At 47.6% G+C, this 61,566-nt stretch overlaps 1 long non-coding RNA gene across 1 annotated transcript; it reads left to right on the top strand.

Annotated features, from left to right (window-relative positions):
- The first annotated feature begins 8,013 nt into the window (after positions 1 to 8,013).
- Positions 8,014 to 31,477, top strand: LOC127593646 (uncharacterized). The gene is made up of 3 exons (XR_007960463.1): positions 8,014 to 8,149; positions 10,380 to 10,470; positions 31,354 to 31,477. It is a non-coding gene; the product is annotated as an uncharacterized LOC127593646 (long non-coding RNA).
- The last annotated feature ends 30,089 nt before the right edge of the window (positions 31,478 to 61,566 follow it).

The raw sequence follows: 61,566 nt of genomic DNA, 5'->3' as shown, positions 1-61,566 counted from the left end.
GGGGCAAAGCCATCATCGAGCCGCAGCGCTAATTACTCCCACGCTCCTCCCTCGTCTCTTTGATGGATTCTCAAGACCCAAAAGTGCCGGCTCAGCACTTTCCATCCCTCCTACATTCTCTTACGTTCCCTCCCCCTCCCCTTTCTCCGGCTCCTTTGTCAGGACAGGGGGGCTTGTGTTATTAACCTTCCGTCTGCTCATGCAAATACAGCGCCGTAGTCCTTGCCCTCACTCGCCGCCAGCCCGTCGCCGACAGTTGAGCTCTTATTTCTGCTCCGAGTTATCCCGCGGCGTTTGTCAAAGGTCGAAAGCGAGGGAAAGGGAAAAAAAAAATGAAAAATTCAAACCGGGGGCCGCCACGGCTGAAAACGGAACGATTGACTGGCCGCTGTGCTTCATTTATTGTCGGATTTCACTGGAGGATAAGGGAGAAAATGGATAAGGCCGAAAGAGAAAAAGAAGTGTTTGGAAAGAACAAAATGGAGACAGAGTGGACTTGATGATGGAGTGTCGATGGCGTATGTCCGCGCGGTGCGCCGGCGAACGAAAAAGGGGTCACGGGTGCACTTAGTTTTGATGGATAGGGGCCTTCACCCCAAAGTCTTGCTCCACATCTTTGTCGTCAGGGCCACTGAGCACCTCTAAACGGGCACCAGCAACCGGGGCGGGGGGGGGGGGGGGGGCAAGCGTAATAATCACCCGAGCGTGAACCGACATCTTTCCATGCCACCGTCCCGGCCGGTGGCGAGAGGATTCGCTCATTAGCCTCCCCCCCTCCTCCCCCGCTTTTGCATGACTGATGATGAGGGCTCACGGCGACGCGCGTAAAAATCCATATTCATACCCGGCGTGTAAAAAAAAAAAAAAAAAAAAAAAAGGACAGCTTCAAGTATTAGCGTGTCGCTTGTAATGGCGGACACGATGAGATACGATTTTGATCCCCTCCGGCCCCCATAACCCCCCCCCCCCCAAAAAAAAAAATCAGAGTGCACTTCTCAGAAGGACTGCACAGCTTTTCCCAGCATGCTTCTTTGCCATAACACCCGCGACCGTGTTGTGCTTGCAGCTCTAATATAAGTCGTAACATTAACAATTTTCACTCAGATTTTTGGTTTAAAAAAAAAAAAAAAAAGAGAAAAAAAAAGCGCTTTGAAGGACGCATAAAAGCTGCGTTTTACAACAGGGGTGAATATCTGTGTCAGACGCGTTAAAGCGGGCTTTACAAACTACTCTTCTCCCGTGGCTCAAACATTGTTGCTATGGTGACTTATTATTATTATTTTTTTAAAATACATGTCAGTAATTCGCAGCAGAGTGCTTCAGCTCCCCGATTAGCCCACATCCTGTTTGCAGTGAGGAGCCATCACTAACCGAGTGGATGTCCTTTTTCCACTTGTATTTATATACCCCCCCCCCCCCCCTTTCAATATAAAAGCCTTGTGTCAGAAGTACCGGTCAGATGGACAAAACGCAGGACTTTCCAAATAGAGACAGCACATGCGGAGGGAGGCAAGCCGCCGGTGCGCACACACACACAGCGTGTAGTCACACTGTGGATTACCACTGGCCCCAAGGGGGTGTGGGGGTGGGGGGGGGGGGGGAGCAGTAAAAAGATGAATACATCCAACCGAGCTTTCCTTCTTGTGCCGTCACAGTGAAAGGTGGAGCACATCCACTCGGCGATATCATCTCGTCGCCATCGCTGGCTTTTCATCGAAACACCCCCCCCAAAGTGCTGTCAGGCCTTCTCCCATTGGGCAATTTGACGAGTTGTCATAGGAACGTCGCCGAGAGAGAGGAGGCGATAAAAGAGAATGTTTTAACAGTCTAGAGAGTAAATGAGCCACTTCACCTTTGGACACTTATCAAGGCAGTTACTCGCATTCTTGACATATTCTATTTTTAGATTAAAGTCAATCAAAATATATATTACGCATTTATTTTTGTTCCGGAAGTCCACTGCTAGGCACCTTCCCATCCTCAACTTCCTGCCGTCGTCCATTCACTTCACATTCTATTTGGATCAGGTGGCGCATTTATTTCCATGAGGAATGCCCGATTCTTATCAAACACATGCTCTGCTACAATTCGTCATTAACAGAAAGAGAAGGGGGGGGGGGGGGGCAAAAAAAAAAAGGTTTCTTGGCACCGGCCTATTATTTCCAATTTCTCCAGGAGAAAGTTAATCTAATGAGCATTATCGGCAGCTAATGGGAATTATAATTAGTCAGATGCATCAGATTATCTGCATGTAATTAGCTGTGTCTGTCAGCTCCAATTAGCATGACAGAAATTAAGAGACTTTGGAGTTTGTTGCAGCGCTGATGATGATGATGATGAGAGAGAGGCAAGAAGGGCGAGGAGACGGAGAGATTGAGGTGCCGTGGGGGTAGGAGGCGGAAAAATGCCGTACCGTTTTGAATTAGCCAAAAAGTGAGCATGTCGCGAACGTCTATTTTGTTGTATTACTGCCATAAGCGCGACTGCATCTAGGGATGAATGCGAGAAGCTTTAACTCGGATTACAGCGACCCTAAAATGTGCAGTGATTGATTTTATGCTGTAAAAAACAAACAAAAAATTGCTAGCTAGCTAACATATTGGCTGTTAGCTGATTTGCATTCGCTAGCTAACACCCAATAGATGAAATGAGAATAGTACACGAAAGCAAACGTCAAATAAAACGGCGTCTAGTATTGTGAGGTTGTTGAGTAAAGTTTTGTCGACGGTATGGCTTCATTTTATTTCGTGAAAATCAAAAAACCTGTTTTCCCCGTCGTCCTTGCCGGAATGCATTCGGTACACAGATCGCACGCCGCTAAAAAAAAACGCTTTCTAATGCTAGCTAGCTAACATATTGGCTGTTAGCTGATTTGCATTCGCTAGCTAACAGCCAATACATGAAATGAGAATAGTACACGAAAGCAAGCGTCAAATAAAACGGCGTCTAGTATTATGAGGTTGTTGAGTAAAGTTCTGTCGACGGTATGGCTTCATTTTATTTCGTGAAAATCAAAATCGTGAAAATTCTCCGTCGTCCTTGCCGGAACGCATTTGGTACACAGATCGCACGCCGCTAAACAAACCGCTTTCTAACGTTTCTAATCGGCCGCGTATCGCCATGCCAACCCCTGCCGGGGAGCGGTGTCATTGATCGCCGCCCGATACGCGGGCGGCTAAGTAGCCTCTGAGGCGGGGTCGCCCATAATACATTTGCATGTTTTATCGCTTTCTCTATTTGACCAGGCCGCGTGTGTCAGTGAAGCACGCACGGTAAACAGTTGCAGTCAATAGGCCCCGGGAAGCGGGCGCACGCCTCCGCCCCATCGCAAACTTCCTAAAACGCGCACGCGGTCATGCTAATACGCCCCAAGTACACAAACGCGCCAAGCCGGCCAGCACGCACCTCAACCCGCGGGATGTGCCAGAGACGATATATTTTCCGACGGTGACAGTCAATTCGGGACGAGTTTGAGCTTCTCTTTGCTCGAGATTATCGATCGGGCTTAGCTCTTATTTACCAGACCGACCGTTGCATACCCAAGTGCACTCCGGAGGACCGTTAGCTTGGCAGATTTAAGACCAGAAATGCAAATTCGTCCCGTCTCAGCCATCAATTTATGTTGTCCGTTTTAATGTCGGATAATGTCGCCAACAATGTCGCACGCTTATTTTGTCGCAGGGTACAAAAGGCTTTGACCACAAAAACCCGCTTGACGTCGTGCACGCTCGTGGTTCGGATACCGAAGTGATCCGATTTTGAAGTGTAGGCTCATGCGTGCGCACACGATAAACACAACGAAATAAAACGCGTTGCCGGTTGTTTAGCGTTATGACCCCCCCGGGCCATTGCGGTTGTGCAATTCTAGACATAAATTGACATTTGTCTGGTGTTTGGATAGCAGAGCGGGTCGATGTGGTGGCGGGCGGCCATATATAGTTTTCACCGATTCACTTCGCGTCGGGGGTCTGGTAATAGAACTTCGTTTGAATCGATTGTTTTATTCATTGTTTTCACAGTGCCCGTTGCTCGCCGCACGAAGCGTGACGCAAATCATCTTTTCTTTCCACCGCAACAGTTGCGACCTTGCCACTGAGGCGAGAAGAGAGCATCTTCCCCTTGGGTCGTTCTTTTTTTTTTCTTTTTTTTTTTTTTGCGAATGTGATTTGCCTCTTTCTTTTTGTTTCTAACTGTCTGGCAGGTTTTTTTTTCCTTTTTGTGGTAGGGCGAAATTGTGTTATATTGAGTTCACGTCCAAAAGATATAGTTGTAAATCCGACGATAGAAAAAAAAAAAAAAAGGCTGACGCGGTCCCCTTTTTTGCTCTAGTGTAAATTGGTCCGCAAAGCTTGAGCAGTTTCTTAATTATGACACTGTGAGAACCACAAAAAAAAAAAAAAGCCAAACAGGCATATAGTATGTTGACTTGACGAGAGAAAAGTGAAGATAAACCGACTTCCTGGTCCTATGTATGCGCCGCTGTTAAAAAGATCGTGCGTCTTGTGGGCAGAACGTGTGGATTAACGGAGAGGCCTGAACTTGAAGCGGGAAAGGACGGAACAGTCAATAACACGCTGATTAATGATAATGGCATGCAAGCCGGGGGGCTAATCTGTCTAAGCGCTCTTTTTTTTTTTCTTTGTCTTTTTTTTTTTTTTTAATCAAAGATTGGCGAAAACCATCGGACAGCGAGGGAGAGGCGACCCAATTTATTGTTTAAATAAAACAATCCCGTAAAGCCATTAACTCATTCACTCCCAAAGACGTTTTTGAACGTCTTTTCAGACTTGGTCTAGAATTGGCTGACTGAATGAGTTAAAAAAAAAAAAATAGGACATTGCGATATAAGTCAGTAATCAAGGGCTCAAGGTCTTTTCTTGAGTATCTTTCTGTTGTCCCATCAGCCTTCCCCAGGACCAAGAATGAGCTCTCTTGGCCCCCGCACTTCCTGCTTGATTGGCCCCAATAGTTTATTCACTTCAGTCACGCACAAAAGACATCAAGCTGACCGATCTGCGCATAGGAGCCATACCTGGGCTGATCGATGAGGCCGTGGGCTGGGTGGTGGTTGGGGGGGGGGGGAGGGAGTGCAGGCCGGACAGGTAGACTGACAGACGTACAATCAGCGGGCCAATCGATTGGGAACTTTTGCTCAGATAAGAGCCTGCTCGGGATGCTCAACGGCCCTTTGCCGACGGTAGCTTTCGGTCGCCGTTCTGATGTTTTTTGTTTTATTTGCCGTGCCGATCTTCTCTTCACATCCCATCGTCCGCGAAACGGAGAATGTCCCGCTGATAAACGCTTTCCTTATATGTGTATTAGCGTGCATCAGACCAACCATCGATTGGACTTCATGCCTTTTTTTTGTCTGACCGTCACGCGCACTATGAGTGCAGACTATCGATTCGGTGAACTGAAAACAACTCGCCATTTCCGAACGCGCGTCGGCTCGTGCAGAGAAGATTTCCAGTTCAGCCGAGGAATAAATCTGACTTAAAACCGCCGCGGCGCCCTCATTAGGGCAGGCTATTGAACCTCAATAGATACCCAAGAATGTGTCACGGGAGTCGTTGCCTCCAGGCTCACTATAAAGCTTAAAGTAAAGCCATAAAGTTCAAGTCCGGCTTGCTCGAGGTAAAAGTTAAGTACTTTACGATCCGCTTATATCTCATCTTTGGGAGTCGTATAACACGGGTTGGAATTATTTGATACACTTTGGCACAGGTTTGACCTGTTTTTAATCTTTGTGTGCCGGCTTTGCAGTGTTATCGATTGATCGTATCACTTCGGCTATTCGTTCATTCTGATTTCATACGTAAAAAAAAAAAAAAAAAAAAAAAAAAAATTTTTTTTTTTTTAGCTTTCTTGGCCCCATCCAGAAGCAAAACAAACATCAAATCGGCTAATTAGAGAGCTCCCGCGCCGCTTCGGAAGCGGGCGTGGTGAAATCTTGACAGTACGTGCACAGAAAGCGTCTTTGAGCCTCATCGGCGAAGAGGCACGCCGCATCCGGGCCGGAGAACCGATCGATGGCAAGTTAATTGGAAAATCGGGGGGGGGGGGGGGCAGGAAATGTGACGACGTACGCGGGCACTCGGTGCGTTCCTCTGAGGTGTGGGTTCTCGAATAACCTGCGAAACCACTCGCGGTTTTAAAGCGTCAGAGCTCCAAAAGGTATTGCGAGGAAATGCATCAGAAAATTGCCCGACCACATTATTTCCGTTCAACTTTCTAAAGACGGCGAGCGAATCTGTCGAGAGTCCCGCCGAAGGCGCCCGGGGTGCTTTTGATTGACCGAGCGGAACCCACAGACGCGGCTTGCCGATGCGCTAATAGCAGACCGACGGGAAAGCTATCGGGCCGACGGGAAATAACAAAAGTAATTACAGCGATGAGGTGCCTGAAGCCAAGGCGCAGCGGCGAACCTTCAAAATAAGAGCGCGGTTTCACGTCGGAAAGATAGTTTCGGGATTTTATGAAACGCGCGTTAAGTAACCTCAACAGCTGCAGGACACTACAAAGAGTACTCTCAACCATCAATAATGTCGAGAGAATTTGCTAAAATGACTCTTTGAAGAAAATGGAAGCGCACATCACAGGAAGCGATTTTGAGCTCGTCCATTAGACGGCGCGGAAACCCTTCGTCATAAGTTAAACCCATACTGGCCCTTCTCCTTTTGAGTTTTGATATTTTGCTGCGCGGAGTTGTCATGAGAGGGAAAGAAACCCTTGGGAATACACGAGTCGCCTTTAAAAAAAAAAAAAGTCTCTCATCCCGTTTCATACTCTGGGGATCACGACATGTCACCAGAATACGATGAGCCGCCAGACATGAGTGACAGTGATAGCCGCTGTGCGTCGAGGATCCACTTTTTTTTTTTTTTCTTTCTCGTCCCAATTCCCAAGGCCTGGCCTCTCCATCCCCGTGACAAGCCGAGATGTTGTGCAAGCCCCACCGAGACCGTCATTGCCTCTGTGACTGAACTTTTGCTGCCTTGCCTCTTTTATTGGGATTGCTGGAGTGCCTTTTTCTTATGTAGAAATAATAACGGGAATCGCGTTGTGCTGTTATGCAAAATTGTGCGCATGAAAATGAATATGTTGAGCGTTAAAAATCTGCAGGGCGGGGCTTGGAACCCGAGTTTCACACCTGGTCAAGAGCTACGTAAAGGTCTGTCGTAAATCACTGGATTCGGTCCCCCAATTCTGCCATCGCAACGGGGGTTCAAACACTCGAGGGGGATTAAGAAAACTAAAATGAACTCGCTGCTAGATCATAAATCCAGTCTGCGGTGAGCTGACGATGCAAAAGGGAAGCGGCGGGTTTCCTCCCCTGATGGTCTATGTTCATCGTGTTGTCATACCAGCGGAGAATTAACGCGACGGTTTCCTGAAGAAATTTTCTCGGTCTCGCTTGAGACCATTGTTCCTTTCGCGTAAACTCGACTAAAGTCTTTTGAGATGTTTTTCTTGAGAAACTTTGCGATATTTCCCATCAGTTAAGCAAAGTGCATTAAGCTCTCTTTGAGCTTGGTGTAATCACGCCACGGGGGCCTTATCAAAACGGGCACCCGCATAAAAGCAGCCTCCCGCTTTCCTTTGGTTGACTATCTCAGCCTTTAGCGCCGCCATTTATTTCGCCGGGCCGACAAGCCAATCTCGTTTGGTGCAGCTGTTGCCTTCCTCGAAATGCCCGCCTGGCTTACGTGTGTGTATCTTCGACTTCATCAAGCTCCTGATGAAACCCATACTGGCCCCTTCCCCAGATAAGCTAAGGCGGGCAACGAGATATATCCATCATTCCCCCTACTTAACACACACACACACAGCGGCTTACCCGCGTACGCGTCTTGATATACCGCAGGGCTAATGCTACAACACTGTCCTGAGGAGAATTTAGTTTGTGTTACGATTGAAAAGCAATGTCTTACTTTTCATTGAATTTCGGTCTCGATTATCATGAGCTAATGCCCAACAATTGTTTTTTTTTTCATTTTTTTTATGTCCAGAATTACCCGATAAACAGGAAGTCTGGAGCACCGCATGAGCCGATGTCGCCTGTTCAAATGAGAGGCCAAACCGCAGCAGTCCAGACGCCATCGATTCACTGCCCTGCGAATGGAATGAGGAAATTCAGTGGCAAGACGAGGTTTGTTTGAAAAATTCGAAAAAAAACCCAACTATCGACTGCTTTAAGAAGTCACTCGGATTTGATTCGAAAATTAGCTTGTCGGACCCACTGTATAAATACTGTTGTTCTCAAATGCAAATGCAATTTTTTTAATTCAACAGCAATCTAAATTCTCGCGCCAGCACGTCGAAATGACCCGCCGCCCTGCTCATCATCCTGTGGGCTTTGCAGAACGAAATGTCATTATGCCAATGAACCTGTCACACACACACACAAACCCGTCAAACACCCAAAGCGAAGACCTGGCCATCAGCCGGGAACTTCATCGTCTCCCGTATCGTGTCATGCCATGTATGTTTGTCAGCCAAGAGAGTGAGGGTGGGCGAGGGCTGGTGGGGGTCTTAACCCGCCACCCCCCGCCCAAACCCCACTTAGCCGTAACACATGGCTCTACCAGGAAATAGTTGCTCATGTGGCGAAGGGCCCAAAGCTTGGGAGGTATCCATAATTGACTTGCTTTGCCAAGTGCAAGTGCCCGGAACATAAAGTACGATCGGTTGTCATGACAGTGCTCATGCAGCGGCCAAAGTGTTGCATCAATATGGGGGCAAAAAGATAAATAGCACTCAGGGTAATGCGTGGGCAGGTGATGTATGCTGTTCCGCCGGACCGACCGCGCACACGCGGCGTCATCCAGACATTAAAAAACGACCAAAAGCGTTGCGACGATGTCTTCTCCTCCGCGTCTTTTGGTCAGAGTGTACGCAAGGTCATTTAGTTACCGATCAATAGCTTGCATCGAGCTCCCCGCGCCGCCCGCCCCTGTTTCTGAAAGGCCCGTTAAATCGATGCCAACAAATGAAATTAAGCTCCCGGGTGGCTCCGAGAAGCAAATGATCTCCCCGTGATGAATAACACACTGTAAACGCGTCGGCGCTTGGCGCATCGCGCGCGCGCGTGAGGATTTCCGTTCCCTCGAGGTAACACCCCAGGGAATGAAGCTCTGCTAATGGTGTTTATCCGCGGGCGCGCCATTTGCCGTAACAGCGAGAAGAACAAATGGTTTTGTTTACAGAGCTGGAAGTCAATCGCTTTTTGGCTTCCTGTCATTTTCGACGGGCAAAAAGCGCTTAGCCATCCCTCTCATTCCGAATCTGAATCAGTGTTTCGTGGCTCGTGTTAGCTTGCGCGGACTACTTCGTTTAGCGGTACACAAATGAGACGGTCACGTTTTCATGTGTTTCTCATTGAATTTATAATTTTTTTTTTTCAAAATTCAGGACCCACTTTTAAATCACTGCATCGAACTGCCTTAGCCCGTAGCGATATTGTCTTGAACGCATGTCAGAAAAAAAAAAACATTGACATGATGACCTACCTAAGATCCTGTGAAAGGCCTTTTTATTGCTTTGAATTTAAGTCTAATTTGTTCTTTTGTATCCCCGTCTTTTTTTTTCTTTTCTTTCTTCTGCTCTAAAGTACACGAGAAGGATGTTGGAATTCAATCTAACGACGCTAATAATTGCCCCAATCATTTTCATTATATTCTGTGCTTTTTTGCCGCACCGGGCTCGAAATAGAGAAATGGTTTTCCGCTTCGCTCTCAGCTCAAGACCATTTATTAAGGTGTGTTTATCATTCACGGTGACCTCGGTTAAGTGTCCTGAGAATTATATTTAAGGCCGTGGGTCCCAGCCGGCAATTAAGTACAATTCATTACAGCAGTCACACAAGGCCTACGGTGGGGGGTGGGTGTGGGGGGGGGGGGGTGTTGGAGCAAACAGATGGAGGAACGAGAGCTCTAGAGGCAGTGTGAAAGGAATGTAAAAGGAGCAACCGAACGTGGAGGAGAGGCGTAACATGAGAAAAAGGGGCGGGGACTGCGTGTTTCGGAACGATGGAGGAAGGAGGTGGATTTAGCTGGGAAAGCTCGCCTTGCCTCTCGTGTCAGCTTATTAGGCCTGAGGTTATTGTCCATGTCCTTTTACTTTTTTTTTTGGGGGGGGGGGGGCGAAAACTAATTGTAAAACTAAAAAGAAGCATTTTGCGAAATTAAAGCGAGTCAAACCTCTAAAACCTAACAAAAAAAAAGCCAATATATGATATAAAATATGATATCTATCCTAACCCTAAAGAGGATAAATATTTCTCTAAATATCCCAAATCTCCTTTCTGTCGACGGTGCTGCAATTTAGCTTTTTTTAAAAAAAAAAAAATTTAATCCATGCTTCTGTATTTTTCCCTCTAGACTCCGCCTGCCAGCTCCTCACATCACTCCACCAATCTGATGAACTGTACCAACCTCAGATTAACCTTCGACCTCCCCCTTGTCACTGGAGGTGAGCCACACACACACACACACACACACACACACACACACACTGCTAGTCTGTGTCTTTAATAGAGTGAGGCAGGCCAGAATGCTTGGATGGTGTTCTTAACATACTTCAGCACAAGCATGGCTGATGTGTGAACTTTCGGGCTTTTTTATGGGGTATTCGAATGACGTTAAAAGTGCAGCAACGGAGAGACGCGAACGTTGCCGACACCAACCCCCTTTGACGGGAATTTTGTGACATCACGGAAAGGGTTCTCGCGAGAGCATTCCGCCCTACTTGTTTTTTTTTTTTTTTGAATAATTTTAGGTATGCCTAATAGTGCGGCAAATACGCTAGCCTGTGTATTTTAGCCTTAGCTTGACCCGTAAAAAACAAAACACGGAATGTAAAATCTGACATTGTGGTTAGTCATACGGCGGTAGCAACAGTCACAGTTTGCGGCGGACTTAATGACTTTGGTGACCATTTGCCTTTTCCTCCAGCGCCACCGCGACGAGGTCATCATTTCTCCGGTAAACTGTTGTGACAGCTCGTGAATGGACTCGCCATTGCACGAGACAGTCACGTTCGCCCCGCAGCGCGGCTCGTAATAAGTTCGCCCATCTCGCCGCCGCTGACATTTCATCAAACGCCTCGACGCCATCAGGTCAACGCCTCCTTTTGTCCGCTGCTTTAGTTTAGCGTCAAATACAGTAACTTGGTGTTGACATTTGCGTTTTGGTGGCAATTAAAAAAAAAAAAAAGAATTGTTGTTAAAAATCAGGCGGCCCGGTAGTCCAGTGGTTAGCACGTCGGCTTCACAGTGCAGAGGTACCGGGTTCGATTCCAGCTCCGGCCTCCCCTGTGTGGAGTTTGCATGTTCTCCCCGGGCCTGCGTGGGTTTTCTCCGGGTGCTCCGGTTTCCTTCCACATTCCAAAAACATGCGTGGCAGGCCGATTGAACACTCTAAATTGTCCCTAGGTGTGAGTGTGAGTGCGAATGGTTGTTCGTTTTTGAGCTTCTCACGTCAGGCGTTGCATCCCAGCGGGATTTGAGGTGCCCTGATGATTCCCGCTCGCCCGCGCCCCTTTCCGCACTCCGTGCGGAGAATGTTGGTCTAATCCAATTTGGAACTGCGAAATAGATTCACGCCATGTCGTGACTTTGAAAAACAAACCCTCTCAGGGTGTTAACTGGGGGGGTGGGGGGGGGGGGGATGTAGACCTAATTGGAAAGCTTGAACTCTTTTTTTTTTTCATAATCCATCCTGACGATTTGCGTACTCAATGTTCCGCTCAGGAAAAGATTGGAGGTCGAAGGATGCCGGTCATCTTTGATTACGCTCTCTGGCAAAGTGGGGGTCGGAGCTTACGTGGAGCCGTTAAGAGATTTACTGAAATCACCCGGCTTGTCTGGTTGTTGCTGCCTCGGACCTTTTAAACGCGCTGAACAGATGAATCGATGACAATCCATCCTGTTCGCCACTCGTCCAGAACCTTAGAGACCAGCGGATCGATATAGCGAGCAAGTCGACTGGCGTCAAGGTGGCCTTTCGTGTCCATTTTCGGCTGTTCAATGAAAGGGGGCATGTTGCTAATTAACCGCAGGGCAAAGAAAAAAAAAAAAAAAAAGGAGCCGCTCAAACAAAAATGGCAATTTTATCGTGATATTAATTCCAAACATCAGATTGGTTGTGGATTTAGCCACTCCTCGTTAACGAATGACAAAAGCCACAATTAATCGCTAATTAAAACATATCAATCACGCCGGTCAGGTCGAACTAATCGTGATTCATGAGTGAAATCTTCAAAATTGAAGCAAAGCACATTTCCATCGAGCGATATCGGACGCCGCGCAAATGACCGAATTGAAATTCCGTCGGCGATTGGGCGGGATGCATCGGCTCGGACAGTCGCGCGCTAATTCTATATTGGCGGCAATATAAGCCAATCATTTCTGATCTGGCGCTGTCCGCACGTATATATCCTACTTGCTCGACTCTGATGGGTTGCTTATCAACGCTAAATGAAAGAAGAGCGTTCCCGTAATAGCGTGGCAGCTGCGATCTGCGCATTTTCCAGCTCTGATAAGTCGGATCGGGAGAATCTGCCCCTTCCACGCCGGCAAATAATCACTGTAGCTCATTAGAAATGGCGCACTATCGGAATATATGAAGAGACCAATCATTATTCATTCAAATAGAGGTCACCCGCACTCGGTGTCGTCGTCGTCTTTTTTTTTTTTTTTTTTTCTTTCTGGATTATAAATTGCTTCTCTCCGTCCGTCCAGCTCTCGGCCCCTCTTCTTCCGCCCGCCCGCCCTGCAGCGTTTTGAGAAAGTCTACTGAATTTAAATGGGATAAATCATAAATCTGATTAGGTGAATATTCCCTGTGATCTGGAGGGCAATATGGGGTGGGGGGGGAAGGTGATGAATTGGAAATGATGAAGAAGACTTCTCTCATTTTTATTTTCTCTCCCCCCTCGTCGGCGTCGGCCGGCCCTCCCGTCAGGAGTTTCGTTGAATAATTTACCAGCGGCGACAATAATGGGAAGTACTTCATTAGAGCAAAAAGCTCTCGCGGTGTCGGCGATGTCTCTTAATTGAGAGCCCTTAGATGAATCTCGATAGGGACCATTACGATTTCAACAGTCTGGAGATTTATCGGGGCAACCTTTCATTTTTTAAAAACCAACCGCGGAGGTTGGGACGCTGCCGGGCAAAGCGGCCGCTAATTTGCCGTTCATGGCGACTCAAGGTGGGCTGAAGTGCGTTTGCTCGGCTGCGCTAGGTTGCGTTACGGTGGAACTCGGAGATCCGAATATTTTTTTTTCCGGTGGCACTTGATGTAAAAACGTTTGAGAAGCACTCCGCTCAAAAAAAAAAAAAAAAAAAAATATATATATATATTCATTCATTCATCTTCCGAGCCGCTTGATCCTCACTATATGTTTTTGGAATGTGGGAGGAAACCGGAGCACCCGGAGAAAACCCACGCAGGCCCGGGGAGAACATGCAAACTCCGCACAGGGAGGCCGGAGCTGGAATCGAACCCGGTACCTCTGCACTGTGAAGCCCACGTGCTAACCACTGGACTACCGCCCCCCCCCCTCTCTCTCTCTCTCTCTCTCTCTCTCTATATATATATATCCCCTAGCCGAAGGGAGTTGCCCCCTCCGTCCTGCGATACGGGCCAACGCTGACGACCGAATAAATACATTCCCTTGAGGGGGGGGGGGGTCTCCAATAATTTCATCCATCTCTTCCCTCATGCCACCCAAACACATCTTAAAGCATGCGTCGCATCAGCTGCACGCATTCCATTTCTCCCCACCCCCCCCCACCCCTACCCATGCCCAATCTCGCCATTACCGACAGCAGACATGCACCCGCGGCTTCGGTATCTCCCGAATATCGCAGTGACCGGCACGTTTGAGCCACAAACGCCCTCTATTTCTCCATTGCTCACTTTCACGATCGCTCCATTGGCGGCCGAGCGCGTGTCCGGGATGCTATCGCGCCCCAGGCAATCAGAGATACAGTCATATGTCACAAATAGGTGTCAACTCCTATTAGGGGGCGGGGGGGGGGGCTCGAAGCCGAGAGAAAACTCTCTTATCGGGAAGGACATAAGCCTGGACACATCTCTTCTCGGCCTCTGCGCCTTTGCTGGATATTAACTTGTTCCCCTTACAAAGGCCAGCCATATTTTGCGCTAACCTTAGTCGACTTTAAAAAAACCTTTAAATTTTTTTTAATTAAATACATTCACATTTTTCACACTCTGACACTGCGGAAAGTCACTATTGCACACGGCAGCTGAGCAAAAGCCAAGCTCTCGCATCATTCGCCGTCCACGTTTTCTACGGGCCCGCTTAATCCATAACGCTACACTTAACAGCTTCGAGGTCGCCTCTGAGGCGCCATCGCAATCGCTTGCTTTTTGAAAGCCCCGCAAAGACATTCAGCGGTGTCCTTACAAGCGTTCCGTACCGAGCGTCGATGTAACGAGTGGCCCTTTAACAGCCTCGCCGAGCGTAAATGCCTCTCGGTGCGGAAAACGTTTAAAATTCACGTCAGTCCAGAAATGCTGGAGTGTTCGTATGTTCGTGATGCACGTTGGCCTTGTGTGTTGCAAAATTGCATCACTGTAACTGTGACATACTAACCGGGTTTCAAAAAAAAAAAAGAAAAAAAAAGAATTAAAAAAAAAAGAAGAAAAAAAAGAAAAAAAAAAGAGAAAAAAAATACTTTTCCTAAAGTGACTCAAAAAATTAAAATGGGACTAGACTGTACTGTTTGCGCATGGGAAATGAACCGCAGCTTCGGTTTGAGTCGAGGGAAACTTTGCGTTTTGTTTATTTCCATCCCTCGGTAATAATTTTTTTGTTTGCCCAACGTCGGACCGGGGAAATTTCTGTTTGCTCAACATTTCCCGCACAATTTACTCTCGCCATCATTACCATTATCGCCAGCCATCTTCCTTGTTTCTATTTCTTCCCTCTGTGATTTTTATCTCGCGCTTCATCTTTGGCCACCTTCTCCCCCCCCCTCCCTGACACGGCGAGCTTTGACTGGCGAAATGGGCAAAAATCAGCCATCCAGGAGGAGTCAGCCATCAATCTTCCTTCGCTGTCATTGGCTTATTTGCCCTCTCCTGCTCCCCTTCACTATCATTTCCTCTGTCTGCGCTCTATCTCGTCGCCGTCTGTCCTCGCCCACCACCCTTTCTAATCCCGACTTCAGTCAAGGGCTGGACATGTGACGGCTGTCCGGCCAAGACCAATATAACCCACGTCTCGGCCCGGCGCTTTATTACTCCTCTGTCTAGATAGCATCTCCAGGAATCTTCATTGTGTTGTCGTCGTTCCCCCCCCCCACCCCCCTCGCACTCTCTGTCCTCCTTCAGTGGATGTCTGGATGAGACGTACCTAAGCCAAAAGTGGAAACCCTCAGCAGACGGTTTTGTAAACAGGTGCGACACGAGCTTCGATTTCAGACTTGGCGCACGGGGACTTTTCCAACACAAACATGCCGTTGGTTCAACTCCGGGTAATTAAGGTTCTTTTTAAGGAAGAAAAAAAATATATATGCCAAGATACGTAAAGATAAGGGCGGCCCGGCAGCCCAGTGGTTAGCACGTCGGCTTCACAGTGCAGAGGTACGGGGTTCGATTCCAGCTCCGGCCTCCCTGTGTGGAGTTTGCATGTTCTCCCCGGGCCTGCGTGGGTTTTCTCCGGGTGCTCCGGTTTCCTCCCACATTCCAAAAACATGCCTAGCAGGCTGATTGGACGCTCTAAATTGTCCCTAGGTGTGAGTGTGAGCGTGGATGGTTGTTCGTCTCTGTGTGCCCTGTGATTGGCTGGCAACCAATTCAGGGTGTCCCCCGCCTACTGCCCGAAGACAGCTGGGATAGGCTCCAGCACCCCAAGCGACCCTAGTGAGGATCAAGCGGCTCGGAAGATGAATGAATGAATGAATGAATGAAAAACGTAAAGATAAAGCTGCGGATTAGATGTGAACCTTGTTAAACGCCAAACGGTCTCTAAAACGGGAAGCGGGTTACGGCCTGCCGTACAGTGGCTTAATACCGGAGCGCGGGGATTCACCCCCCCCCCCCTAAATTAATGAGATAATTAAGGGCTCGGGTGGAATTACACGTAGACCACCTTAAGTGGCGCAGGATGTAACGTGACAAGGGACGGACAACCGGGACGGCCGTTGTTCAAGGGTGTGGGGGGGGGGGGATTCAATTTGGTGTAGCCGCCATGACTTTGCCTGTCGACAAGGAATCGCCCGGAAAAATCATAGCGGTTTGTTTCCCCATTTACGGGTCTGCGCTGATAAGCGATCGGGCGAACATAAGGAGAATTGAAGAGGCTCTTTTGGGCAGTTTGATGTGATTACATTACATCGCCTGCCGCAGTCGTAAAATCAGCCGATTTAAAGCAAACATAAAACGCTCCCCGGGGGATCATTTTCGCATGATGGATTTTTTAGTGCCTTCTCCTGGGGGCTTCTAAGTCGTCGTCGTCGTTGTTGTTGTTCTATTTTTTAGTGTTTTCAATTTCCCAACTTTCTTTACTTGGGGAAATACAATCACAAATATTGATTGATTGTCCGTTGAGGGGATAAAGGCGGCAGCTGTAGTCGTAAAAGTGCTACGGAGAAGATTTAAAAACAACGTGAGATTAGCACGGATGCCGCCGTGGTCGAAGGGTTTAGCAGAAATTCAGACTAGAGTTTGGAAAAAAAAAAAAAAGAAAAAAAAAAAGCTCGCCCGCCCTCGTGTCATAACCCGTCGTCTCATTTCAAATGTCCATCGTATAACCTTTGTCGTAAAGATAATGAATGCGATCCAACGGAAGGGCTTCAAATAAAATCGTATTTGCGATGGCGGTTTTCCGAACCTGCCGTCAGCCCGCCCGTAGTCATTTTGCCTGGCAAACAAACTTCGGACCCTTATTACATTCGCCGTGATCGTTTTCTGTCCGTTGGGCAGAGAGTAATTAGCTCATCTCTCCCCCGCGCCGCCGCCTTATAGGTGAACGCGCTTATTTATAGAGCCGCGGCGAAATGACTGATTATCGTCGCGGCAGACGCAGCCCGCGGGGTCTTCCTATCTGTGACACCCACCGCGCGCCCGCGTTAGTTTATGAATGCGGCCTCCGAGATTCATCTCAGTCGATAGATATGCCGCGGCGTTACATTATTGGAACGCGAGCCTTGAGATTCAAGATGCAGTCGGGGGGGTGGGGGGGGGTGCGTATTGTATGTACGTAAGCCCGAGGTAAACACGAAATGATATCCAGAAAGTTTCATCGAAGTGAGACTTCTTTTTTTTTTTTTTTTTTTATTTATAAATTTTTTTTTTTTTTTTTTTTAAAGTTGTATCGAACTCGAAGCGCTTCGTATGAATGAATAGCAACGTAGCGGCGTCAGGGGTGTGACCCCCGCCTACTGCCCAAAAAGACAGCTGGGATGGGCTCCGGCGCGCCCCGCGACCCCCTTGCGAGGATAAAACGGGTCAAAAAATGAATAGAGATGTAAAAAAATAGAAATTAAAAAAACTCAGAGGCTAGCAGTGGTTGGTGTCGTTGTGATGACTTTCTCCTCCCCGGTGCGTCCTCTGATGTCACTCAGTCGTCGGGTCTCCCGCAGGTTTGACTCCCGAGCGCGACAACGAGGCCCGCCGCACGCTCTCCGTCGGACTGGCCCATTTCTCTCTCTTCCCGGGGGGGTGATCCGCATATGCCAGAGTGTAATCTGACATTTCCCCCCCGCCCGTCCGCGGGCGCGATCTCTTGCCCGCCGTCCCACCTTCCCACTTTCACCTCGAGTGTTTCCACTCCTCTATGAACTTAGTTTGCCCCCCGAACACGACGTCAAAATGTCACACAGAGTTGCTAAAATAGACCGCCGACTATCCAGTCTGCCCACGCCAACTTGTCCTTTTGAGCAGTATGGATGTGGCCACAGTCCTCCTTTGCCCCCCCCCCCCCTTTTTTTTTTCAGGCTCAGTGAACTGAAGGAAAATGACATTTAATTACAGGAGAGCAGTCACGCAGTTTGGCTAATTACGATCCCGGGAGTTCAGTCATCATATCTAATTAACTTTCACTTTCATGAAAGCTTAATGCAGCGCCATAGGACGGCGGCGCCGCGTGTGCCGCACTTCGCGACTATCGACGAATGCCTGCGAAATCATTTCTGTTTTGAACTGGCCTCTTCTTCTCACTTGCAAAGCAGTTACGGGGTGGACGGCTGTTTTTGGGAGCGGCGTTTATGTCACATTGGCTGTTTTAAAAATTTTTTTTGTTGTTTTAGCCGTATCGATTGCTCAAAACGCGATTGACCACGTTGTTAGTGCGCTTACCGGGGGCATAATCCTCTCAAGCGCATGCTAGCACCGCTCGCCGGCGTCATTTCTCATACGTACGCCGCACTTGACAATATTTCGCATCTCTCGAGCATCTCGCGTCACGTCATTTTGGTGTGTTTTTATTTGCGCCTGTTCTGAAAGTTACCAAGTCTGCTTTTTTTTAAGTGCATTTTGAGTCTCCGCAGAAGGGCGCATCCGCCGTAATTTGCGCCGTTGGGATGCGTCACTCCCCGAAGCGTAAAAAAAACTCATAAAATGAATTAATAGTAATTAATCATTAATTAATTAATATTATGATAATAATAATAATGAATATATAATATATATATATATATATAAAATTTATATATTATAACTTTTTATATTATATAATTAATATAATATTAATTAATAATTAATCAACATTAATTTATAATTAATTAATATTCATAAATTCGAGTGCATTGAGACGAAAAAAAATACAAAAGCACAGGTTAGTTTGCAATGCGATGTGATAATGATCCAAAAATGGTTGGCTTGGCCTTGGTGGAGGTTCAGATTGCAGATTTTCCCATTCGCGGAACTTCAAATGGAGTTCATTGTTCGCTAAAAATTCCAAGCGCAGACGGAGCTAAATGGTGCCGCTGTCCAGCAACCACAACCACTGGCAACCCCCACAACTCCATGAAGAGTTTGATCAACATGATTCTGTAGTGAAGATAGATCTCAAGAGTTGATATTGGGCTTATTTTGCCAATTTGAATGAATGAGCTTTCGTGGGATGTGCCGCCATTCCACACGGTCACGATTTAGACGTGAATATTGGCCCTCTTGATTCCAATTCTCTCTCACGCAGCAGGAACGTGAAAAGCATTTGCGCGCTTTGTTGCTTTGTTATGCGGTAAGCGCGGCTAAAAGGTGGCGTAAGTTTAATAGCTAAGCCTGTTGAATCACTCGTCCCCTCGCGGGATTTCCAGGGTCGCGTCGAGCTTGTCCTTTCGATCTATCGACACGGCACCGGCGCTGTCGACGGTGTTGCGCCGGTGCAGGCGACAGTTGGCGTCGCTCCAACGGAGGAATACTAATGGTGATGCAGATAGCTTCGGCTTTGGCCGTCTCGGCAGACACGGATCCCCCCTGCGGACTTCCGAGGTGCTGACAGATGGACTGTCACCTCTGAATGAGAGGAGATTGGGACACGTCCCTTCGCATTTTCCTCCGTCACTGCGGCTCGACTGTGTTTGGCTCCGAGTGGGTCTCCCTTTATGTTCCCGCGCTGTTGTTGCCCCCCCCCCCCCCCCCCCACGCTCTCACAGCCTCTAGTTGGAGGGTCTCCCGCATACTCAAAAGGTTACAGCTCCAATCCCTGCACCTGCCATCTGTCATTTTTGGTGTCGGTGCCGACAGGAACTTTTACTCGATTTATTCGATTTATTCGAATTATTCGATTTTTACTCGAATAATTAACGGAGTCCCATCCGCCCCCTCCCGTTCTCTGTATCTATCTGACAGTATGAGATCTTGATGCAATCAGCGGAGATGAACGTTGCAATACCAGCAGAAGCCAAAATTTCTTTTAAATATCATGGAAACAGCTGCAATTCTTTTTTTTTTTTTTTTTTTCCCGACCTTAACTGCCATTGTCGGATTTCGGGCCCCGAGAAGCATGACATTCAGACGGTCCGGTAGGGATGTCGCTACGTTCCACTAAAAAGGATCTTAAATCACCTCTCGGAGCGATTCTTATCCCCAGCACCGCGTCTGCATGGCACGTGCGGCTTTTAGTATTGGAAGGAAGAGAATATCTTCTTCTCTCATCTGAAAACGTCCAATGAATTTCCCTCAGAGGGATTTTTTTTTTTTGGATTATTGGATTAACCGCCACTCTAAATTTGGACAGCAGTGCGAAAGCCATTGAACGTACAAAGTGTTTGCTGATTAAAAAAGGAATGAACTTAGGCATGTCCAGTCGAGCCATAAAAGCAATCGTGCCTGAGCCACCCCCCCACCCCAAATCACCTGTTGAGCGGTTTTAACTGTCCCTTCCTCACATCTCGCAAATCCCACCCACAATGCAAATGACCAGGGGGAGGCGAGAGAGAGGCCAGATCTAATCTTTAGATTTATTCTAATTAAAAGTGATTTACTTTCCGCACCATCCCCGCGAGGGAGAGGTGCTTAAATGTCCTGCTCTCCGAGGAGATGCCCCCCCGACTCCCCCCCCCCCCCCCCTCGACTCAATTAGTTAGCAGAAGATGCACTTGGATAAAGTTTACTCTGCGCGGAACTGCTTAACATGCGATGCAAAGCCAATGCGGCGACGCAACTTGCATCGCGGAATACTCAAATGTCAAGGTGACGCTGTTTTTTTTTTTTTTTTGCTTACTCTCAAAACCTAAACTAACGTGACCGCGCAGATTTTATGTGGATGCGAAACTCGATACATCGCACCGGAAGAGGCATCGAAGGGGAGTTTTTCCGTTTGTCCGTTTATGGAAAGTCATTGTCTTATATGTTGGCCCCATTAGTAAAATGCGCATCCCCCGCGCAGGCCCTCATTGATAAAGGCACCATTTACCGCTGTCACCCCCCCCCCCCCCCCTCATCAGCATCGCCACTTAGTGAATAAAGGTCAGGCAATCAGGCATGTGGAAGGACAGCTAATTTGTCATCCACCGACAAACGTGTCAAGAGTCCGATCTTGTCCGCCGGGCTTGATACCGCAACAAGACGTAAAGGTTAAGAGATTCAAAGAACAACCCCCCCATGCCCTCCACCCCCTCCCAAATCTCCTTTACGCCCCTCCCCCCCCACCACCACCCATCTCCACTTGCCCCATCTCGGCAAGCATCGGGTGGCAGAGCAGAAAATCCAATTTTGGATTTCAGACGGGTGAGCGTTGCGGGGTTTCTCGGATCTCGACTCGGTGGGGGGGGGAGGGGGGGGTTGTTTAAGCATGTCGTCCGCCGCCTCGCTCCGTTGAACCCGCTAAAATCGAGGTGTGTCGCCGTCTCGGACGTGTCGTCGTCAAGCAGCCCATTGACCCGATGCTCCCCCCCCCCCCCCCCCCATCGCCCACCGTCCCGTCCCATCTTTTACACTGACCTATAGAATGTTAAATGAGCGTTGAAATGTCAATCAGGGTGTTGTCATTCCTGATTAATTGTGCGTTTGACGGATTATACGCGCACACGCAAACATTTATATGTGGCTCGAGGTTATACGTCGGCACGCACCTTTTGATCGTTGCCTTGAATGTAGCCGAGTGCCCCCACCTCAGCAGCCCTTCGGCCTCCCTGTCCACCCCAACCGTCCTTTCCGCCCCCCATCATTGCCAAAAACACGTTTTTCTGGCTCTGAAGAAGCCATCTTGAGATTCCCACCCACCGCCGCCATTCTTTGAGACACTCTCGCCTCATCTTTCGGGTTCGAATGAAGCGGAACGGTTTGGTTCCATTCAGCCGGATTAAAATTCGATTCGGTGCGGTTCAGCTCAATTGGAGTGGGTGTAATGAGATTCTTGTCATTTTACAAACAGGAACGTGTCCGTACTGTAAATGTGGCGTTTCTTTCAACCGATGATACGATTCCATGCCTATCTCGATATGGAACGCTTTCATGTACTCGCATCTTTTAAATCGAAATCCATTTTCTTTTTTTCCACTGCCGCAAAATCGCGGCTTTGTTTAGTTGAACTCGCCGCTAATTATTCTGTCATCCGAAAGGCAACGTACATGCTCGCAATTTGTCGTACCTTCTGACATCCGGTGGAAGAGCGCGTCATTGTTCCGCCTGTCACTTTATGTCGTGAATAAATTGGAAAAAAAAAAGTTCCACTTCATTTTCAAGCAACTTCGTTCCCAAAGCATTCCAAACGAGAAAATCAACCCGAATTGCCGAATGATTATGCGGCGAGGATGCCCGCAGAGGAGCACCAGCCTGCTGGCGCTTGCCGAAACGCTAATGAGATTCCAGGTGGGCATTTTGAAGGCAGGTGGCGTATTAAAAAAAGCGCAATAAAAGGCCGGGCGGCGGGAAGGGCGTTTGGGACGGGCGAAGACGGCGGCGATAACAAGGAAACAGCACGAGACAAGAGGGGTGTTAGTCGCAGGTCAAGTTGCTGGGGCTGGGGGAGCGGCGGCCGGGGGGGGGGGGGGGGTTAGCTGGGGATTTAATGGACTTGTGTACAAAGAAAGGGAAGACGCAACGAGCAAACAGATGTCGCCTTTGCGGCGGAGGTTGCTCAATTCTCGTGCCAGCCCGAGATTACCCTCACGTGTTTACGTAAAAAAAAAAAAAAAAAAAAATTATATATCACGAGTCCTAAACCGTTAAAGTGTGCGTTCTTCTTGTATTTACTCGAGGATTAATTTTGCAGTCATTTTTTTTTTCGAGACACACACACACAACCGAGTCTGATCAGGACTTGATTAAAACTCAAGTCATTAATGTGTGTACTTATCCGGGTGCCAATTATAGCAAACGCAGGCCTGTATGTGAATTTAATGACACGACGGCAGCTTTAACAGTTTAATTCTATCACTCAAGGGATTAAACTTTTTTTTTTTTTTTTTTTTTGTCCCTGTGTGACCGTTGCTAAATGGATAGATAAAAAAAAAATCACCAGTTATAATTTGTGGGTCTGTGCGAATTAGTTGCTTGTGGCGAAAATGGATGAGGCTGGAGGACATCGGCCCCCCCCCTCCCCCCCCTCGGGCTACCCTACTATGGAGTGTTTTCTTCTGGCATCTGTTGGCATTGCTTCGCGTTAACCTTTCAAATCATTTCTGCTTAAAATAAAAAAAGGAGATTGCTCAATCAACGTACATCAAAACGATTATTTCGTTACATCTCCGCTCGAGATAATCGGCATGTCTGTTTTAGCTATCGACAGCGAGCATTTTTATGTTTGTCTCATGCATTTTTTAACGGCGCTGACACTTCCCACTGCTTTTCTGTAATGTGAGGGAGAAGGGAAAGGCACGGGCTGTCAGTAGGCGGATGATCACGGCGATGATATTAAGAGCTCATGCCAGCTCTCTGCGAGCTCGCTTCGTCTGGGAGTTGAAAGTTAAAAGGAAAAAAAAAAAAAAAAAGAAAAATCCCCACGCAAAGTATGCGCGGCTCTTGAAGCCGGCGGGTCAGTTAGGATGGCGAAACTTGGGTAATAAATCTGTCAAACCGCGTTTTTTTTTCTTCCAAATGACATTATTACGGTACATGTATGTCAGGCATGTCCAAAGTCCGGCCCGCGGGCCAAATCCGGCCCGCGGTCGAATTTTATCCGGCCCTCGGCCCCTGTCATAAAATCAGTGCCGTCTGGCCCGCAGGTTGGGCGCAATGGAACACGTGTTGCATTGACTGAGGTCTCGTAGACTGGTGAGTGATGTTTCATAGAGTCCTGCTTCCCTCTAGTGGCTAAATGAGTAATAGCATTCACTAAATGAGTAATAGCATTTAGAGACTAGAGGGCATCACTCACGAGTTAACAAGACATCACTCCGTGTTTATATTGACTGATATGTCATATTTCAAATGATCCTTGCAGTTGTGGATATGTGTATTGCTTGTTCATTTCCCTGTTGTTCGAGTCAAAGGTTTTGTGACTATTGAAAAGTCATGGTGATACATTTTATGTTTCAAATCAATCAATTTGCACTCAGGAGACTTCTGTTTAAGAAAAAGTCAAGTGAATAAGCAGTTGCATGTGATATACCTGTTTCAAATGAACCAAAAGAAATTCTTAAGATTGTTGAAATTAAAATAAAAATGGAAATCTGAAACAGACTGGCTTACTAAAATTTGTTGAACAATATTGTTGTTCAATGTAAAGAATGTCAGCCAAGGTCGGCCCCCCGACATTTTACCACATAAAATCTGGCCCCTTTGGCAAAAAGTTTGGACACCCCTGATGTATGTGTATGCGGGATCCCATAATAAAAAGCGACCAACTATTTTTCCACCAATCGCAGAGCACCTCAGCCTCCGGCTACGGACGCCCTGGCGAGCGATACGCCTCTAGCGTTGCCTCGGACTCATTTGAATATCAGTGCGGATCGAAAGAAAACTAGTGGGGCTCCAGCACAACATCCTGAGGCATTCCCAGACAGCCTCGAACACAACAAACGCCATTTGTGTTTTGATATCGCGTAGAAAAATTCAAACTGGTCAAACTGCTTCCTCTACCATCCAACACTTGAGCTTGACAAAACCGTTGGGCCACAATCGCATCCGGTCGAACCAATTCTATTGGCCGTTTGCTTGACGATCTCAACTAAGCGACACTTGTGCATGCAAATTTTTTTGGAAGCGCATGCAGAGTGAAAAAGTTGCAGCGCGAGGTTCAGCGGCAAAGGTGCTCGGAGGCCGCGCTCGTAATGGCAGCCATTTTTCACGAGGCCCAATCCCTCATCGGCACTGGCGGGCAAGCGGCGGCGTGAAGGAAATGCCATTTCAATGTTTGTAACCTCTCACCCCAGCTCGCTCTCCCTTCTTGACGAGGGGTGGCAGCTCCTTCTCATCTCTCTCAGGGCAGCGGCCTCGTACATCACTCTCGCCCCTCGTCCACTTCTTTCATCCCTACAGGCCTGAAAGAGCGCTCCTCAATCCACTCCACAATGAACACGTCGATCTCCCCCACCCCCCTCCCGCCCAAAAGCCTTTCTGAACCAGTTGGCTGGACCTAAAACAAAACCAAAAAAAACCCCAAAAACAAACCACATCTCTTCTCTTTAATGCTGAATCAGTATTGCCGGATGGAGGCTTGAGAAATGTGGCGCTGCTATCCGGGAATCGACCACTTGGTGGCACTAGCGGCCAAAATCACCCAAGGCCCCAAGTCGGTGTACGGAAGCTGTGTGCAGAACACTACACAACCGTGCAATGGAATCAAGATGAATCATTTGCTGCATTAATTTAATTAGAGGATGAAAATTCCAGCTTTGGAGCGGCTTTAGACGAGGGCCGCCCGAAAACGCTCACCGGCCGCGCTCTTAGGTGCACTTGTACCACAATCACGAGTGCAGGATCAAAATGATATGATGTGACTAAATAAATGACACAAATATTAGAAACGGCTCTTGGTGCAATATTATGTATTGAGGCATGAGCGACTTAATTTGTTTGTTTGTTTGTTTTTGTACAAGCCAGCTAATGCTCAGTCTGTATTATATGAGTGGACTAAAATGCATAGTGCATTTGCGGCGAACATATCTGCCTCACAGTTCTGAGGTTCACGGTTCAAGTCTCAGCCTTCCTGTGTGAAGTTTGCATGTTCCCCCGCTGGATTAGGTTTATTCGAGAGGTTTATTCGAAACTCTGGACTTGGCCCAAACGTGTTGATCTGAGGGTGATAAACAGATGACAGTAGACTAGAGCAGGCTAAAATATCGTATAGAATGGAAAGCTCTAAAAGAGCATGTCATGTCGTATTGACGGAATCATATCTTTGCCGTTGTTTTGATCGGAGCCAGTAGGTAGCCGTCTCTCTACCATGCTATTTTTGGTACAGTTGTTTTTTTGATTTTGATTTTTTTTTGTAAAGCCCTCCTTATCTATGGCATCTAATCAGAACCCAGGTGGAGAAACAAAATCACGGCTCATGAACGCAACTGTTATCTTTCCCCCCAAGCAACAACAAGGTACCTTTGGATAAGCGTTTGAAACTTTCCAGTTTCCTTTTTTTGGGGGGGCGCGGTGTACGAAAAATACTCAAAATCAATTTTGTATGGTGTGCGGCGTGGTTGGATTTTTTTTCGTTTCTCATTGGATTGTACAGGTGCAGCCATTATGTACTGGACGCCGTTCACATCTAATAATAGGCTCTTTTTTAGTGCCTGAGCTCTTTTTATTCCTCCCCCCATCGGGTTTCTTTTTGTCGGCGGATCAATTAGGAGCGAAAGCCCATTCGGAGCTCAGAGGGGAAGCCACTTTGCGATTCAGGTCATGTTCCCTGCCTAAATGTCATCGGCCTCGAGTGTAGCAGGTTAATTAAAGGCAGCGTTCGCCACGGTGGCCTGTTTCACCCCAGATAGTCGCAACGGAAAAGGGATTGACCTGTCTTGAAATCTGATCGCGCATTCATTCACATTAATTCCCAAACAGACCGCCCGCACGTTTTTTGCTACTCCCTCACTCGCTGGAGCTGCGTTTGCAAATCATTTGGGATTCTCGCCGATTCTCAAAGTGTGCTACGCGAACCACGAGCGGTCTGCAAACTTAGTGATAAAGACTCACGTTTGCTCCGGAGACGTGTGCTCATTTGAATCCGGTTGAAAGTTTTAGCCACGGCAAATATGGTGACGGCACAAAAAAACCCCCCAAAAACAAACAAACCAGGTTACCGTAACGACGTGTCCCGGCGCACTCTCGGTAATAATCGGCGCTCATTCTTCCCAACGGCGTGTAAATACTCCGTTGTGGCTGGGTCGTCCTGTCAGCGGGACTCTAGCGGCGGCAGTGGCCCCCGTTAATCTTTCACTAATTTTTATGAAGTGGAAAAAGGAAAAGGGCAAGTTGTGGCAGCAAAGCACGCGCGACATAAATCAACCACCGGGGGGGGCTGCGCTTTATTATTCACCCGACGCTACATAGCGCCGCTTTGCTCGTTAAGGCAAACGGATGAGGCGCCATATTAAATGTGTCATCATTAGCAAACGGTGAAAGTAATACCATCGTTCCTGGGAGATTTCCTTTTAGCCCGGTTTGAATTTTTTTGAAGTGCACAAAGCGGAAGCCCCGAGGCAAAGTTTCTCTCGTTGTCCTCGCCGTCTCACCGAAGAAACTCCCAGATAAGACAAATGGTCGAAACGACCTTTGAAAACATCGCCATCTCTCAGCCGGCCCGAGAGAGGCAAGAGACGGAGCGAATTCGACGGAAAAGTGGGCTCCCAAACTGTGCCGGATTTGTCTTGCTTTCTGCTCCATTTACACGAGCGAAGTGCATTTGTCTCCGTCTTGGAGTGAGGAACGAGGAATCGGGGAGTTGGGGGCTTTGAAAAGCTTCTCCGAGTAACTCGCGGTAAATTTTCGAGTGCGGCACGAGGGGACGGCCAAATAAAATAAATATCATGAACGGATTAGTTCATGTGAGTGATCTCGCAACCTGCCGTTTGCATTTCCCATGTTTTTTATTTTCGACAGGCGGCTTCCCAAATATTTATATACAGGGTGTCCCCCTTTTAAAGATTCAAACTCACGTCGACTTGCAAATTAAATATGTCGGCGCGCTCGTGTGAGCGAGTTCACCGAGGGGATGAAGTCCAGTCTGCGGCGTCACTCGTGTCCCAATTAGCCATGCAGGGCTTTGAAAGTCTTTAACCTTAGCAGAGCTTAATCATGTCATTAACAAGACGGGGGGCGAGGGTGGGGGGGGCTGCCTGTCTGTTGCCACCTTCCCGCCGAAAAGTCTAGACTTTATTTGTGCGGCCAAAGCGTCATTTGTGACCTCTAATTCAAGGAGAGTTTTGGCTACCTAAGGCGGCATGTGTGTTTTATTTAGCCGCTCGCAATTAAAGTCTGATTATTCGCCGCATGCGTCACGGGCCGCCCGCGCGTGTTCTCCGGTGATGACTTTTTGACAACGCATGCGGCAACTTGCTGTAATTGCTCATCAAATTAGCCCCTTTTTTTGTTTTTTTTGTTGTTTTTTTTAAATTTCAAGGCGCACGAGACTGACGGAATCGGACGGCGATGGCGAAAATATAACCCGCCGCGATGTTGGCGCGCGTCTATTAGCTAAACACGCTTGAAATCCTATTTTTGTGGTAATCAACAGAAGCACCGCGGAAGATGAAGATAAGCCCGCCGGCATTATTTTCCCTTCAGACGTGAAGAGTGACGGGCCCATTATTGCGCCGCATGCGATTTACGCCATGATCATTTTTGATGGCCCGGACGTCCGTCCGTCGCCTGTAATGTTTTCTATATGGTAATGATGCTTCCACCGCGCCTATGGACCGCAAAGCCGCTTCGTGACTCCCATTTTTTTTTTCTGCAGTGAAGTGATTGTTGACGGCTCCATTAAGAAGCGCAACAATATTTCCTCCTCGGTTACATTCGCTCGTCAGCCAAGCGTATTTATATCTTTGGCTTTGGGGCTAAAAAAGAGGACGGATTGAACGTACTGGCTCAGATGCGTTTGGTGGGCGAAATGAAATGACCTTGAAACGGCAGTCCTGCACGTGAAACGGCAACTCGATAGACGTGGCACCGAGGGATCAACCGGCGAAATGAAAAGCCGCCCTCCGCATTCATTTGCGCCGTCTAATGGCAAACTGCCTTGTTGTGCCTTGTAAGTAACGGCATCTTGATGGATCAGCTTGCATTAATGATGACCTTTCCAAAGGGTGCCTTGCTACTAACTAAAAAGCTCGTGTGCCTCCTCTGTGTGGTTTTTTTTTTCTGTTGTTGTTGTATGAACCAGGGATGGGCAACTTAAATGTTGGGGGAGGGGAGACAATTTTTCATCTTTTGTGGGCCACATACGACCACGCACTTCCTAACTAGATCCATCCATCCATCCATCCATTTTTTGAACCGCTTAATCCTTACTAGGGTCGCGTGGGGTGCTGGAGCCTATCCCAGCTGTCTTCGGGCAGTAGGCGGGGGACACCCTGAATCGGTTGCCAGCCAATCGCAGGGCACACAGAAACGAACAACCATCCACGCTCACATTCACAACTCGGGACAATTTAGAGCGTCCAATCAGCCTACCATGCATGTTTTTGGAATGTGGGAGGAAACCGGAGCACCCGGAGAAAACCCACGCAGGCCCAGGGAGAACATGCAAACTCCACACAGGGAGGCTGGAATCGAACCCGGTACCTCTGCACTGTGAAGCCGACGTGCTAACCACCGGACTACCGGGCCATGAAGATACATTCAAAGTCAAAAAACGTGCTCAACTCGGCCTGTAGATGTGCGAGAAAAAAAATATATAATGTGGAGGAAAAAAAAACCCTTCATAGGTGCAAAATTCAAGGACGGCACAAAACTGCTCAACAGTAAACCAACATTAAGTGCCAGTACTCCCCCCCCCCCCTCCCCACCCCCCCATCAAGTCACTCAAAATGTTACTACTGTTGAGGTACAATTTGTCCTCCATATCATAATAAATCCACTCAAAAAAATTTGATTAGCTACTCACGCGACTTAGCCATAGCAGCATATAAATGATGGGACACCAAAAAAACAAAAAAGCCCCACAAAAAACATGGCCGCTGCCATTCATATTCCTGCATGGTTTATTTCCCGCTTATCTGCAGCGTGTAAATTGCTTGCTCCAACTCTGCAAAACTCTCCAGACATCCCATCATAGCTTTCCACGTCTCTGAAGTCGATCAACAAAATCATTTCAACTCTTCTACATTATTCAACCAATCGGGGAAGTCTTCCTTGCGCTTTGTGTGCTTTTCCCGTCATGAACAAGACCCCCCCCCCCCCCCCGCCAGTCGTAAACGTTTCTCTCTTTCATACTTGGCTGACAGCTGCCTTTAACAATAGATGGGGATGGATGTGACCCCCCCCCCCGGGGGTTTGTATCTTTTGACACGTGTTTTTCACCGTGGGACTTGTGGCGGTAATTGCTTGCGAGGGGGTCCCTAATCCGTTTTTTCCACACTGCGCACTGCGCATCCAAAACGGGAAACACGATTTATATTTGACGCATGTCCTCTTGTGTCATCTTCCGTCTTTGTGATGATGCTGTTTATTTGGGCTAGGGTGGACTCTTGGGGAGGGAAAATGAGAATATGTCGATATTATTTTTTTTTGCTTCCCATGTTCAGTCAACACACGTATATTTTTTTTGTTTTGAAGATTCAAGTCGCTCAATTCAAATGACCATGAATAATTCCGATCCGTTTCTCATGTGCCACGTTGTAATTCCACTCATGAATTCACGTGCCGTCTTATTGCGGCTATAAACACTTCATAAACACTTGAATTTCAATACCCGTTATTTTTCCTCAGCCTTGACTCGTCGCAGGAAGCTGAATGCAGAGTGAAAACAATTTCTTGCCTGAGAATGTTTTTTTAGTTCGTTTTTTTTTTTTTCTTTTTTTCGGAGGCAACAACCACTGAAACAGACTACGAACGCCACTTAAAGAAACATCAGTTACACTCTTGAATGTAAAAAACGCGTTCTTGCCATCTCCCGGAATCTGTTCTTCAATCGGTCGCCGGTGCTAAAATTAGAATCGAGGGGGTTTTTTTCCACTGTTATCAGAGCTGTGAAGAATTTGCTCCCAAACTTGTGCAGAATATGTGCAGATCTTCAGAAGTCGGCGTCGTGTTGTTGCACATCACAAGACCGTCCTGACTGCCTGCGAATACTAATCCGTGTTCCGTTGTTTGATGCCTTCGTGGAGGACGCAGAAAACACATTTTGGGAGCAAAGCAGCTACGCGCACGAATGCTCCTTAGGCCTTTCTCATCAGCTGATTAATTAAATAATCTCGTAATTATTAGCTGAGGCGCCACCATGTGAAATACCGCCGATAGCCTGCAGGTGGTACGTAAGGTTAAAGGTGCATTGATTGTTCGAGGCGGGAAAATAAATGCGGACTTGAATGAGCAAATCTGCGTCCTGCCTATTCAACGGAACTTTCTGAATTTCTGATACGACACCCCCCCCCCCTCCCCCCGCCCCCAACATCTGATTCATTGCGACTTTAGCCGCCTGACAATTGAATTTCGATCTTGGTTTATCGGCTCCTTCTGCAAAGTTAGATTAATAAATGAGAATTCGTCGGAAGGCATATCTGCGATTAAAGTGGGGATGCGGGGTAAAGGGGGCTGGGCTGGGGGGGGGGGGTAAAGGGGGAATCGAAAAACAAAAGCATCTCCCTGACAATGCATGTTTTACAGCTCACCGACAGCCGCTCAAATTAAGTGATGCAAACGCGGCAAATTGAATCAATTTGCCGCCTCTAAATGGATGTGATGCGCGGCGCCTGAATGCTCGAATGAATCCAAAAGAATTTCTGCGTTTAATAATGTTGTTTTTGTTTGTGCCTTCCTTGTCCTCGCTCACTTGATGAAGCTTCCAGAAGATGGGGCGTGAAGAGGATATCAGATAACAAGGCGGCGCCGGCGCCAGCGGGCTCATGCTCCGGGAACCGAAGCCACTGGGCCGTGGTGGAGCACGACCAGGGCCGGGGCGGAGGTGAGTGGAGCATATCAAACGGATAAGAAGCCATGTGGAAAATGTGTGATGCAAAACCGTATAGAAAAGCAAACGGCCCTTATTGATAGACACGCCAAAATGCTTGCAAGTGATTCATAGCGACACGTCTGCAGAGGTGGCAAAACGAGTAAAAATGGAAATTGCAAATTAAAATCGTATCGATATAATTGTCAACTAAAATAGCTAAGAATTTTAAAACAAACCTCCGTTGACTTTACCGCCATTTTTTCGACGCTAGCGTCATCCGCGGAGGTCGAAAAAACTAACAAACCCATTTTACAAAAGTGTGGAATGTTCTGTTTGTATGTCAAATCATCTTTCTCCATTGACATGAATGGAAATGCCTTTAATCCGTTCTAATGTGTTTTTTATGGAGCAAGTACTCTACATTTTTGTACTTTTCTAAAGATGCACCATAGTTACATAATCAAAGAGATTATAAGGAATTAAACAGATGACGGCACCCTGGCCAGATGTTGCATCTTCAGATTTGAGATGGAATTTCTTGATTTACAGTCTATAGCAATATGTTAACACCTCAGTTGGATTGCAAAACTGTTTTTGTGGTGAATATATGCCCGTTCGTATTGTTCTATGCTGCAAGTTATTCTACCGCTTGTCTTCAAAATTTGTTATTCGGAATTTTATAAGTACATTGATACAACTGTAGTTGGCTCGTCTGTATGCGTTCCATCGTGTTTTACCGTTCAGCTTGTGGACTTTTGTGGGTTAGCGTTTATATGGTTTGGTTGAGTCCGCAAGGTTATTCTCCAGTCAAAAGTTGCCCGTAAAAATAAATACTCAAGTACAGTACAATACCTGAATTTGTACAGTCACGGAATATGTGTTTTTTGTGTACTTTGTTACCGCTGTCATCTCTCTTGACATATTGATCTGAAATTGTGCGGACCGCCCGCGACATATAATGCTTCCAACGGCGCCGACGCATTGACGGATCCGTGATTAAATCAAGAGCGGTGGCCTTCGTTGTTGACGACAGTGATGATAACGCTGCGGGCTTTTTTTTTATCAACGTCGCCGCCAATCTCCCTGTCGCGGCCGTCTGCCGACGGGCCCAATCAATCCGAACCGAAACCAAAGCGTTTATCATCAATATCGAGCCGGCCGACTTTTGCGAATAATTGTTTTCAAGGGTTATTCTTTGGCTGTCAATCACGGGCGCCGCGCGTCGGCTGTAATGCATCTGCATTAAGGCGGCCGCCGGCGCGCTGTCACGTACGCCGCGCCGTAAGCCGTTAAATACATAAATCGGGTTTAAATGAACACACACCCCACTTGTCTTACTCGCTTTGCCGAGTAATTTATCTCCCAACTCTGTGATTCTGTTATGCAGTCAAATTGACACGTAATCCATTGCTGGTGTCCTTGTTGTCAACATTGAGGTCATTGCACAGTCTCGGATCGAGCTTAGAAGCACTTTGCAAGCGTAGCTGATGGTATATCCGTCATATGTACGTTTGAGTTTAAAAGAGGAGTACGGTGAACCCCTGAGGAACGCTTTACCGTCTTTTCCAATTCCATGTCGATTAACAAAAGGACCCTGTCGTCACTCTTAATCCCAGCACCTTCCCCGGATGATAATCCTCCTCTTTACTTTATTTTTCTGCCGAATCACTCTTGAATCCTTTTGTTGTACACGTTTCAAACCTGTTCGCCACCTGTCAGGGCACATTGAAAAGCATTACGAATGTAATAGTTCTTTTTTTTTTTCCTTACACAAGTGCACTCAGGCTTTAAATAGATTACAGCTCATTAATCCCAATTACATTTCAGAAATACGCTTGGAAATGGAGAGTAGTAAACCGCCGGCCTGCTCGAACGTCTTTCATGGAACTTTTATAAACGTGCTTACTGGCGCTACGAATGGGATTATTTGTCTTAATTAATACATGAGGGGGATGGGGGGGGGCACTGATATATCGAGGTCAAGATGAAAATGTCAACGCATAAATATATTTCTTTCAAACCGCGCTGAGTTTCATCAAATATTCAACTAATTGAGACAGAGAGGGAAATTCACCTTCAAAATTACAGAAGGGGTAACACGCCCCAACCTTGGTCCTATCGCTTTTTTGTTCAATCTCATGTTTGTGTGTAGTTTATTAAAAAAAATTGCACAATTTCTTATCGTCGCCCCATAAAGCATCAGTATGAAGAAATATTTAAAAAAATAATAATACAGCCTAGTTCTCCCGGTGTCTCAGAGTGCCTGCGGGCCACCTCGATAGCGCCGAACATGCGCAGTGACATCTTGTCTTGTCCATCGCGGCGGCGGCGGCGCCGGTTGATGAGTTACCTCTCCGCCTACGCTTGACATATACGAGCTCTGTTTTTATACCCTGTCAATAAAAGTGATTTAGCGGGGAATCAATATGACGCTCGCCCGTGCGCTGACAGTTGGCTTGTCCTAAATTTATACCGGCCAACGTACAGTGCATTTTTTTTCTTTCTTTTTTAGCTTTAACATTTACACAAGGCACTCATTGACTACAACAACAGCCATTTGCTGAAGGCGAGATTCTGGATGACATTTGTATTCAAGAACCCCCCCCCCCCACCCCCCCCCCCCCCCGCCCCCAAAAATAGCCATGCATGCTTGCAGGGGTGAGTCTCATAAATGTTACACCAAATATCGTTATTTCAAATGCCCTGTACATTATCTCCAAACATGTCTTTTCCAAAAATTTCACATTTCTCCGACGTTATAGTCTCAGCGGGAATTTCCCCTATTCTTTGATTCAAATTTTGCCTCACTGAGAGGGTTAAAATAAAAAAAAAAGTACAAAAACCACATCTGTCCGAGCACTATTATCCATCTGTCGCTCTTGTTTCCGCACTGCATTCATGCCAGACGGTCGGCTCAAAATGGCGGCACTTTATATGTTGTTAGCGTCGAGGTCGGACAGGCAACGAGTGGGTGGCACCATCCTAAGGATGTCGTTTGGGAGACTCTTGACCTCCGTGGCCAGCACTTGTTGACGCCGAGCGAGATGCTAGCTAGTGCAACCACTAAATGTACACATGAGAAATTCCTGCAGGGAGACTGTCATTTTTTTTTTTTAATCCAACTTTGCATTCCCCCAAAAGCAAGTATTTTTGTCTGCCTATTTATCGGCGGAATTAAATCGAATTTCTTTGCTTGACAAGCCGGTTGGTCTCCGTTGGCCTGCCGCCCACGCGCGGCGGCATCTTGCGGGACTCAAGTGACATTTACGGGTAAATTTGCATGCTGCAGCTCATTAGCTAATTAGCAATCTACATAGCCCTCAGTAAGGCGCAGTTAACTTTGTCCTCAGGTGAAGGATTCTCCAACGGCTTGTTTAACAAGCCGGCGAACGAGATCAAACCGGTCTTGGTGTCAAATTTGACTTTCGCCGAGCGCTAATCGGCAACGGGTCTTGCAATAATTTCTATCTATCGATATGTGTCCTGCGCAAAACACGTAAACGTTATCAACGTCACGTGTCTTCGCGAATGTGTCATAATCCAGATGAATTCTGACTTGACGTAATGCTATGTGAGTTTGAAACGATGTGTTTATTGAAATCATGAATGACGTCTGAGATCCTTTCGGGGATTTTCCTCATTGACTTTTAATGTTGCCTCTGCTTCGCTTTGGGTTGTGCTCTCGCTAGAGCCCAGCAAGAGACACACTTGCGGTTTAGATAGCTTGGGAGATTGATAGCGAGCTCGATCCAAAATGCGTGCTGACCTTCGACGGGCCGCGCAGCAGTGCTGATTTCGAGTTAAACGCGCAAGTAGTGGCCGGCGATGAGGAGAGTAGCGGCTGCCAAATGGCTCCGCGGGCCAAACGAAGTGGAGTCCTTGACATCTGGGCTGCCCGAGGCAAGGCTGAAAACAACTCACTGAACCCCTCACTTTTATAAAAAAAATAAAATTTCTGCTTATTTTTGTCTGCGAAAGCGCTCCTTACTTTCCACCACTGTGTCACAACTCCACAGGCAGAGAACACGCGATTTAAAGTTGCCGTTAACCGAAAGCTCCTATAGCTGGATGCTGCAAAATGCGACCTGCGCGACAAAAACCTTTTTAAGAAAACCTTTATTAGTCTCGCAATGGAGAAATTCCAGATTCACAGCAGCAAAGTTATGAAAGGAAGAAGTAGAACAACAAAAAAATAGGAGCTGCTGGAAAGGCAGCCACTCTCGCGGCGCCATTTTGAAGTCAAAATAACAAAAATAACAACACAACACATAGGACAGAGACAGTCGTGCAATCTTCACCACTTTTCTGCATACACTTTGTTGTCTGAAGCAGTTATAGATGAAAGAAGAGAGGATCAAAGTGTCCTTTCACCAGTGGATCAGAGACATCATGCTGAAAATGTGCACACGTCTGCTACAAGCAAAGTTTTGAAAGCAAACACGAAGCTGTAGCGTCCATTGACGAAAAGAGATTAGTTCACTTCTCCTGTCCCACATAATCCGCTTCAAACTCCAAGCCGCGACTCCCAGTTCCAAATCCGAATCGGTGCTCCGCGCTAACGCTCCTTTCTTCTAATCGTCGGCTCCTCAAGACATATATCCATCCAGCCGCAGACCGTTCAACAGTACCGATCTCTCCGCTGAACACAAGTTCATATCGGTATGTCGACTGCTCGGGTAGGAGTGGTGCGCTGCGTGGAAATGAACATTTATTCAGGCATTTATTAATGCTTTTTTGTTGTTGTTTTTTTGCGGGGTGGGGGGTGTTATATTCTCTCCTGATTTACATGGGATAACAGTGGCAAGGATAAATATTTAGAGTTGGTGATGGGTAGGCTGGGGGTGGGGGGAACAGATGTCTGTTTAAATGTCATGTTTCTCGCCGAGGCTGCGATGACATTTCCATCGCAGACTTCCACCCCTCTCTGATTTGTTTCGCCGTGACTCATTTTACCGGTAAGCGGAATCCGGTTGAGTCGGAGCTTCAGTTGTGAATAAATACGATCTAATTGATAGCTGACCTCTCACATTAACAAGCAAATGTGAGCAAAACACGGGTGGAGATGCAATTTAACCGGTTGTTGACGCATCTGCATCACCCCCCACCCCCTACCCCTCGCCCCCCCTTCCATGTAAACTGCCATGGGTGTGCGTGTCTGATTGCGACTGCCCATGCAGTTGGGACAGCTGGTGGCCGCGGATATTGATAATGGCAATCGGGGACGCTCAGCTTCTTGTCTTATTAATCACACCAGGCTGAGCGGTGACCTTTCCCCGAGCCCACTGCTCCGGGCTTGGCCGCATCCCTTGCTCCCCCCCCCCCCCCCCTTCACCCCCATGGGAGCAGGAGGCTGACATCACTCACCCGGCGTCCGCTAATGTCAGCCCCGAGCCCGGCCGCCTCGGCTCACCGGCCCTGCCCGGCGCCCCGGACACGGCCCAGGATGACAGAGACATTGATCATTCGGGAAGCAAGCGTTGTTTGGTGGTCGCCGGGTTGAGGGGGGGGGGGGGGGGGGGGGGGGGGAGTAGACCGTGGGTCTCGATGTCTGTGCTCGCCCTGGACTACAACGTCAATCGTGCCCGGTGAGCCTAATTACAACTCACATCTGGGCCCTAATGAGCAAATCAACAGCCATTATTGATCAAGGATCAACTGGCCTTGAGCTGCTTTCTGATTGGCCGAGAGGTTTCGCCTGGTTACACGGGCTCGGAACAACAGATTACTCATTCAGAAAACTCGCATGACTCAGTCTATTAGTGCTAAACGCTAACTTGGCACACAGGGAATTTGGACGCAATGAGGAGAAATGAAGAGATGAGGTCGCATTATCTGTACAATAATAATGTCCATCTTTTCTTTTTAGGGTTGGCAGAAGGCCATTTTGGCCAAGCAACACAATCGTTGTTTTGATACAAAAAAAAAGAGCCCCCCCCCCGCCATTTGCCCGGGTGTAGATACGGAGCTGTTAACGCCGCCCCAAATGTTCCGAAATTATATTATATAATATATATTCCAATTAAGCGAATGAAAACGGAATACAATGTGGACTCGTCAGACCACAGCACTCTTTTGTGTCCGTTTTTGGCCCATGCTGCCTCTCGTTGTTGACATTTGGTTTATATAATTTTTTTGAACCGTAAACATATCACAACCCAAGATCAAAACACTCTAGACGTTCACATGCATAAATATATTTTCATTCTTGTACTCGATCAAATAAATAATTCATCATATAAGTCATAGTTTTGATATTGTCATATGAGCTAATGAAGGCATTCTTTCATTAACCCCCCGCTAGTGCGATTTAATAGCTCTGTTGATTACAAAATTGGGGCTCACTCTTTGATGAGAATCCAAATTGAGAATTAAAACCACTTTCCTCAAACGCTGCCACCAAGATCGCTCAGGTTGGGAGAGACAAACAAGATAATGAAGAGCAAGTCAAATTGTGTCAGAAAATGCAAGATTTGCGACCCCACCCCCCTCCTCCCACCAAAAAATTGTGATGTTGGCTCGGATTGGACAGTATTTATTATTATGTAAATGTTAGCAACCTTTCCACGTCACGGCTTTTGACGAGTTGACACCTCCTTCAGGGTTAATCGGAAATGATGTTTGCACAGCAATGTCTTGGTGACATATTTTATTGGCGTTTTGCTTGTCCATTCAGGCAAGAGGAAGCGCCAACAAAATCCTCCGAAATCAAAGCGAGGAAAGTGCAACGGGATGTCAAGATGCCTCGGCGGGCTTGTTAAGTTGTCAGGCTTTTGTTTGATTACCTTTAATTGTGTTTGACGCTGTCGGCGCCTTTCTCGGAATGCGGGATGACAAATCGCATAGCAGCAGTAAAAAAAAAAAAAAAAAAACTAAACTATGTAATGGTGTGTTTTTCTCGTATTGGTGATTCCTGCACTGACGACGGCAAAAAAAAAAAAAAAAAAAAAGTAATATTATCTAAGGGAATCTGCTTGGCCAGCTCATTCCAAACGAGGACAACAACAAAAACAGCCACAAATTAAAGAAGACATCAAAGTGTACGTTGATGAGGAGGCGCCAGCATCCGCCAAAATAAATTCCATTCAAATTATACGAGGATAAAAGGGCGAGGACGCGAGATTGCAAATCAGCAGTTGTATTCAACTTTCAATTCCTCTCTAACGACCGCTTTTGGCACTCTCTCGTTGTGGTCCGTTAATGAGGACTCGCTTGTTGATTCGGTCCTCCGAGAACAAATGAGTTCCATTTTGTAATAATGATTTCTGAGCTTTGGGCCCTGATGGCTTTGCCTTTTGTAATAAACTTTTCGGCTTTGATTTATGGCCTTTCCCTGCCAAAGAACAACACGCGTAACGTCACTCAGACACGTCAATTTTTTTTTCTTCCCCCGTCGTTCTCACCGCTCGGCTTAAAACCAAAAGCGCACGTGTGATCCATGCGTGTTTACCTTTATTGTCTACCGAGGTGTGTTTAGAGAACACATTTCCTTGACGACGCCCGGGCAATACAGATTTGCCAATTAACCTTGATGTCACTGTAATTACCGAGTCACATCAGTAAAATGAATTCATTTCCCAAAAGGACTTTGCAACAAAATTACCTCCTCTTTTCCCGTTGAGAGTCAATATGGTGTCTGATAATTAGGCGAGGCAAAAGTGAGCCCCGCTGCCATATTTCGGGCTGCGGTTACGCGTCTTATATGTAATCTGCCACCAGGGGGAAGGCCGGCGATCCGCAATCCCTCCTACTTCCTGCCACGGCGCCAAGCGACCGTCACGTTGTGCGACTTTTGCCCCGCTCGCTTTCAATCGACGCTTTCCTCGCCGCTGTAATTAGCGCGTGAATTGTTCATAAAAGACATTGGAAATTCACTGTGTTTCTGCAGGTGGAGGGAGAGCAAATAGACTGTTGATGGGGTGGGAGGAGGGACAAAAAAAAAACTTGTTGAAGCTCTTGGGGGGGGGGGCTCGCGAGCGGAACCGCTCTCCGGTGTCGCATCAATCATATTAAGATGTAATTAAAGCTTCAATCTTGTTCGATGTGTGATTGATGTTTTGTTTAATCAGTTCAATAATTCAGCCTCGGCTCATTAATTAGCAATAATGAATCCATTTTAAAGACGTATTGTTGGGGTTTGCGGAGGCGGATCGTGAGGGGCATGCTGGACTCCTCCCCTTGGCGTTAAAAATAACGACAACAACAAAATAATCATAAATCTTCATCAGCTTGGCTTTTTGTGGCTTTTGCGATGTTTTTGTTGTTCAACACATCTCTGATGGCCGCAATTATATTACAAGATAAGTCCAATAAAAAATTGATAGGTAGCGGTAGTGAGAAACGAAAGCAGATGAAAACGGAATACAATGTGGACTCGTCAGACCACAGTACACTTTTGTGTCAGTTTTTGGCCCATGCTGCCTCTCGTTGTTGATATTTGGTTTTCGCATTGGCCGGTAGAGTTTGAAACTTGACATTTTATCCGTGTAGCGATGAATTGTGTGAACTGAACCAAGTATGGTGAGAGAATATTAGCAAATGCAACGGTGTTCCGTGCATTTTTTTTTTGTTTCGCCTTGGAAAACATAGTTAAAAAAAATTTTGGTCATACATATGAGCAAGGCCAAGATAAGTAACGTCTTTCTCTTCCCAATTTTCGAGCTCTCCGGTTCAGTATCTCGTAACAAGTCTGCAGTTAACGCTTTTTTTTTAACATTTCTTTTTTGTGAATAACTCGCAAAGTAATGGCAATAAACACGGCGAATAAAAATAAAACTTTGTGATGCTTCCCAGCATTCACAAAATAAGACGATAACGCTTCATAAGCGTTCGGGGAGTCATAGAGAGCAAAAACAAAACTAAAAAAAAAACAAGGAGTGTGTTTTGTGCCTCAAAGTCAACCTCATTATTTTCCATGTATAAATTATGAAGGAAATGTTTAATAGCGAGTAAATGGAGCTATACCACTGTCGCTCGCATTTTTTTTTTTTTTTTTTTGCATTCCGCGCGTTCTTGAGCAGTCGGCTGCGAAACAAATCTGACTGAATGCAAGAGCATTCATTTCAAGGTCATTTCGTACAATCTCATTAGTCCACTCAAAGCACTAGCTTGCCGCCTTTGTAGAATAGACACGAGCAGACGCCGAAGCGAAAAGACTCGACTGTGGCGAAATGACACGGGCCAGTGGAGTGGACGCAGCCAGCAGGAAGTGTTGAGTCAATTAGGCATGAATACAAACCGTCAGCCTTCATTTGAATTAGCGCAGAACGTGTTAAGCGAGTCTCGACCAAAGTCACAGGCTGACCCTTCCCCTCCCTGCGCTCCACATCATCATGATACCTGCGAATGTGGCGACCCCTCCCCGAGTCCCGTCAGACCCCCGGTGGCGGTGGCGGCGCACTAATTGCCTTTCTGACCCCCTCGAGAAAAAACGAGTCCCGCGCGCCACGAGTTGGCGTTTCTCCATCGCGGGAGGTCACAGAGAGATCCGAGGTCATGACCCTTGCCCACTCACCGGGTCACTCATGTACATGAAAGCGTGAATCGATAAGATAAGATAAGATAAGATATCCTTTATTTGTCCCACAATGGGGAAATTTACAGCCTCCAGCAGGATGGTCTTTTTCAGAGGTGGGCTGGGCTAGCTGTAGAGCGCCCCCCCCCCCCCCCCCGCCTTAAATGCAAGTTAAAACTGACACGCAAGCCGCGATGATCACTTTCCTCAATACTCTTAGCTTCGTACAAAGACTCGAGGCGATGGTGTTTTACAAGCATATTCATATTTATTAATGAGCCCCCCACCGCCCCCCCCCCTCCCTGATTGCACCCTGGCTGTTCAAAGAGCAAAAGCAAAATCTGTCAAACGAGCGAGCGTCGACGACGGCGCGCTCGCTCGAGCGTGCGCCGCAGTCATTAGGACGGTTAGCGCGGCTCGTTCGTCGTCTTGCACGCCATCGCTGTTGACATCGCTTATCTCCACGCGGCAGTTAGAAATAAAGTCCATTTCCGGCACAGTTGATGATCATGACATTTGTTTTTTTTTTGTGGTTTGTTTTTTATTTATTTTTCCCGGGCGCTGATGAAATTAAGCGGCGGGCGAAGACGCCGGAGCGAGCCAGCAGCAACGGCTCGAGTTAAGGGCCGCGTGCAGCGTACTGTGAAATGACGAGCGACTCCGCTGTAAATTCGCCGGCTTTTTTTATGAATCGCGACGTGGCAAGTCTTGATGCAAGAAGCCAATTAAAATAAGAAACTGAAAATTTTTTCCCCGCTTCATGGATACACAGAAAGTCTCGAGGTAACAAACGGCCTTTGTTTATTCTTGCCGAAATGTGACACTTGTGTGTACAAATTGTTGGCGACGACTCCAATTAAATACCGTTAAAAAAAAAAAAAAAAAAAAAAAACGAGAACATAGTCAAATGAAAGAAATTTGGCCGGTTGTCGCATTTTTCGGACTTGAATCAAATTCAAGTGTGTGTATGGCGGCGGCACTCTCGAGGGAGACAGATGGGACGGACCTCCCTGTCACCGCAGTCTGCGGCGTGTTTTAGTGCCAGAGCGTCTCACGTCCTCACACACACACACACACAAGCGCAAAAAAAAAAAAAAAACGACGACTCTTTCATTAATCATCTGCATGTGTAAATTAGGCATGAAAAGAGAGTATTTGGAGCATAAAAAAAAAAAAAAAAAAACTTGGAACGCGGTGCTTTAAGCGCATCCCGTGGTCATAAATTGGATGATGGAGGGATGTTAACGAGCTTCTGTCTCTTTCTGGACGGGACGGCCCCCCGCTCAAGTGTAAAATGTCACCAGTGCTCACTCGACGTGGAGGTTATGTGTTTGCTGTTGATCGTGATTAATTGCCGTCGTTCGCGGGTGCAACGTCGCAGTTTTGTAGTTTGGAAGGAAACCCGAATTGGATCGTTTGGTTTTTTTTTGGGTGGGTTTGTTTTCTTAAGAGTTAGCTTTAGATTTTTTTTTTTTAATATTGTTTATTTGTCGAGATATAATAAGATAATTTTTTTAATTCTGTTCCCGGTAGTTTGAATTTTTTTTAAACGGCTTTGCTAGTTTGCTTCATATTTATTTATTAATTATTGTTTTAAACTGAATTTAGTTTTATTTTGCAAAAAACATTTTTCAATTTTTGTTTATTTTGTGGCCTGTCATTGGACGGAGGGCGTGGTCATGTTAACACGCGTTTTGGGTTCTTACCTCGAGAAATAGCAGTTGACCGTGGCCTTGTATTGGCTAGCTTTAAAAAATCTGCTAGCGTTCGTATTTGAAACCCCGGCCTTATTCATCTTAGTTGCATCCTGAAAAGACGATTTGATCGCCGCGCCTCACCCCTAAGATTAACATTTCACCAAGCGGCTTATTAAAGCAATTCATCAAATCAGTGGGCAGTGCTGATTAAATCAACTTGCTAATAAATGGAATGATCTGAAGCCTTCTGACACCCGGGGTCCTCGCAGCCCACCTGCCTGATTAGGAGGCAATTTATCCCATCGCGTTCCACACAGACTCCTCTTTTAATTGGGGGCCGGAATGAGAATGTCATGCTGCTTTCCTGATGGCGCATCCTGCGGGGTCTTGATGAAAGCTCTCGAAGCATCAGTTTAGCTTCATGATGAGACAATTGGCCTCTGAACGGACAGTGCCACAGGACCAAACGTTATAAATATGTTTCAATGGAGTGCTTCTCAAAACTTTTTTGCCCCCCCCCCCCCCCCCGCCCACTGGCTTTGGTCACGTGACGTTCGCAACCATCGGCACTGTGAAGTCATTTTCAGTCGACGGCCAAGTGGGCAAAATGGCAGCACCCGGTGATGGGTACAAACCAGTGCATTGTTCTGCCCTTTCTTTCGAATAGTGGTAGTAGTATTTAGTAGTGTGCGTATCTTCATGTGTGCAGCGGGCTGCTTGTAACGATCGAATTTCCAGAGGGCGCCACGTCATAGGAGCTTCCGCATCGTTTTGATACACGGTGACCGCCACCAAAAGAAACCCGACACCTTTATGACCCCCCCCCCCCCCCGCAAAATCAGAAACTATGAATAACATAACTGCCGCGTTGTGTGTGTAGCAATAGCTAGGTCGGCGGCATGCGTCATGGCATTTTCATTCAAACAAAATGTTACTCCAACCCATGGCTAGTCAATAAAAGCTTCATGTATATCCAAACCGTACATTTCCGAACAATTATTGATTGTCACTCTGACCCTCCATTTTTGTCTTTGATCGACACATAACTCAAAGCGCGCCTCATTTTTCTGGGGGTCGCATATGTATACCTTTTTGTACTGGTTAGTTTTTAATTAATTTGTCTTTGTTTACCATGCAACCACACCAAAAAGGCCAAATTGGTGGCCCCTTCACTCTGAATGCAGATGAGCTGCTCTTTCGGGCACTGCATAATGCTAATCCGCTATTCCACGTCAACTTTTTTTTTTCTTCTTTTCATTTCAACACGTGCTCGCCGGCTAATTCCTACCTCGGCGCGATTGTACATCTGTATGCCGGGTACGCAACGAACGTCCAATGTTGACGAAAGCAATCCGGCGACCATGAGATGAATAGTCAATTAACTCGAAACTTGTTCCGGGAATGACTGGCGAATGAGGGGAGGAGAGGCTGGCTGTTGGAGAGGACAAGAAAAGCCTTCCATTTTCTCGAAGCTAATTATCGAGCCACCGTTATTTCCATTTGCAAGATAGTTTGTGATTAAAAGGGTTTGGTCAATCAAATAGATAACAGGGATTAGAACCGGGCGAGGATGAGAGCGGAAAGGAAAGTCGGAGAATGTGCCAGCAAAGTGATGGCTGCGTTCGATTTTATGCACCCTTTTTTTTTTTTTCCCTCAAAAGTGCTGCCAAAAAGATGACATTGCTTATTAGTGTCGGCATTTCCCGGAACAGTGGGATGAAACTGAAGGACCTTTTGATGATGAGCGTCATATCAACACTGTTTGCGCTGTGCATGCTAACTTTCCAGATGGAGTTTTGTTTGTTTGCCAGTAGGAAAAAAAACAAAAACGCAATGTGTTTATTTGCAATCTCCTTGATTAGATTTAAAGCATAATGCGAACAATGTCGCTGTTTCTAAAAAGTAGACATACACCAAGTAACATATAATATAAAACGAGCTGCAAGTGCGCCATCCATGTAAAGTCAAACGGCGGAGTCGCGACAGATGCGGGCTAATAAACGGAGGAAACTACCCGGTGACGCCGCATGGAATATTAATGAGCAATATCACACCCGCTATGGCAATAAAGACACGCACACACAAACAATAATAGCATTCGCTGGAGGAGCTACAATGTAGCGTCTCGGGGCGAGAATTTCATTGAGAGGAATAATCGGCAGGCGGCAGACACGCCCCTTAAATGCTCACAGAGACATCCGGCCTCTCTCCGGGGCTCCGAGGGACAATTATGTCTCTTTTGCAATTAAATCGAGAATGCTAAACGGGTTGTTAAATAAGACGGATATTGTACCTTCATGTCGAGTGGAGATGATTCTTTGAATGGCCAAAAGTTTGCGGAAGGCCCTCAAAGACGACTCCATTTTATCAATGTTAATCTATGTCGTGCATGCATCTCTTATATTGCCCCCTCGTGATGATTGCGAGCTGGCCACTGGCGTGTAAAAAAATCGGAGTTGACCAGCCAGCTGCTCCTGCTCCTGTTTGTAATTACGAAGCGTCCGAAAAAAAAAAAAAAAGAAGAGCCGAGTTATGCATACAAATTTTCCGAGCGTCAATTCGGCTTAGCGACTTGCTGTACTCGTTTAAAGGCACCAAAGGAATCTTTGTTCCTACCCCCCCCCCCTCCCAAAAAAAAAAAATTCAGGTTGAACCAATAGAGAAAGAGGCCGAGCGAGAAGAGCAGGTACGTTCTGAAAGTCTGCTGACTAATTGAGACAAATGAACAGCAGTCGAGAGGCGCGCCAGGGAGACAGCAGCGAATTTATCTCGTCCCTCTTTTGCCCTTTTTCTGCAGCTCGCCTCCGCTGCTTTTATTGAAATGCTCTTTTATTATTATTTTTTTTTACCCCAATTTTGAATAACAGCACAAAACTTCCCGTCTTCCTCTTTCAATCTATTAATCGTGTTTGGTTCCTTCGTTTATTTAGCGGGACAAATCATACACAAAATCAATTAAAGTGAAGCGCCACGTTTTCAATTAATGTCGAGTTCAGTGAACTCCACGCCCATTTGAATTAAAGAATATGCAGACCCTTTCGAATTAGTTGGATTCTTGCAGTACTTTATCAGTTTTTGTTTTATTTTTCTGAAGGCTCAGTAAAGTTTGTGAAGCAATTCTGTTCAATAGGAGCAATTTTCCCAGCAGCTAAAATAAAGCCCATGCGTCCAACAAACTTCAGTGTAAACAATACATTTTCGTAAGAAATATTAATTTTCTCCTGCTGTGAATGAAATGTGAATGAAATGCAACTAAATTTTGAACGGGCTTCCTCCCGCATACTTTCTCCCGCCCGATGAGACTATTTGCATCACGGTCATGAGTAATGCATACTTTCAGTAATGTGCCGACTCTCAAAGGTTGCGCACGCTGACCCGGTTACGGACGCTGACCCGAAAGTGCCCGCGCCAGAATTTCCCAACTGAGTGCCAAAAACGGCAAAATTGTTATTTTTGCATCGCCATCAGATTCCTTGTGGGGTTTATGAACGCTTCGGCATCAGAGACCATGCGTGAACTTTTGAATTTGTGACCCGATACAGAAACCGCTTTGGTTTCCGGTGACTCTCTTCTGGTGTCCCCGAGAGTAACCGCGGAATCAAAAAAAGGGTTGTGGGTAAAAAAAAAAAAAAAAAAAAAAAAAAAACGCTTGCTCGTGCAGCTCGTTTTTGTCCAGTGCTGCAGTGCCGGTTGTTGAGTAGAATTAATTATCACCTCCGCCAAGGACGTTGTGTTTGCACCTACATCAGTCACTCTATTAGCTGCATTACTCAAAAACTGCTCGACTGGCACCGGCTAAAAAAAAAAAAAAAAAAAATCCCGGTACAGTGGACTGATTGGAGGAAAGGGTCATCGATCGGAGTGAACCTTTTTTCATAGCCTAAAAATATTAAAAGAGCTTGAACCTGTTTGAAAAGTCTTAACGATTGTCCAAATTGGCCTTTTTGCTACTTTGAATGGAGCGTAACGGTCACGTTCATGAGCCATAAAGGTCGTGCTTCACCTCAGTTCATGCTATGGAGAAGAGAGTTACAAAAAACAAGCGTGTGCTAGCGCAAAAATAACATTTTAGGAAGACGTATACACGACAAAAAAAAAATAAACTAACCAGCTAGCGATATGATGCTAAGCTAACGTCCACGCTTTCCAATACCTTTGATGGGAACGTCCCTCCGCCAACATGGCCGCTACTTTAACGTGTGCTTTAGCCTGCTCTAGTCTACTGTCACAAACATGTGACCCGTGTTTCTATTCCTGGACCTGTACCCGTTTGAGACCAAGTCTGGAACTGACAGACTTAAACATGTATTTTAAAAGCGGCATTTTGAGTGGACCGGACGCCGTCGTCTGTCCATTGAATCCGGGCTCGATTCAATGGACATTCCTTTGGTGCCGAGTACGTCTTTATATTTCCGAATCGTCAGTGGCTCTTCCTCAATGGACTCGCCCTCCCATCCGTGGCTGGTCTCGGTCTGTGGCGCGACTTGATTGTTGATCTTCCCGCAATAATTCCGCGGTATGAGATGAGTCCCGGACTGTTTTGAAGAAGCATTGCAATTGGTTAATGAGTCGGAAAGCAAAAGCTTCTTGATCTCATTTCCAGTGCTTAATTAACCTTGGCGTTGGGAGATTTCCCCCCGGTGCCGGGGACAAGGCCGGGGGCACTTGGCTCCTCCTCCTCTCTGCGCCTTTGTGTCCTTCGTGCCCGTCTCTCTCTCTTTCTCTCTGGGCCATGTGACACCCCAGCAATGACATCTCGCGTGTCCTTCGCATGGCAACAACACTTTATTGACTCAATGGAAATATGCATGCGCGCCACTTTCGATGACGTCGGGGTGAAAAGTGAGTCTTCTCCTTCTGCGTTGCATTAAAGTCCAGAACAAAACGTTAAAAATAGCAACGCCACGCGGCGACTCAACCCCCCCAGGCCAGCCCAGTTTTGCGGGCCCCGGGGGTGTGGACCCAGTTCTGACAGAAGCGATCTCGGGTTCGTCAAGCTTGTTAGCTGTGCAAAAAAAAAAGCGCCGCGGCCTTAACCTACTTGATCTTTTCATCGAGAACGGTCGGACCTTCACACAAATGGCAGGATCGTGCCGGCGAGAGGCTTTTTCTCGGGCAAGCTCGTTAAAAAGGATGCCAAAGTGAGACACGACCGATTTTCCTTCCGCAAAATGGCGAGCGAATACCTCGGAATCTTCGACGTATCCTGCGTTTTGATTTCCGTTCACTTCCTAGTTGCCGTTGAATGGCGCTACACAAGCAAAAGCGCTTCGCTCGCCCGCACCTGCGGCTCCTTGCTGTCGCTTCCAGCTTCAAAGCGCATCATTTACAAGTGGCCGAGCACCTCTGTGCCGCCTCTCTTTTCGCCCCTCATCCAAGTTCCAGGTGCGAGGCCATTTTTCTCCGTCCCCCTTTCTCAGTTTTCAACTTTGGCCCTGCCAACAAAGCCCCTCCCGCCATCCTCTGGCACACTTTGCGCCGCTCCTCCATCTCTACCTCCTAGCCATATGTATGAATCAAATGCAACAGGGGGGGGGGGGGGGCGCGGAGTGCAATTGGGTCGTTATCGTCTGCATTTGCACAAAATCTGTGTGACATTATGGCACTTCATTACCACGGCAGTTGCAGCTGCACTGAAACAGGTGGTCGCTTGACTTTGACATCACCTGAAGGTGGATGTTCAATTAGATGACCCAGATTCAGAACAAAAAGAGAAAAGTACGTTTTGCGAAACTATGCGAAGCGACCTTCGTGGTAAAATACTTTTGATCCATCCATCCATCCATCTTCTACCGCTTATCCGGGGCCGGGTCGCGGGGGCAACAGCTTTAGCAGGGAAGCCCAGACTTCCCTCTCCCTAGCTACTTCTTCCAGGTCTCCCCAGGGGATCCCGAGGCGTTCCCAGGCCAGCTGGGTGACATAGTCTCTCCAGCGTGTCCTGGGTCTTCCTCGGGGTCTCCTCCCAGTGGGACATGCCCGGAACACCTCACCAGGGAGGCGTTCAGGAGGCATCCGAATCAGATGCCCAAGCCACCTCATCTGGCTCCTCTCGATGTGGAGGAGAAGCGGCTCGACTCGGATGACCGAGCTTCTCACCTTATCTCTAAGGGAGAGCCCGGACACCCTGCGGAGAAAACTAATTTCGGCCGCTTGTATCCGGGATCTCGTTCTTTCGGTCACGAAAAGAGCTAGCTCTTGGGACAAAATGCTTTTGAATTAAAAAAAAAAATTTTTTGTCAGGGACTGTCCACAAATCACCCAAGTGAAGACTTCCTTGTCGAACTCATTTGCCGATCGTCTCAGAATAACACATACGTTTTTGCGAAAGCACGCACTTTTTGCACATCCTAACTATCATCAATCTCAAGGCTTCGGTTCCCCCGCCCCGCCTCCCCCCTTGAGTCCTTGGCTCTGTTTTTGGCTCCGTCTCGATGCGGGTAAGAGGTCTCCTGATACTTACCACTGGGCTTAGCTCACTTCACATGAATGTAACCTCCCCCTCCCCACCATCCAGCATACGACCAGCATATGTTTTTAGTATTACGAGACATACAGTACGTGGGCGGAGCCTGTGCCCCAATCAATTCCACGTAAGCGAATTTGATTTCCAAACTGACCGGTTGCCAAGGTCATCCGAGCGCAACAATGTTGGGAAGCTTAGTGGCGCATAATCCGGATGTTTATTGCTCAGCGTTGGAGGGAAAAGATTTGACCGTGGATTCGAATGCGCGTGTGCAGATTTCACTGTCTAACCTGCCATGTGGGAAATTTCATTCTGCCGAGGTGCGGTTAGTGTTCACTCATGAAAATTATGTCAATAATCAAAGAGACGGTCCCTCGTAATGGAATTATATTTTGAGAGCGATTCATAAAATGATGTCATTCAATTATAGTATATGCATGAGCTTTCCGGGTTTATTTTGAAGGTAGTTTTAATCACCGAAAGCCAAACTGCCCCCCCCCAAAAAAAACCTGCGCTTTTTGCTGAATTGACACCAAACGGAAAGGCGTTTTTGAATCGAATAACCGCTGACGTCTGTTGACTGCATTTCATCTCCTTCTATTCTACAATTTCTCCCTTATTATTTTCCGAACGCTCGCTGTGAAGTCAATTTCAAAAAACGAGGTCTTGTGACGTTAGCGAATTGTACAAGCTCGGCAGTTTGTTCTCTCCAGCTGGGGGTCGGGCGTCCCGCTTTCTTTTTTGCCACGACTGTATTCCCAGTCCGGGCCTGCCTACAAGCCGCGCTCCCCTGCCTGCCTGTGGTTTGCGGAGCCCGCTGGGGAGGGAAGAAGCCGGCTTCCCCCCGTAGCTGGCAATCTGCAAACAATGAGCCCCGCATCCGTGACGAATGGCCTACATCCCTCCCCATTTGTCTGTACTTTATCCCCGCCGCGGAATCAATTGTTCAACCCCAAAGTTTTCTTCACATGGGGGGGGGGGCGCCACTGCCACTGCCACTGCTGAATCTCGAGGCAAAGCTACAGAAAGAGATCAATATTGTCCCGGAGTGGATGAGAGGGACTTTCAGCGTGACTTTCAGGCTCCTAATTAGGGACAGGACAGCTCCGCTACCTCTCTGGGTGACATTTAACTGGACGTACTTGATAAATGTCACAACGTTGGATGCGGCCGCGACAAATGGATGCATCAACAACGGCTTCATAACCTTTACTGATAGTCCCTGCCAGGAATTCCAAATCTTAGTCCGCTCTCCCTTGCATCTCTAAACACCGCGCCCTCATAATCAACATTGTGCAGGGAGGAGAGCGCCTTTTCGCCGCGTGCGTTAAGCCAAACTAAGTGGGGATGAGGATGGGGGAGGGGTGGGGTGATTGGGGGTGTGGGGGCGAATTGTCTGCATGTGCCCTTGCAACACAACGGCGTGTCCGCGTTACACGCCTTGCGTGCGAATGCCAAATGATGTTGGCGGCGAGAAGGAGACCTTTGTAAGCAATCAGGAGCGAAATGGAGTGCTCGTAGGACCTCCCTCGTATCTTCCCCAAACTTAGACGCGGACAAGCCGTCGGAATTAATCAGCTCCCAAGACAGCCGGAATGGGAGCAAGGAGCAGCAACAAGATGGACTCGCTGCTGTAATCATAGAGGATATAAATGTCATATGGATAATACCCAAAGCTCCGTTTTTTTTTTTTTTTTATCTTTTAAATTAAATGCAAACTTCAAAATAACCCGACGGCGCTGTACCAACCTTTTGTAATGTTCAAAACTGACCTATCTTTGAAAATATAAATTCGGATTCACCGTCGTTTGTATTGAGATGAACCACAAAACGTGAATGACAGCGGTAGCTTGAGTCGCTTTCAAACCAAATCATCTTTCCCCATCTGAATGAATGGGAACGCCATGAATCCAGTCCCCAAAAAAAAAAAAAAAAAAAAAAAAAAAGGACAAAAGAAAATATATCTCTTTTATTTGAATACTTTTGTTTCAGCAAGTTATTGCTCATCTTACGGCTTGGGGAAGTCACTGCACTTCTTGTCTTTTTGAAGTATGTCTTTGATATGGAGAATATGTACGTCGATTTATCGCACTCCTTTTGCCCCTCTGCATAAAAAGTAAAATCATTTATCTGATTAAAGCGACTGTCTAAATATAAACCCCCTTGATTTGTTTCAGGGATTCTTTTATCTAACACGGAGCTCTCTTTGGACCCGTGCTCCTGAGTTAATGCGCGGAAACATACGTGTGTGTGTGTGTGTGTGTGTGTGTGTGCATGCATTCCCATGCAGCGGCGCGCTTGCGTGCACCTGCGTATGCATGTATGTGCGCCTACTCCCATGCTTCACATCATGCAACCTTAGTTGCTTTGCAGTGGCTAATTGCCTCTCCTGAGGAATAATTAGATGACAAAAGCAAATCTAGCGGGGGCCTCTGATGCAAAAAAAAAAAAAAATGGGGGGGGGGGGGTATGGGGGTGGCAGGGGTGGAAGAGATGTATGTTACGTGGTGATTGCGCTTCACCGAGCGGGTGCCATTTGTTTGCGATGGAAATCTGCCCCTGGTGGCGATAGGAGGAGAGGCCATACGTTCGCAGGCCGGGAAAAAAAGATGTGGGCGACAATTAATTACGGCTAATTAGATGTATCCGTTATATTTATTGGGCCAAACATGAATCAAAGCGGTCAGATTATTTTTAGCCCGAAAGATGCCTGTGCATGCACGCTCCGCATTTTGTGTCCTGCAGCTGCGTTGTTGTCCGAGTCGCTTTGTTATTTACTGTTAGCGTTCCAGGTGTTCAGAGCCGGGTCGCTGCACACTCCCTCCTCAAAGATTAATAATCCATTAGTAATCCATTTCACTAACGAGCATAGTGGAAGAGGTGGATTTAGGGAGGGACGGTCAAGGGAAACCGAGCGCATACTTCATTTTTCAGCCAATCAGATGTCTTGTGCTGCGTTCTGGAGCCACATGGCCTCCAACCAAAGACATCGGTTACCTTTGGTTGATTATATAGCCTGTGTTGAGTTCTAGCAATTCATAATCACGACCCATACGTGATATTCAGCATCAGTACGAGGAAATTCATAGTAGCCTTCAAGTAAGTAAGCATTAGGCGTTTCCCAGGGAACCATCCTAACCCCCTTGCAGTTTTGGTTGAGTTTGCCATATCGTTGGTCAAAAGATTTCAATAGGAGGCGTACCAAATGCGATGGTCTGCGAAATAGAGCAGCAACCTGACAAAGCGGCGTCTCTTAATAACGGGGCAAAGCGCCCATTGAGGAGCACCCGAGGAGAGTGGAAAGTTACTCCCAAATGTCACCAATGGCTCTGATAGCGCGGCGATTGTACGACATTGGTAACGGCGTACCGGTTCTAAAAATATCTCTGAATTCTGACGAGTGAATTTAGAGGTGACTCTTGAAAAGGATCTTCACGCTGGGCTTTCTGCACTCTAAGGTTTTGCAGACTTGATAAGCGTTTTGTTGTCACGCTGCGCCGCCGTGCACTTTAAAAAAAAAAAAAAAAAAATGGAGTGCCAGGGGGGCTCGTGGCACCTAAAAGCCGTGACGAGCGCTGGCACATCAGAATGAGCCGGTAAACACAGACGATTCTTCACAGCCGCCGCCAATCCGGCACGCCGGCAACAATCTCCGATTGAGCGTTTCAAGTCCGAAACAGAAGATTTCCCCAGTGTGGCTCCCCCCCGCTCCCCCCCACAGATCTTCTCGCCGCTGTTTAGCAGTCACAACATGACGGAGGCCGTCAGAAGACTGCCTTCAAAACCCCAACGCCATAAGCGGGGTGGTGGGGGGGAAGGATATGCGGTAGCCTGTTGTTACCTCCACGCATGGGTGAGATCCGACACTTTCTTCCTTTTCCTCTTGGCCCTCCCTCGGGGGGGGGGGGTTGGGAGCCCTGCTTCCAGATTGCCCCGCATGATGGATGCGCGGTGTGAGGAATGGGCCGTCCCGCGGGCCAGGGCGTTGTTTCTGGGTTAAACAGCATCTTATATCAAACCCATCTATAGCTTCACAAGCGGCGGGAACCTGTTTACTGGGCCGGGAAAGCACTGCAATCCATTTCCTGTCAGGCTCTCTCGGGGTGGTAACCAAAATTTGGACGGCCGCAGGGGGGTGGGGTGGGAGTCGGGGGGATTCGGACGTGGCGTGATGTGAGAAAATGTTGCTTAGGGGAGCGTATAAGGCTTATAATAATTACAAATAATAAATAATAATAATAACTCAGAAAACGTGCTCAGCTCGGCCTGAAAATGCATTTAAAGCAATAAAACTCAAATTGGGGCGGCCCTGTAGCCCAGTGGTTAGCACGTCGGCTTCACAGTGCAGAGGTACCGGGTTCGATTCCAGCTCTGGCCTCCCTGTGTGGAGTTTGCATGTTCTCCCCGGGCCTGCGTGGGTTTTCCCCGGGTGCTCCGGTTTCCTCCCACATTCCAAAAAACATGCGTGGCAGGCTGATTGGACACTCTAAAAATTGTCCCTAGGTGTGAGTGTGAGCGCGAATGGTTGTTCGTCTCTGTGCACCCTGCGATTGGCTGGCAACCGATTCAGGGTGTACCCCGCCTACTGCCCGAGGACAGCTGGGATAGGCTCCAGCACCCCCCGCGACCCTTGTGAGGATCAAGCGGTTCGGAAGATGAATGAATGAAACAATCAACATTTCATTTCACTTTTAAATTTCAGGGAATGTGAAACCGTCCACGCAAAACGAGCCCCCCCGGAGTCTCGAATGGTTTCATGCACCAGTCGATGGGAAAAGATCTGCCAAGTGAAGACGATCGTCCACTTTGCACTTGGGTGTTCAATTCGCGCTAATGCGGCGTGGGCTTACCTGCGCGCCATCGGTGGATCAGGAGTCAATTAGCAAGACTGGCGGGCAGTCTTAGCCGAGGGCCCTGCGGCGGCGGCGGACTCGCCGAGTCCCGGCGAGGGGGGCAGGGGGAGTGCCTAAATGGAATGTTAATACGGGGCACGCAAGTCAGGCCTCTCTAATTGGGACGCAGCTGCTGCGGGGACCGAGTATCCCGCCAAGCGCCGCCGAGCTCGACGAACCGACCGCGGGTCGCCGCGATCGGGTCAGGTGCGCTCCGCTGAAAGTAGCTTTCGGGAAGGAAACAAATTCTAACTTTTGGCAGCTATCTCAAAGAAAATGGCAAAACTCTGTCGGGAAGATGGGCGGGGGGGGGGGGGGGGGGGTGCTTTCGAGTAGCAATTTGTTATTTTCCGAACAAACGGCAGGTGGTAAACAGTCTATCACAGTTTTATTGGACAGTTAATTTGATGCGTGGGTGCTCAACACTGAGGCAGCTGTGCTTTTAAAAAACTACCGTGACTGTCGAAAGATTTATTTTGTTGTGTCCAACTGGGATGCGGTTGGATTTATTCTTGTCATTTAAAAAAAAAAAAAAAAAATTCTTTTCATTTTTTTTTTTTTTTTAAAGATGAATGACGTCCAAGCGGTTACCACATCTGCCTCACAGTTTCGAGGCATGTAGAGATTCACGCAACCCGGATATCTCCGCCGCGGTTTAAATCCAGATGTGTGCCGGCCGACATATTTCTATGCGTGTAAAATGCCGATTCTTTACAAGTGAGCTCTGGCGAGTGTTTGCGAGCTCTGTGGCCGACGACGCTAATATCCCGAGCGCGAGCGACCATGCGCATCGGTCGCACTCGGCTGCACTCGATGAGCCGGAGCCGCGCAATTGATGGGCAGGGGGGACGGGAAATAGGAAAGGAGGGTTTTGGTGGGGGGGGGGGCAGATGGTGAATAATGTTCCACTCAGGCTAATGCAAATGATTCTGTCACATCAACAAAGTAAAGCGTCCGGTCGCGCGACCGACGCCGCTCGTCCAACGAATGTGTTGCCTTTCCCGTCTTCTCTTAAAAGCCGTTAAAAGTCGAGCGAGTTGTATCCGCAGCCCCCCCCCCCCCCCCCCCCACAGTGGCATTTGATGGACTTTTGGAGTCAAGCGCCAGCGAGGGTCCGATGGGACAAAAACGGCCAACGGCAGGTGTGCGCCACCTCGCACCCCCCGCTCGCGCTGCCGTTTGCTCTCCTCTTTGCCACATTATGCCCCCCCCCCCACCCCCCCGTTGTAAAAATGCAGCAGTGTAGCTTTCATTAGCGCGCGGAGCAAAGATTATGGCTCAATGCAGTGCTATAAATTATGGATGGGCTGTGCGCGACAGTGTGCCGCCCCCCCCCCACCCCAATTTGAAGATGACAATTTCCATCCGGAATATTCCCAGAGCTTTGATGTAAAATTCGATTTTAATTTTTTTTCCCCCCCTTTTTGTCACCTGGACCACATTCGGAGGCTTTTCCAATCGTGAGCTATAATATAGCGTTTCTTGATTTTATGGATATTCTCAATGGCATCTATTCTTACTACCCAGAACAAAAATAAATGAACGCACGTGTAAAATACAAGTTGCAAACACGCACAATTTGGATCACCGAGCACATAATTTATTTGTCATCACCCCAATGATTTGACGGCAACTGCGGAGTGGGTGTGGGTAGCCATCGTGACGCCCGTGACGAGCATGGGGGGCTACACAACGCACAGCCAAGTATCGCATTGGAGCATCCGCTTTTGGAATCTTTTAACGGCCCGCCTTTAAAAGTGTCACCCCTGTTTGTATTCCTCATTTTCAGCACATTTCAACCATACTCGGAGCAGTTACGAGCCTGCGATAAAGAATAACGGGCAGTTTTATTTCTCATAGCATTTTACGTCCCAGTGACCCCTAGGCTTTTTTTTTTTTAATTTATTTATTTATTGGCAAGCCGACGGGTTTTGATTTTGCCTCGCAATCAATTCATTTTAATCACAATGGGCGCAGCCCAAGGACGGGGGGCCGCGCTAATTGATTGGCAGGTATTTGCATATACAGTACGCCACAAAATGTCACGCGCGGCCTTGGCGGTGACCTGCGTGGGCCTGTTGGCGAAACAAACTGATGAGGGTAATTCATCATGCCGCCTGCGCACTGGCTTGGATGGGAGGGGGGGCGGGGGAGTGGGGGGACGGGCGTTGTTAGCGTCGTCAGTCACCTGTCATGCCACAGTGGGCACGAGGACGTATGAGGAGAAAGGGGAGGGAGGGGTGGAGAGATTGCGGATGAGGATGATCCTCACCGATATTTATTGCTGTCACTCAAATCATTGGACGGATTTGCTTGTTTTGGGGCTGTCGGGCCTCTGCCGGCCTACATTTACAGTTATGATTCACATTTATTATTATTTTTGTCAATAAAATGTAAATATGATTCTCAATTGCCTATATAAATCAGCATGTATTGTATTGTATTGTATTATCTTCATTTGTTGGTGGGGTGGGGTGGGGGGTGCGGTGCAATTAGATATCAGTCTCAGTGTTGCAATGCCCAATGTCTTCAGAATCACTTGTGCATTTCCGGAAACCCAAAACGATCGTTTCCGGTAGCGTGTCATTTCGTAGGCTCATTAATACGGTTTATTGTCACATTATTGTCACTATGCTCAAATCATTGCAGTATTTCCCCAACCGTAAAACAAATGGACATATTTTCTGTTTTTCAAGGTCACGGTGGCTCGACACAGGCAGTGCGTGGTGGTCCATGTCGTGCAGCTGCATCATTGCTCCGTTTTTGCATGACCCCCCCCCCACCCCCCCACAAGACCCTCCAGTGTGCCGACTCTGCGGACAAGGTAAACATTTGGCCATCATTGTCGTCATTATGCCCAAGGCTGAGCGGAAATATCGTTAGAATGTGGTTGGGTGAGTGGGGGGGGGGGGGGTGCAACTCATTATTAGCGTGGCTGACTCGCCGTGATAACGCCATCCCCAATTTCTGTGCGAGGTTTTACTTTTTGATCAATTAGCTGCCGCAGCAACCTACTGACCACCAAGTGCTCTCTGCTGAGACTTTATCAGAGCACGCTCTATTAAATCCACTCTCCGGCTGAGGCGTCAGACTGATGTCGCTACCGAATGCCAAATAATATTTTTATTTTTTTTAAATGCGTCTGTTTGGTGTGTAAAAAAACAAAAATCCAACCGCCGCTTGGCCCGTGCGTGCGGCGCATACCGTCTGATCCCTGTGGGTGATTTTCTGTGCGTTATGGACCGTTTTTGAGCAATAAGCCCGGCTGAATAGATTATCATAATGCATCGGGGTGGAAGGTGTCCTGAAGCTGAAATACCGCTTTCTAGTATTCGCTCAATGTCTTCAAGTGGGTCAAAAAGGCCTTGCCAGTATTTGCTGGATAATATAGTCAAGGTGGGAAGTAATCCTAATGACACGATAAACTCTGCATGAATGCATCGCGGTCGACGTGGCCAGTAAGCTAAACTCCACAGAAGCTTGTTGATGGTTTGTAAATGGCGGTGGTTGGGTATTCAATTAAACGTCGGGCCAGTTAACTTTTAGTGGCTGGAAACATTGCACGAAATGAGGTCGGCGAAATGCTAGAAAGAACTGTTGTCTTGAAAGTGCTTTTGAGACCTTTGTACCATTCCAACCCTGGTGATCTGAATAGAAAAATGGAATGGAATGGAATTGTGCGGTCGAAAAATGTAATCAAAGAGACTGTAGAGAATTCAACTGGTTTTCATGAAGTGACTCCAAAATGACTCCCAACCCTCATCTATGGTCACGAGCTATGGGTCGTGACCGAAAGAACGAGATCCCGGATACAAGCGGCCGAAATGAATTTTCTCTGCAGGGTGTCCGGGCTCTCCCTTAGAGATAAGGTGAGAAGCTCGGTCATCCGGGAGGGGCTCAGAGTCGAGCCGCTTCTCCTCCACATCGAGAGGAGCCAGATGAGGTGGCTTGGGCATCTGATTCGGATGCCTCCTGAGCGCCTCCCTGGTGAGGTGTTCCGGGCATGTCCCACCGGGAGGAGACCCCGGGGAAGACCCAGGACAAGTTGGAGAGACTATGTCACCCAGCTGGCCTGGGAACGTCTCGGGATCCCCCGGGGAGAGCTGGAAGAAGTAGCTAGGGAGAGGGAAGTCTGGGCTTCCCTGCTAAAGCTGTTGCCCCCGCGACCCGGCCCCGGATAAGCGGTAGATGATGGATGGATGGATGGATGGATGGATGGATGGATGGATGGATGGACTCCAAAATGTGCTTTCAGACAGAGTAGTAAGCACAGACAAAAGCCAAAAGTCATCACAAATAGAAAATGGTTGACTACTTAAGGACCGTAACAAAGCAGGCCGCTATTTCCCACCGCTGATTCCTTCAATCCCTTTTCCCATCTTTTGTAGCACATCCGGGGCGAACGTGAATGCGTCGAGGACTTCAAAGCCATCCAAAGCCACCAGCAAAAGCAAGACCCCCCACCCTCCCCCACTGCCCCCAACCCCTGGCTCAGTGCAACAGGCAGCTCTTGATCCTTCCAGATGAAACACAAACTGAGGTGGCCAGCAATCGTGGGATGAGACGAGGTAAACACGTTAGCTCGGCCGCGCCAGCTAATTCCTCGCTAAATCTGGAACATTTCTTCTCCGACGGGGTCACATTCCGTGTTTTCTCTCTCTAACTGTACTTCCGGAGGAGCGTGCCGCGCCTTAAACAACTATCATTGTTGTGTTTGTTGTGTGAAAGCAAGACTGATCCCTCCGAGTGGCCCGATAGAAATCGACAGTCCCCTCCTATGTGGGTGCAGCCCGTTGTTTCAGGGATTAAGGGGGGATTAAGGGCGGATGCCGGCGACTCGAGGCTTGAGCGGTGTGACCCTTCCGCTAATCATTATGAGACAGATACACAGCGCTCATACTCGCCTTATCAATAATTCATGGGCAATGGCAGCAGAGGGCGGCTGGAAATGCCAGGACTTTATTTTTTTTGAGACGACTAAACCCACGAGGTTAACAAGGACTTTATTGGCAGTTCGGTCAAGACCAAAGTTCCAAAATTCCATTGATCGGGCAATCAAACTTGAGCGCTACCGTTGACCCGTGTCTGATAGCGCTCCTGTTTCATTGTAGCACAAGACGTGACTGGTGGTTGGTCGTTCGCTTTTGTGGAGAGCTTTTTAGAAGAGAAAAATCCTAGGAGAGGCCAGCGAATTTTGCGCCTCACCAGGTTGTTTGAAGCCTCAGTCGAGTCTTGCGAGGCTTGTGCTCATCAAAAGGCACATCCCGTGGCTTCGGTACAGAGGCAAGCAGAAGCGTAGAGAATCTGGTAGAGTCACAGAAAGGCCATAGAGGTGTGGGCGTCCTTGGAACTGATGTCGTTCTACCCACCAGGCACGCAAGCGGGCCTCCCGTCTCCCGCTGTCCGATCTCCCCCGAAGAGAACTGCGGTCATCTTGGTGTGAAGCTGTTAGAGCGCTAATCGCTTCAGCCTCACTCCATTATCAAGGTGCCTGGGCTCAATAAGTGCAAGTCCATCATTTCCCACCTGGTCTTTGGCGGGGGGGAGGGACAGTGTAAATAAATTGATGAGAAAGGCCGATGAATAGTGCATCAGGAATAATCCCAGATATTCACCGCCGGCCTCATCTGATTCGCCCACTCGAAAAGCTCCGCCGTCCACCCGGGAATGTGTCTGCTTTAATCGTTTTCGCCCAAAGGGATGGTAGCCCTCTGAGCATTCATTCATTCATTCATTCATTCATCTTCCGAACCGCTTGATCCTCACTAGGGTCGCAGGGGGTGCTGGAGCCTATCCCAGCTGTCTCCGGGCAGTAGGCGGGGGACACCCTGAATCGGTTGCCAGCCAATCGCAGGGCACACAGAGACGAACGACCATTCGCACTCACACCTAGGGACAATCTAGAGTGTTCAATCAGCCTGCCACGCATGTTTTTTTTGGAATGTGGGAGGAAACCGGAGCACCCGGAGAAAACCCACGCAGGCCCGGGGAGAACATGCAAACTCCACACAGGGAGGCCGGAGCTGGAATCGAACCCGGTACCTCTGCACTGTGAAGCCGACGTGCTAACCACTGGGCTACCGGGCCGCATGTTGATTATTTATTAGTTGTAATTATTATAAGCCTCGGAGCATTCAAGTAGAAAGCCCATCCCTAAGTCAGAGTGATTGAGATGTACACTCCAGGATAGGAAAGAAATATTTGTACGGTCATGTCTTCGGCAGAGGAGTCTGAGATGATGCTGATGATGATACTGTATCTCTGCGCTGTGTTATATTGACTGAGTGAGAAACCCTGGGCTGTCAAATTAAGACGAAAAACCGATTTCACTGAATGAGCAGGCAGCCACCACGCGTCCAGAAGGCGGAGAGCTCGTGCTTTAGTGAATCAAAGAGTGATTTGAATTTTTCCGCATGGCGAAACGAGACCGCGGAATGCAATTACGAAGGCAACGAGGAACACGACGTGCATTCGGAGAGCATAAAACGGACGACAGAACCTTCACGCTAATGTGTAATGCGTTTTTGTTAATCTGTAATTAAAAAAAAAATAAATGCAAGCATGAATCTTAAAAAGTCACACGATAAAACACACGATCCGCGATACGGTCAGTAAAACGTCCCGCGGCGTTTTATTACAGCAGGCGGGTGCCGATGGCGCTAAATTGACGCGACGACTGATCGATATCGGAGGCCGTTTTTCATTTGTAGCCAAACTGTACACGACGCAGCTTTGACGCGCTGCCGCTGGTACTAAAAGCCCATTTTAAAAGTATCGGCAAGATGCTTTCAGCAAGTCCCTCCTGGGCGCAGGAAGCCGCCGAGTGCGCGCACTCTGAAGCCCGCTTGCTAGGCTAATGAACACGCGCGCGTACTCACGCTAGCTTCCCTTCCCCAAACCGAAGGGTGGCTATCATTTAACATCTAGTGACGAGTAAAATATGATTTCATTTGAGTGTGCTAAGTTGTGTTCTGGCACAAAATAGAAATTTTTGTGTAAATAGACAGCGCGCTCCCCCAAAAGATGTCTTCAAGGTTTAGCATTTAGCAACCTTATCTTCTTTGCTCAGAGGTGCACGTCGAGAGTGGATTCATTGTTTCAAAGAGGCAAAAGTGGGGAATCAGGCACTTTGATAATCACCTTCTTTTATGAGTGGAGTGTGCACCATGTGGGTTGATAGGGGGTGGGAGGAGGTGGGGGAGGGGGGCTGACAGGAAAAGTGGTTGCCTCGCGAAGCGGTGAGGCGGGTCAGGCCGGCGTTAGCTCGGCGGGTATGCTCGCCGCGCCCGGGCGCCGCGCCGTCCTGCAGGGCCCCCGGCGCGGGTCGACAGCCGTAATGAAAGGTGACAGCATGTAAAATGAGTTTTTAAAGGAGCTGGTGAAAAGCTGGTCTTTTTTTTTTTTTTCTTCTTCTTCCTCATTCCGTGGTCTTGTGTGTCAGGCTGGTTGCCAGCTGTCAACCCTGTCGCGGGGGGGGGGGGGGGGGGGGGGGGGGAGACGGAGCGGGCCTGCGATTAAATTTACATATGTCTTGATTAC

This window comes from Hippocampus zosterae, chromosome 21, assembly GCF_025434085.1.
Source record: "Hippocampus zosterae strain Florida chromosome 21, ASM2543408v3, whole genome shotgun sequence".
Lineage (NCBI taxonomy): Eukaryota > Metazoa > Chordata > Actinopteri > Syngnathiformes > Syngnathidae > Hippocampus > Hippocampus zosterae.
The sequence above is the reverse complement of the archived record's forward strand: the minus strand, read 5'-3'. Positions and strand labels throughout refer to the sequence as shown.